General features: G+C 39.5%; 2 protein-coding genes across 2 annotated transcripts; both read left to right on the forward strand.

Annotated features, from left to right (window-relative positions):
• Positions 1-1,024: 1,024 nt before the first annotated feature.
• LOC131232485 (monodehydroascorbate reductase, chloroplastic/mitochondrial) lies at positions 1,025-34,642 on the forward strand. The gene is made up of 17 exons (XM_058228748.1): positions 1,025-1,174; positions 1,282-1,453; positions 2,395-2,494; positions 3,261-3,338; positions 4,232-4,303; positions 7,258-7,376; positions 7,901-7,985; positions 10,473-10,562; positions 23,794-23,895; positions 24,005-24,094; positions 31,063-31,143; positions 32,094-32,165; positions 32,255-32,349; positions 32,451-32,539; positions 32,672-32,734; positions 32,826-32,866; positions 34,301-34,642. Exons 1-17 carry the CDS (start codon positions 1,165-1,167, stop codon positions 34,412-34,414), a joined length of 1,473 nt encoding a protein of 490 aa, XP_058084731.1. The 5' UTR covers positions 1,025-1,164; the 3' UTR covers positions 34,415-34,642.
• Positions 34,643-40,457: 5,815 nt separating this feature from the next.
• On the forward strand, positions 40,458-42,093 carry LOC131233434 (wall-associated receptor kinase-like 20). The gene is made up of 2 exons (XM_058230140.1): positions 40,458-41,357; positions 41,946-42,093. The coding sequence occupies exons 1-2, from the start codon at positions 40,514-40,516 to the stop codon at positions 41,996-41,998; spliced, it is 897 nt and encodes a 298-aa protein (XP_058086123.1). The 5' UTR covers positions 40,458-40,513; the 3' UTR covers positions 41,999-42,093.
• Positions 42,094-72,089: the final 29,996 nt, after the last annotated feature.

Below are 72,089 nucleotides of genomic sequence, written 5' to 3' on the forward strand. Positions count from 1 at the left end.
GTTTAATTAGTAATTTTGATCTGAAAAGACAAGAAACAAATTTATGGTTTAATTTTAAATTTATTAAATTTTTTTTTTTTTTTTAAACTAAAAAACCTTATTTTTTTGACCTGCTCAATGCCGCCGTGAATGCCTCTATCTCATATCTCAATTCTTAGCCCTGAGTTGCCCACGACTAAATCACCGTAATATCTGTTGACGCTGACGCATTATAGTGATTTTGATTAGGCCAAATGCTGCTGTTTCGCATGAGGCACTACAAAATGAGTTTGAAAAGACTCCTAATGAAGTGACTTGATGTATGTGTTGTATCCACACCGTCCATCCATATGACTGATCATTTTAGGGCACGGGACAAATAATGAGTCAGATCCAGGGCAGCAGCGAACCCCACCTCAGAAATCAATGGGGAGAGTGTTGCCCACCGTGGAAACCTTCCTAAGGCCCACCATGACGTTTATTTGAGATACAACTTACAACTTATTCATAGGTTAAAACAGACAAAAAAGAAGGGAAAATACAAATATCAGCTTGATTAAAAACTTCTGTGGCCCTTAGGAGTTTTTAACGGTGAGCGTCACTCACCTACTGCTTTCTTTGGTGGGGACCACTGGATTTTTGTATCTGAATCATTCTTTGCATCACACACTGATATGATCTATCCAAACGGATGGACGGTGTGGATACAAAACATACATCATGCTGGGCCCCACAGAACTTGGTGACGTCACTTCACTAGCGAGTCTCGCTACTCAACCTGTCAGTAGCTGATCCGTGTCCTCTGCTTCACATGCCCATGTCCAACAATAGTCTCACCATGATGAGCCTTTTTAGAAAAATCTGGAAATTGTTGTAACCATCATCTCAACCATTTATTAGCGGTTCAGAAATCGAAAGGTTCCCACCAACGACGTCTCCAGGCATCCACACGAGGTTTCCTGGTATTTACTATGCATCTCAACAGATCAATGGCCTCGATCACCGAAAACTGGACCCCACCTCTCCTAATTGAAAAACCCGAGCATACCGTGCCTATCCTCGGGTCGACGATCCCATAAACCTCTCTACTGTTCATCCGACTCTTGGAACGCTGCAAGAGCCAGCGACTACTAAAAAAAGAAAACTCGAACGAAGCAGAAACAGCCATTTCTGATTCAAAAGAAAATGTATTCTGGTCAGAACTCATTACATAAAGAAGGAAAAATAACAGAAGACTCTTCTTTCCTCTTCTCAAAACGTTTTTCTATAAACTCTCACTCTCTGCTTTCTTCAAAAATACAGTTCTGAAATCAATGGCGACGGCTACCTCTTCCACCCTAAAACACGGGATCTCTCTCTGGTGCCCTCAATCCCCATCTCTGAGACGGATTCGTCGCCCTTCCATCGCTTTCACTACCTTCCGCAGGACTTCTTTCGTCGCATCGTCGGCTGCTTTCGCCAATGAGAATCGAGAGTGAGAATTGACTTTTCTTTCTCACTCTTCTTTTGTTGTACTGGAATTAGATGGAATAGTCTTTCATTTATTACTGCCACAGTGGAAAATCTTGTTGGCTTGAGAATTTCTCAGGAACCCTGTTTGGCTGCCACTTGAAAATGAGTTCATCTTATTTTAGTTAGCAGTAATTATGTATAGAGATTTTGGAAAGGATTAAAAATAATCTCGATAACCCATAATTCACATAAGCTATGATCTCAAATGGATAATTTCTGTTAACTAAAATGAGATGAAATCATTTTAAGTGGCAACCAAACAGAGGCTAAAATTTTGATGTTTTTCTTGTGATATTTCTGGAAAAATCTCGCTGAAAATAAAACATTAAAAATATTATTGTAATATATATATATATATATATATATATATATATATATATATATATATATATATATATATATATATAGGTACAAATAAATTATTTTAATATTTTTAAAAAAAGCGCTTTAAACCTGTGATAATTTCGTGATAAAATTATAATCTGCTGAGAGTCTAATCATCAATCTGGACCATCCATTCACTACCGCTATTGGGAGGCACGATGAAAAAAATGATGACAATTGGACTATCCTAAGTCTTAACCATCTGATGTAGCATGTAGGAATCGCTGGTAAATCTAAAGACCTTTCCTTTTAGGTTGCTCATGATTCCAATGAAACGCTTTGCCCAAATGGCGCAAACCATCTGATCCGTCGCTGGTAAAACGGATGGATAGAACAAAAATGACCAATATGCAAAGGGTCATTGTCACTTGATTAATATGATTTTTGCATCCTGGCATCCTAGCATGACATGTGTCAGCCAAAAAGCTTTGGCACAATGCCAACTTGTCCATGATGGTGACAGAAAGCCTTGAGCTCAAGCTTAAAGATTATTGCGATGTTTGGATTTGATATTTGTAGGTATGTTATTGTTGGTGGTGGCAATGCAGCTGGCTATGCTGCTCGAACTTTTGTCGAACATGGAATGGCTGATGGGAGGCTGTGTATTGTGACAAAAGAGGTATAAATTTCTCGGATGAATGAATGTTTTGTGTGAATTGTAGGATAGCTGTGTAAAATAGCAGTCGCACCAGTTCAATGGGTTTAAAAAAATCTTCTGTTTTAGGTTTAAAATTGGAAGATGCCTTGAATTGTATGAAGCTCTAACCTGTTTATATTATCAAGAAACTCATTCAGTGAGAAAAAAAGGACATCCAAATCAGGGTAGCACAAGTGGGCTCATTTATTGGTGATCCAGACTGTTGATCTGATGGATCTCACCATGGATCAAATATGGCCCAAAATCGCCTTCATTGGAAGACCCTAGCTGTCCAACATTCGGCCTTTTTATTTTTTTGTACATGTACTATTGCTGCATCTTCTTCTTAACTGCCCTTTTCAGGCCACTAGCTGAATGGTTGGATTGTCCCATGGAGGCGATTGTTTTGAGATGTTCTATCCACAGAGGGGCGAATCCTATCAGCTCTATGAATTTTGAGATATGGCCACACTTGTAGAGACTGAAGACCCAAGGATACTGCACACATGCTTAGTTTGAGGATCATATCCTAAGTTTAGTAAAACATTTCTCAAAATTTGGAGTATGAAAAGATATTGATTCCAAAGATTGGTCAAATGTTTGATTTGATTAAATCATTGTGCATCATCTAACAATTTCCCTCTTGGAAACCGGCTTCGCCCCTTTTTTCTGCGATGCATCTTTCTTGAGTTGAATGTTTGCAAATATTATTTACCGGTCCTAATTCAAGTGTTCATGTGTTACACAGGCTGTTGCACCCTACGAGCGCCCAGCTTTGACGAAAGGCTATTTGTTTCCCTTGGACAAAAAGCCGGCACGCCTGCCTGTAAGAATAATGACTTTTGTGTTATCTTGTTATCTCTGAAGTACCAGTTTTGTGATTTGGACACGCAAATTTAATATTTTGTCAATTATTCTTGGAGAGACTGGTGACTTATATATGACCCTAGAAAACCAAATATAGTTTGATTGGCTTTGCCCATGTTTCATGTGCCAAGCAATTCACAAATGACTTAATTAGTGGCCGTCCAATCTGTTGATCAGATGAAAACAGGTTGGAACTAGTATCATGTCATTTATGAGTTGTGGCAGAAATCCAAATGAAATGTTTCAACTTTTGACACGTGCTTTTGTGTTCAGACCATGGCGTGCCAGACGGTTGGGGTAACATCCGTTACGTGTTAATGGGTCGTAACGGGTGTAACCTAACGGCCGTTATGGAAAATGGGGCTGATGCATTTATTTAAGGTCGCAATGGCCGTTACGGCCTGTATAATAAGGGTAATGGCAGTGGCTGTTATGGCCACCGTTACCATTATGGAATACCTCATTCAGACTTTGCCTCAATTTGTCAATGATATGATTGACCAAAGTCATGAATTTGCAAGTGTCTAACTGTGAACAGGCCCATACTCTTATGTATTTCAATCAGAGTGAAGAATGTTACTTTGTGATATGGTTTCTTGCCGTGGGTTGTCTGCAGCATAATCTTGGAAAGCTCTCATAAAATCAGATATGGAAGTAAATCAAATCAGCTGCTTTTTTTTTTTTTTTGGTGGGGGGTGGTGATATGGCTAGTAAGTCTGTTGACATTTGGAGAGGCATAGACATTTAAGTTGTATTACTTAGAATGGATGATATGTAATGGTGGTTGTCCATTTGTTAGTGCCAACATTTTTATTTTTTTTTCATCTCTAACTGACATTTAAATTATGTTAGGGCTTCCATACATGTGTTGGAACCGGTGGGGAAAGACAGACCCCCGATTGGTATAAGGAGCACGGTATAGAGGTATTCCTAGATCTTCTATTCAATCCTCATTTTGGTCATGCATGTCTTTTTATGTTTATTTGTTTTTTTTTTTTATTATAATAAATATCAAGAAAAACTGGAACAGAAAAGATGTGTGAAGGTGATCCAATTGAGACTAGGAGTCTCCATGACAAAGAGAACAATGCATACACCAAAAATATGGACCTCGGTTAACTAGGATATTCACAAAGCTTCTCTTCCCTTCCGTAGAGCATTTGTGGACATACATTCTCCTTATTCAATTTAGGCTAGGTGATGATGATCATACGTTTCTCATCTTCATCATCATCTAAGCCTTATCCCGGCTAATTGGGGTCAGCTGCATCAATCCTGTTTCTTCCACTCTATCAAGGACCATATACTCAGTTAAACCATAGGTCCTCGAGGCTTTTCTTACTACTTCCACTCATGTCCTTCCAGGCCTTCTCCTTGCCCTTATAGAGCCTTCAACTTGAACCAAGTCACTCCTCGCAGGTGTAGCTTTTGGTCTTGCCAACCATCTAAGTCTTCTTTCCCTCATCTTATAACTTATTGATGCTACTCCTAAGTTCCCTCAAATGCATTCATTTCTAATTTATCTTTGTGATGCCACTCATCCGTCCAGACATCCTCATGTAAGCTACGCTCATCCTATGAGCATGTTGTTCCTTAACTGCTCAACATTCTGTTCCATAAACCATGGCTGGTCTTAAAGCTATCCTATAAAAATTTCCCTTTTGTTTGATTGGAACACAACGATCGCATAAAACTCCAGAGGCACAACATCACTTCTTTCATGCACCTTGAATTCCATGGGCAACATCCTTCTCAATCTCTCCACTGTCATGAGTTATCGACTTGTGATATCGTATTGAAAATGGTCATATGGGGTTCTTCTTGGTCAACCATCTTAATGAATTCCTTGTTTCCACTCCTATCATTGCTAAAGTTGCATTCCATATACACTGTTTTAGTACAATCAATATTGTCATTTGCAAATAACGTACACCATAGGACCTCCTCTTGTAAATGTCTCTTTAACTCATCCATAACCAATGCAAAAAGATATGAGGTCAATGCCAACCCCTAGTGTAAGCATATAGTTATTAGAAACTGGCTTGTCTCTCCACATGGTCCTCACATATGTTTCTGCTCCCTTGTACGTAACCTCAATCATGCGAATATATCCTCTCAAGTCCCTTTGTCTTCTCTAGGGACCCTGTCATATGCCTTGTCTAAGTCAATAAAGACCTTGTAGTGATCTTCCTCCTCTCCCTATATCTATCCATCAGCTAAGCAGGGAAATAGCCTCAATAGTTGACCTTCTTGGCATAAATCCAAATTGATTTTCTTGTACATTTGTCTCATGCTTTAACCTCTTGCTCGATCACTCTCTCCAAACATTTGTAATATTATAATTGCAGGATTCTAGTTGTAGCAAGTGTTTGCCATTTGTTGGGAGAATCCTATAAAGTTGCTTGGGTGTGTATAACAAAAGGCATCCACAGTGAAGACCAATGGGAAAGAGATTGAAGAAACCCTATCACCTATTTTTGTAAATTTTTTCATAATGGAAATTTCAAGATTGTAGAAATTGGATATGAAAATTAAATTCTGATGTGGAAAATCATCAACTGTTAAAAGCATAAGATGCACAAAGGATAGTCTTTGTTTTTATGATTGAAAATCAACAAAAAATGGAGTCAAGAATAGAAAATAATACCAGAATTAACTGGGATCTGTGTTCCGGGCAACATATTATTATTATTATTTTTTGGGTTAGCTTGTTAGTACACACCCATGTCAGCACACACTCCATGTTAGCCACCCCCACTAGGGATTGATACCAAGACCTCAAGTGTTGAAACGAGGTATCTCCACTCAGTCTGCCAGTTGAGCTATGGATCTGGGTGTGGGCAACATATTATTGATTTCAGGTAAATTTGAGAAAATGTTGATGATATCATTGTGACAAGGGAGCCTAGACAGAAGGAAAGAACAATTAATAAATGTTCACACATCATGGGAATCTGAAGGAAAAAAACTCAAGTCAGTGAAGATCTATCCAAATATATGTTACTAAGCAAACCAACCATGAAAGAACTGAATACAAGAATATCTCATTTGCCTTGATTGAGATCTGCATTGAGAATACGTTATTAGCACAGAAACTATCAGGACATGAGAGAGGTCTTAATTCTCAGCCAATAAAATTCTCAGGTTCTTGCTTTTGTAATCTCAGAGGCAAAGGATTCATGCCTTCAGTTGAAAAGGAAGGCGATGACTCGTTAGTGTTAAGTGAAACTTCTGACAATTCAACATATTTACAGCACACGTATTGGTATCTAGAGAGCCTCTCTGAATTCAAGCAATTGATTTCAAACCACTTCATCAAATTATTAAAAGAAAGATCTTGGAAAATTCACTAAGAGCAAGATGTAACAGTAAAGGCATCGATAAAAAAGTTACTGAAAAGGCATTAGACTTATGATGAACTCTTCCGGGCTATCATCTGTACATGTACGCAGTGACCAAATGGATAATCCACAACAAATATAACATTGATTGCAGTGACCAATATCAACTGCAGGAAGATGAGGACCCTACCCTATTTGTCGTTATATCTATGTAACCATGTTTGGACATATAGAACACTCATGTATTCTGGTAAGCACACACACTTGCACATGTGCAACCCCATTTTTATTAAAATCCTTTGTGACCAATATGCTGACTCATGCATCATGGCTGAAAATGGGAATGACTGATGTCTTTTCCTGGAACCTTTGAGGCATCTGCTATGTTCAAAAGACTAACTATCAAACTTCGCTTACTTTGTTAATGCAGTGGATGAGAATCAGCATGTTGTTAATTCTGTTCTAGTGTTCAGCTGCCCCCCCCCTTTTATTTTGGGGAAATACTATTTATAATGTTGCCTTCTCATTTTCTTGAAGGTATTGTATGGAGATCCCGTGACAGGCATTGATGTCCAATCACAGACTCTAACTACATCTTCAGGCAACCATCTTAAGTATGGATCCCTTATAATTGCTACAGGATGTGCAGCTGCAAGGTATTCTAACTACTTTGGTTAATAATTTTTACATTTGCCTGGCTAACATGCTAATTGTTATATTTTTGGTATCAGAGAAGACATGAGAAGAAAGTAGGAAAGGAACAATGAGAGAACTCAAGATTCTCTCTCACCTAATCATTTATCTATAAGAGTGGGGAGATATGAACAGTTACGTGGAGATTATAATAGCTTTTAAAAAAAGGGTGCTCAGCAGGAGTACCAAAGTGCACATATGACTTAATATATTTCTCAAATGAGGAACAACTTTAATGTGGTGAGGGTGGTCATGCGATGAACCTATGGGAATTTTGTTTCTCTATAGTTGTTTATCTTTGTTGAAGGAAAATTCGGAGAAATCATGCATATTTGAAAGACTACTAACATTCCTATGGTACTTAATTATTTCAGTTTGTTTCATCTACCCAATACATTTTGTTTTCACAGTGTGGATTTATTAATGTAAGTTGTTACAGATGAACTGGTGTAAGTTCTAGATGATCTGACTTCCTCATTGGTTCCAGATTTCCAGAGAAAATTGGAGGAAGCCTGCCCGGTGTACACTATATCCGGGATGTTGCTGATGCTGATTCATTAATATCTTCATTGGTAACACCATGTCTTCCTTTTTTCTTCTTTCATCGACTTTTCTAGATGTTGATTCATTAAAATTGTAGCTTAGTTCTGTATTGCTGCACGTATTGCTTCTTCCATTTTTCGATGTTGTTAGCACTTCTGTTGTAACCTTGTAGGTAGGGCTGTCAATGGCATAGCGACGAATCTTGTTCTCGGTAATTTCTCAGCACAGAAATTTCTCGGGAGATTTTCAAAAATTGAGGGTATTCTCAGGGTATTGTCTGGAAATCTTGCACAAAATAAAAATACTAAAAATTATTTAATTTAAATCATATATATACATATATGTATGTATATGTATATGGGTTTTGTTAATGTCCCCTATCCTTTTCAATGACACATGGTTGACCTATCATTGATTTGAACCATTCATTAATTCATACAACTAGGAGCAAGCCATGGTGTGAAAAATCATGCCAATAGGATGATCCTTAGCGTTTGATCAGTAGCATGGAAACTGATATCCAAGATTGAGTGGAGAAACAATATAGGTCCAATCATTATCTCGAAACATCTACTAGATTGATCTCACTTTGTATTGCTTAGGATTCCTAAGTAGCACTTTGGTTTTCTGATTCTAACCATATGAATTATGGCTCATAAACAATGGAAGTTTGTAACAAATTGGCCCCATTCAAACGGTTAGGATCATCCTATCGGCGTGATTTTTGAACCATGGTTTGCTTCCATTGGTACTATTGAATGAACCATCCCAAATCCCAATTGATGATTGGGTATCCCACGTGTCATTGGAAAGGATAGGGGATGTTGTTAACATTCCCATGAAGGGGGGACGCTAGCAAACCACACTCACACATATTCACATAACGAATTCCTTAAATTTTTTTTTTTAATACTATTTTTTGCGCTAATATGACGATAAAAATGAGATATCTTGAAATCTGCTGAGATTTTGAAAATACCGCAACCATATTGTCTAATGTATTTCTCATGATATTATTGTGAGATTTTCAAAATCTCGGGGATATTTGTCACATTGGTCAACAGGCTAGGCTAGGGCCGGGCTGAGGTCTGTCTAAGCCCAGCCCACAAAGTAAAACCTAGGCCTAAGCCTGGCCTGGTCTAAAACAAACACAGGCCTGAGCCCGACCCTCAGTGATAATGCATAGCCTTAGCCCGAATCCAGCCCATTCCCGAGATCGAGTCTGGCCACCCACTTTTGTGCAAATCTGGGTTGTTCATTAAGTGTGCCTCATAGTCCATGATATATGACAAAAATGCCCTCGAAATCCTAAATGGCCGGGGCTGGGTTGATGGGCTATTAACCAAAGCTGAGCCCAGCCTGGTTATTAAAAAGGCTTAAATTTTAGGCTTGGGCCTGACTTCAGGCCTAGTGTTCCAGCCTAAGCCTGGCCTGAAAGTTCCGATGGGCCAGCCTGGCCCATGACAACCCTACTTTTAGGGGTTAGAATTGTGGTTTCAAGTTTTCTACTTCATTCAGCAAGTTGAACTTGTTTGTTTTCTGGTCATTTTCTACCCATCGTTGTTATTTATATCATTCTTTTTAATATGCCACACAGTGTGCTTGAGAGTATTTCCATCAAACCTAATTTTTTTTCTCTAACTTATGTTATACATGTATACACTATTAGCCAATGAGGATAATGAATGCCTCCTCTCCATCTGAATCCAAACATTTACAACTATTCTAGGTCTGACAAATATTTAATCAAGAATTAACTTGCTGGGCACATTTTAGGTTGGATCCTGCTGACAATGGATCTGCTTTTGAAATTCCACCAGGAGGAATTACATGATATTCAACCCCAGTATATGCATAGTAACACTGGATTCTCAATTTGTACAAATTGGATGCATGGTTAGTGATCCGTACTGTTGATCTGATGGTCCACAACTTGGATGGAAGATCCTAGCCATCCAATCTTTTGGCCCTTTTTAGTTGAATGTGGTCTGTTTCTGTATTTATTTTCTTAACCGTCTATTTGTAGGCTGCCCATTGAAGGGTTAGTATTGTCTGTGGAGAAGATCTTTGGTACATGGTCCATCCTATACGGGCCCCATCAAATCAATGCTCTGGAACATCAATCGATGGGCTCCATCCGTTCAAACTGAAAACCTGAGGATACAGTTCACGTCCCGAGGTCAAGGATCAGATAGTTCTCCTAGATGTGTGTAATTTTGATTATGCATTTGCGGTCTTAATCCCGTCAATTCTAATAAATTCCTTGGCTCCTTGCAACCCTTCAATTGAAAATGTCACTTTCTGCAATGCTTGAGATGTCGCTTTTGAATCTTAATCCATTAATATCCTCTTTTAACTTCAATAAACCCATAACCTTTTCCGTTATATGAGAAAAATCTGAAGGCTGAATCTCATGTAGCATGCATTCATACCAATGATGCCTTCTTTCTTTTCCTAAATACTTTAGAGGTTGTATTGTATGATTCTTGCTTTAACATGACTTGTGTTGATTATAGGAGAGAGCACAGAAGGTGGTTATCATTGGTGGTGGCTACATTGGTATGGAGGTTGCTGCTGCAACTGTTGGTTGGAAAATCGATACAACGGTATGTTTGCGAGTATATTTGTTATAATAAGGGTCTGGAGCATTACTGATTGCACTGAAGTATTTGAGAATTTCTTGTATCAATGATCACTCTTTTGACATGGTTTTTATGCAGACTTAATGGTATTTCTGTGTAATCACATGGTTAAAGAGTTCATTCTGCAATCCCATCAATTAGGTGATCATCTGGCAAAGAGCACATAGGGTTAGGGGGTGTGCTGGGGGGTCTTTGAGCCATTTTGATTGCCTTGATTCTATGATAACTATTATTCACTTGATTCTATTATAACCAATATATACATTTAAGATCTATAATTGCACACACACCCTAGCAACATAATCATAACCTCGTCCCATACATCTCCAACGAGCTTGATGAATTCTTTTTCACCAATCATTCCCAAGGCATTGTCCTCGGTAAATGAGCCTTCATATCCCTTCTTACAACCTCAATGAAAGTCCTTTTAGGTCTCCCCTTGTCCTCTTTCTAGGCTGTTCAACCTATTCAAAGTTCCCCATCTTATGGGGCCCATCTCTAGTCTTTGTAGCACATGGCCAAACCATTTTGATCTATTGTCCATTGTTCTATCACCTATTGGGTCTGCTCTTAGTTTTCTTTGGATGGTCTCATTCTATCCTTCCTACTCGTAGTCATCTCATGGATCCATCTCAAACATCCTCATCTTTGCAATGCTCATACTTTGCTCCCATTGCCTCTTAATTGCCAAATTAATGCAAGCATGAATGATTGATAGAAGCTTGCGATTAAGTTGTGAGCCTCAAAATCCCAATTTGTTGGTCCTTTGGCTTGTCTGGTGGGCCCCACACTTTGAGTTTCGTATAGAGATTTTTAAGAGAGAGATCCCTTTTGTGGTTCTAGATTGAATCTTTGAGATCTTTATTGGTAATTTTTGTTTAAGGATCTTTAAAGGGATATAAAGTCATTAATGGTTTTCTATTTTGAGAGACTTTAGCGGGATATATTAATTTCTTTGTTATCGGTAGGATATATTAATATCTTTGGGATTTTAAGTGAGAAATTAATTTGGGAATTTTACAAAAAACTACCTAATTAATATGGAATTTACATTCCGGTACCTTTTTCAAAAGGGTTTTCAAAATGCTACCTCATTAATCAATGTAATTGTCATTCCACTTCCTGCCGTTACATTTCTTTAACAACTGATTGGGTGGGCGTGCGTGCAAATGGGTCGGCTACTTAGGTAGGCCCCATTGTAATGTTTATGTAAAATCCACCCTGACCACCAGGTGCGTCACCTCATGTTAGGCCAAGGGCCCAAAAATCATCCCATCCGTGATTCAGGTGGACCATATGATAAAAAACAATGTACAATATAGGGCAATGATTACCCTCCAAATTGTTTCCCTTGGTATGACCCAATTGAATCATTGATGGACCTCATTTTTAGGCCCCAGGCCTAAGTTTTGGTGTGGCATCTAACGGTTGGAGTGGATTTCATATAATCATCATGGCGGGCCCTATAAAATCAAGGATGGATGCCTCTCTACCAACTGTTTTTTTCTTTGGTGTGGTCCACCTGAATCAAAGGTTAGCTTGATTTTTATTCTTACTATTATTATTTGCTTTAGGCCTAAATGGGGATTACACATCTAATCGTTGGAGTGGATTTCACCTACACATTAGGGCAGGCCCTGCCAAAAATAAGTCCTGATGTCCCTTTCCAACCATACAGGGAGATTATTTGGGAAAAAAAGGGAATTGTATGGGATGCTGCTCTTGATTTTGATAGGGCCTACCATGATGTTCATGTAAGATCCACTCCAACGGTTAGATATTTAGTTCCATATTAGGCCTAGAGACAAAAAATCAGGTTGAGCCTAGAGGTGGTCTGAGTCAAGCAAAATTTTCAAGCAGGAAAGAGAAAGAAAAATACAAAAAGAGAGATGCAGGTGAGTTTGTGAGGGCTTTTTGGGGAGTTATTCGGTACTCTAGCAAATCTATGACACTTGATACTCAAGCACTTAGAAATTGCACATATGGCTGTAGAACAAACTATTGCTAAAGGAGTCTCAAAATCAGATTGGATGAACAATCCTAGCCTTTGATTTGTGGACAATTATTTGTGGAAATAGGACTATTGAAAATTATCATTTTTAACCATAAAAAAAAGTCCAATAATCTTATTTTCAGATGACCAAAAAAGAGTAACTTTTCGCTCATGACGTGTAAGGTAGGGCACATGATTTGGACGGTTCAGATTGAATTTCTTACATATCACTTATTCAATTTAAAAATGCCCGTGTATCAGCTGTCACATCCTGCGTATCAGCCATCACATCCTGTTAGACTACCAATGTTTTTCTCCAATCATATCAATCAAAGCTTTCTTGGCTATGTTTTGTGCATGAATGGGACTCACAGGCCCCAAATAGTCTACAACACCTATAAAATGCAGTGTGGAAAACACCCAAGCTTTCAGGGTCTACCATATTGTATACGTAAAATCCACTCTGTTCATCAGGTGAGAACTGTTGTTTGGACTGTACACACAGAAGACAAGCTCAATTAAAAGCTCATATTGGCCACCACAAACGGGAACAATATGAAATTGCTCCCAAAACAGATTTATACACGATGTGGCCCAATTGAGTTTTGTATAAGATTCTTGTATCTTCTCTTCATCTTGGTGAGTTACACTGATTAACGGTTTTGATGAAAGATACACACCATGGTAGCCCCATGCACAAACCTATGGTTGGCATCCCATCCACATTGTTTCATGTGACGTGGTTCATTGTAGTCGCAGATCTAGCTGATTTTTTGACTTAGGGCCTCTCATCGAGGATAGAACCCGATAGATAGAGTGGATTTTACATATAGAACATGATGGGCTCCATAGATCTGAGTGTTTTACGCATTGTGTAAAACATGTGCTGTAGGGATTCCAGTTTGGGACTGAAGTCTTCTTCTATCTTTTTGTGCGTGAGTGTGACCGGAAACCTCTTTAACACACCTGATGTTGTACGATAGGGGGTATAACATCCTAGATCCGTTGGGTTCACTGTGTTTTATTTGTGACATCCACTCTGTTCGTTAGGTTGGACTCTGGTCCAGGGAACAAAACTTGGCATGTTAAAAAAAATCAGTTGAACCCAAACACAAGGAACAATGGAGAGTTGACATGAACCATAGGTTTGTGCATGGGTCCTACGCCAAACAATGTGAACTGAGAGGTTCCTGTGTAATTTGCATTGTTTCCTGCATTGTGGCTCAACTGAGTTTTAAATCTATCCTATTTTCTATATTTACCATGGACATGAGAAGCTCTCTTGAATCTTGATGGTTGGAATGGATCTCACACCTGCCACATGGGCCACATAAAGCTCGCGTGTTCTACTGGCCATATGTAGAACATGCTTGTTGGGAGGATTTACATACGTGAGGGAGAGAGAGGAAAGGGGAGAAAATAAAGAGAAAGATCTTCACAAATATTGAAAAAAGAATTCTTAAAGAGATGGGCTGCCAAGCAGGCAGGCAGCACTATTCGAAAACCCTAATTTCCTTCTAGTATTTAGATTGCGTGGTTGTGCAAGAAGTCCGTTCTCCTCTTCTTATTTTCTTTCTCATCCATCTTACATCAATTGGTACCGGTCCAAGTTCATCTGTGAGCTTGTTTGAGATCAATGGCGACCAGCGAGTTGAATGTTTTGGTAGAAATGGGTAAGTGACAATATTGACTGGAAGAAGTTATTCAAGAGATCTTGAATAGATTGGAAAAGTGACACCGTCTACACCGTGTCAGCCTTCTTGCTTGTGAGATGGTGGCAGCATTGTGGAATCTAGAGGTAATGATTCTTACAGTGTTCTGTTTGATCATCCCCATGGTAGGAGAGTAGACTGATTGGAAGATTATGATTGCAACTATGGTGTAAAAATTGAGACACCCAAATTCTATGGAGATGTGCAGCTGGGGAACTATGTCAATTGGCTGGCTCATGCAAAGCAATTATTCGAATTGAAGGAGATGCCATACAACAAGAAGGTTAAGCTCATGTCACCCGATTACAGGGCCATGCGTTTTTGTGGTGAGTCCGACACCAAAAGACTTGTGAGCTTATTGGGAAGAAAAAGTTGGAGAGTTGGAAGAAGATGAAGGATGCAACATGACTGATGTAGAATGATGCAAATCTAGCTATGTGACTGAGATCCAATATAAAATCAAAGTTATATAAAAGAAAATCACCAAGCTAAATGTGATGCACATGCAAACAAAGTGAAGCCCAAGAGATGATGGGTATGATCTGAGGCCAAATCACAGTCATTAGCCCTTTGACTAAACAAAACGCTTGGAAAATATGGCCCAAGGAAGATAAAAATCTTCCAACTAGCATATGAATAATCCGGGCTCAATTGGTGAAATTTTGAAATCCACGCATGAGTTGGGTCTGATAATAATAGGAAGGGACTGAGGTGTCCCCTAGGATCAGGTAAAAAAATAAAATTAAAAATTCAAGAGAGGACAATGAAAGATAAAATCTCACTTTTTTAGATTTGAAGATTCAAAGGAATCCACCACCTACAAACCATCAAGCATGAAGTGAAAGAGGAAGGATCTTAGGGACGAAGGATAGAGTGGCTTCATACCCTCCAGGCTTCTATCCAAAGATCCAGCCTTCCCAACGTTGAAGGAAGATGAAAGGAAGAAAGGATCTTTACGAGGCCTCCTCAGAAATTTCTCTAAATTCACAATTAGGGCTGGACGTCCCCTCTTGCTTTATTTTATAACAAAAATTAGTTGAAATGACAATTCTACCCTTTTAGTAACAAAAGCAAAAAAATACCCATTATGTCCTGAAAAGTAAAAAAGTATAATCTACCCTCTTAAAAGTCCAATCACAAAATAAAATGTCCATATCATCAAGTAACATAAAAGAACTAATTGACAAAATGGTCCAACATAATCCAACTATCGGATGGCCCTATGATGGGACACAAGAAGATCCAATGGATGGACAATCATGTAGACCACGATCAACGGTGAGATGATCTCCAAATATGATCCATGCCATCCATGCTGTTCTAATGGTCGCCGATGACCACTGGTGATCACCATTAGTCACCTAGCCAAAGTGAAAGTGCCGATGTAGCCTGTCGACGTCTACGTCTCTGATATGTACGGAATGGTGGTGTGATGTCCGCATCAATGACATAAGTTTTTGCCCTCGAAACAAGCCAGAACTCTATTAAAAGTTCCATCACGCATGACCAAAAAGATTTGATTGTTAAAGTGTATATGGAGTTCTTCTGCCATATGATGTGGAATTACGCTACTGAAACAACAAATCAATTGGTAGCAAGGTATGGAAGTTGGTCGGAATACAGGATCCAATAGGAGATTTCGGTGACAAGGGCTTATTCCATGGACGATTCTTACCAACTTGCATTGAAAGTTGAAGAACACACTAGACAGGAGGATGTAAGTAGCTCAAAATCCTCTCACAAGTTTGTGAAAGGAAATCAGGATGAGTCTCTATTGAATCTAAACCTACCACACACCTAAGGTAGTGGAGGAAAGGAACAAAGAAGCTGATCAAGAGCCACCGGATCAATAGCCAAACTTCTGGGCATAATAAAGATCAAACTAACGACTACAAGTATTTCACATTTGGGCATCATTCCTATTAGTGTCTGGAAGAATATTCAATGGTGAAGTTCAGTCATCAGAGAACAAGAAAGATGCTGTATGTGATGAAGTTAAAGGGAGGTAGCAACAGAGACATTTATGGAGGAATCCATACATGGAGATGGATGCCATATCTCCTTGTACCTGTTATGTTGTTTCCAAAATCTTCTGAGGAAGAGGATTGGAGTACTATATGCCTTTATGACAACTTGTACAATGCAATGATAAATGTGCAAGTTGGTGATCAACAATGGCTGTTGTTGGAATTAATTGTTAAACATGATGGTGGAGATATTGAAGATAGATGTTGAGTGGCTTCGTCATCCTCACTGAGTGGCGTGGTTTCATAATGGAAATGAGATTGAGGTAACACATTGTTGCTTGATTTCTTTTTCCATTGATGACAAGTACCATGATGAGGTTTGGTGTGATGTGTTGTTGATGGATGCGTGCAATGTATTACAAGGAAGGCCGTGGATTATGTTTGGGACCTATGATATGTGTGAAAGAAAATCCCTTCACTATTGAGAAGGATGGGAATACATTGAAATGCATTGACTATCTTGCAACACCTCCAGATGTTCATCTGCACTTTATCCACCCGTCTTTGATTGTACTTGCAATATCATCGTCTATCCTCCATCTTTTGAATTATACAGCCAAGGTAATGAAACATGTTGCTTTGGGGAGTCTTGTGGCCATCAGTCTAACCATAACCTCGACTATACTAAAGTTGCATTCCAAATACTCTGTGTTGTTTCTATTTACGGACAAATGACTAATTATAACACCTACTGAACCTTGACGTTAGATTTCCAATAAATTTATGACATATAGAATTCAGATTTTTCTGTTATTTATTTATTTTTTATTTTTTATAAAGCAACTGAGAAAATATATAAAAGAGAAAAAGAAATACAAAGAGGACTGCTGAGATAGCAGCCAAGAGGCAAAAAACTAAGAACCTAGAAAAGAAAGATCATCGTCCTTTAAACGCGAAACAATAGACACCCATTCAACAATTAACTTTTTGACAAAAGATCCTACTGATCTGGCCGAAGCCTGAGAGTCATTGAAGCATCTTTCATTCCTCTCCTTCCAAGCCGCCCACCAAATAGCAATGATCCCCATTCTCCAAAGTTTAGTTTTCACTTTACCAAGCTTTGGCCCCTGCCAGGCTGCAAGCAAAGATGCTGCTGAATTGGGGACAACCAACAATATTGAAATGAGACCAAAAGTCCCACATAATTAGAGAAATGAAGGGGTAGTGGACGAAGAGATGGTCTACTGTCTCCTCGTTATGCATACAGTAGCGACAGACATTGATAATCTGCATACCACGTTTCCTTAGATTGTCTATAGTGAGGATACGATTCATAGCAGCAAGCCACCCAAAATAGAGAAACTTAGGAGGGGCGGCGCATTTCCAAATGAAGGGCACTGTCTGCTGAGATTGAGGAGGAGTCTGAGCTAGGGAAGAGTATAAAGATTTCACCGAGAAGGTGCCAGATCTACGACCATTCCAGCGCAAATCATCAATAGAGGACGGGTCCGGAGAAACAGTAGAAAGGCAATGCATTAGTTGGACATATTCTTCAACTTCCCTATTATGCAGATTTCGAAAGCAATTGATTTCCCAGGTTCCGCTGGTCCCTACTTGGGAGAAGTTGCTAGCAATCACACTTTGTTTATTGATAGCGATGCAATATATACCCGGAAATCTACTGCTAAAGGTGGACTCTCCCAACCATTGATCTTCCCAGAACCTGATTCTCATTCCGTTACCCACGATGAAGCCTATTTTGGACAACACCATTGATTTATGGCGGAGGATGCCTTTCCAGACGGAGGAGGCCCTATAGGAAGAGGTGTCGTTGGTCCACCAACCACCAGTAGACGTGCCATATTTCCCTTTTATGACAGTGTTCCACAGAGCATCGGTTTCCTTTCCCAGGTGCCAGATCCATTTACCCAACAGAGCCTTTTTCATAAGCTTGATATTTTTAATGTTAACTCCCCCATTCCTGACGTGCGTGCACACAACCTTCCAATCCAATAAATGAAATTTGTTATGATTATCTTTACCGTTCCAAAGAAATTCCTTTCTGAGCGTGTGTATTCGATTCAAAACTGAAGTCGGACATCTGTAGAGAGACATATAATAAAGGGGAAGGTTGGACAGCGCTGCTTTGATAAGGGTGATTCTACCTCCGATCGATAAATATCGGCATTGCCAAGTTGCAAGTTTTTTTGAATTTTAGCGATAATATGATCCCACATTGCAATCGAGGGGGCGCCAACGGAGAGAGGGAGACCAACGAAAGTCGTAGGGAAGGAAGCTCGAGAACAACCCAATATAACAGCGAGAACTTGTAGCTCATGATCCGATAGGTTGACACCATAAAGTTTAGACTTGGCCATATTGATTTTCAGACCGGAAACCGCCTCAAAACATCTTAATGTTGCATGGAGATTGTTAATCGAAACCTCATCTGCCTCAATCATAATGAGGGTATCATCAACAAACTGAATGTGGGAGAGACGAGGAACATCACATATGCATTCATTTATAAATTGGAACATGTTTATGGTGGTGTAACGGTCCACTCTTTGGTGAGAAGTTGTATCGGACTATCTGATGAATTTATGAACCAGATAACCTGAATTTGACTACAAAATTCATATATTTAATTTTCTAACTATCTACTATCAATGATAGATATATTAGAATGAATGTAATATGAAAATATCTTACATTTAGGTGTTTGCAATTATTTTTGAGGGCCAAAATTCATGCGTAAATAGAAAAAAATATATAAAAAAAATATAAAATGGCACCCCAAATATGTAAAATGCACATTAACATGTTCTACTATGATTAACACATCATATGACATCATTAAAACAGCAAAAGAATCATTAAAAAATGATTTTTCGAATTTTCAAAAAAAGGGCCAAAATAAATGCGTAAATAGAAAAAAATATAAAAAAAATATAAAATGGCACCCCAAATATGTAAATTGCACATTAACATGTTCTACTATGATTAACACATCATATGACATCATTAAAACAGCAAAAGAATCATTAAAAAATGATTTTTCGAATTTTCAAAAAAAGGGCCGAAATAAATGCGTAAATAGAAAAAAATATTAAAAAAATATAAAATGGGACCCCAAATCTGTAAAATGCACATTAACATGTTCTACTATGATTAACACATCATATGATGTCATTAAAACAGCAAAAGAATCATTAAAAAATTATTTTTCGAATTTTCAAAAAAAGGGCCGAAATAAATGCGTAAATAGAAAAAATATAAAAATATATAAAATGGCACCCAAAATCTGTAAAATGCACATTAACATGTTCTACTATGATTAACACATCATATGACGTCATTAAAACAAAAAAAGAATCATTAAAAATGATTTTTCGAATTTTCAAAAAAAGGGCCAAAATAAATGCGTAAATAGAAAAAATATTAAAAATATAAAATGGCACCCCAAATCTGTAAAATGCACATTAACATGTTCTACTATGATTAACACATCATATGATGTCATTAAAACAGCAAAAGAATCATTAAAAATGATTTTTCGAATTTTCAAAAAAGGGCCAAAATAAATGCGTAAATAGAAAAAAATATTAAAAAAATATAAAATGGCACCCCAAATCTGTAAAATGCACATTAACATGTTCTACTATGATTAACACATCAAATGGCATGATTAAAACAGCAAAACAACCATTAAAATTTGATTTTTCGAATTTTAAAAAAAGGGGCCAAAATTCATGCGTAAATAGAAAAAAATATTAAAAAATTATTAAATGGCACCCCAAATCTGTAAAATGTACATTAACATGTTCTACTATGATTAACACATCATATGACATGATTAAAACAGCAAAACATATTAAAAAAAGTATAAATACCTATTTTTGACGAATTTCTGAAAAATGGCCCACCGAGCTTTGATTCAAAAAAATTTGTGATATAATGTGTTTTTATCTCAAATACCTAGCTAAGGTTGGTCGAAATTAGTAGTAGAAGGAGTGAAAAACAGTTTGGAAGCAAAAGGTTTCAAAAAAACAGCAAAAAACGAGCTAAAAATGAAAAAAAAAAAAGTTACCGTTTCGGGCCCGTTACGGCCGTTACACCCCGTAACGGGCCCGTATCGGCCGATACGGGTACAAAAAATCGTATCGGCCGATACGGCCCCGAAACGGGTAACGGTTCGCACCGTTACCGTTACGTATCGGCCGATACGGCCGATACGTAACCGATTCGGCACACCCTGGTCCGACACCAAAAGACTTGTGAGCTTATTGGGAAGAAAAAGTTGGAGAGTTGGAAGAAGATGAAGGATGCAACATGACTAATGTAGAATGATGCAAATCCAGCTATGTGACTGAGATCCAATATAAAATCAAAGTTATATAAAAGAAAATCACCAAGCTAAATGTGATGCACATGCAAACAAAGTGAAGCCCAAGAGATGACGGGTATGATCTGAGGCCAAATCACAGTCATTAGCCCTTTGACTAAACAAAACGCTTGGAAAATATTGCCCAAGGAAGATAAAAATCTTCCAACTAGCATATGAAGAATCCGGGCTCAATAGGTGAAATTTTAAAATCCACGCATGAGTTGGGTCCGATAATAATAGGAAGGGACTGAGGTGTCCCTTAGGATCAGGTAAAAAAATAAAATAAAAAATTCAAGAGAGGACAATGAAAGATAATATCTTACTTTTTTAGATTTGAAGATTCAAAGGAATCTACTACCTACAAACCATCAAGCATGAAGTGAAAGAGGAAGGATCTTAGGGACGGAGGATAGAGTGACTTCACACCCTCCAGGCTTCTATCCAAAGATCCAGCCTTCACAACATTGAAGGAAGATGAAAGGAAGAAAGGATCTTTACGAGGCCACCTCAGAAATTTCTCCAAATTCACAATTAGGGCTGGACGTCCCCTCTTGCTTTGTTTTATAACAAAAATTGGTTGAAATGACAATTCTACCCTTTTAGTAACAAAAGCAAAAAAATACCCATTATGTCCTAAAAAGTAAAAAAGTATAATCTACCCTCCTAAAAGTCCAATCACAAGATAAAATGTCCATATCATCAAGTAACATAAAAGAGCTAATTGACAAAATGGTCCAACATAATCCAACTATCGGATGGCACCATGATGGGACACAAGACGATCTAATGGATGGACAATCATGTAGACCACGATCAACGGTGAGATGATCTCCAAATATGATCCATGCCATCCATGCTGTTCTAATGCTTGCCGATGACCACTGGTGATCACCATTAGTCAGCTAGCCAAAGTGAAAGTGCTGATGTAGCCTGTCGACGTCTACGTCTCTGATATGTACAGAATGGTGGTGTGATGTCCGCAGCAATGACATAAGTTTTTGCCCTCGAAATGAGCCAGAACTCTATTAAAAGTTCCATCACGCATGACAAAAAGATTTGATTTTTAAAGCGTATATGGAGTTCTTCTGCCTTATGATGTGGAATGACCCTACTGAAACAACAAATCAATTGGTAGCAAGGTACGGAAGTTGGTAGGAATACAGGATCCAATAGGAGATTTCGGTGACAAGGGCTTATTCCATGGACGATTCTTACCAACTTGCATTGAAAGTTGAAGAACACACTAGACAGGAGGATGTAAGTAGCTCAAAATCCTCTCACAAGTTTGTGAAAGGAAATCAGGATGAGTCTCTGTTGAATCTAAACCTACCACACACCTAAGGCAGTGGAGGAAAGGAACAAAGAAGCTGATCAAGAGCCACCGGATCAATAGCCAAACTTCTGGGCATAATAAAGATCAAACTAAGGACTACAAGTATTTCACATTTGGGCATCATTCCTATTAGTGTCTGGAAGAATATTCAATGGTGAAGTTCAGTCATCAGAGAACAAGAAAGATGCTGTATGTGATGAAGTCAAAGGGAGGTAGCAACAGTGACATTTATGGAGGAATCCATACATGGAGATGGATGCCATATCTCCTTGTACCTGTTCTGTTGTTTCCAAAATCTTCTGAGGAAGAGGATTGGAGTACTATATGCCTTTATGACAACTTGTACAATGCAATGATAAATGTGCAAGTTGGTGATCAACAATGGCTGTTGTTGGAATTAAGTGTTAAACATGATGGTGGAGATATTGAAGATAGATGTTGAGTGGCTTCGTCATCCTCACTGAGTGGCGTGGTTTCATAATGGAAATGAGATTGAGGTAACACACTGTTGCTTGATTTCTGTTTCCATTGATGACAAGTACCATGATGAGGTTTGGTGTGATGTGTTGTTGATGGATGCGTGCAATGTATTACAAGGAAGGCTGTGGATTATGTTTGGGACCTATGATATGTGTGAAAGAAAATCCCTTCACTATTGAGAAGGATGGGAAGACATTGAAATGCATTGACTATCTTGCAACACCTCCAGATGTTCATCTGCACTTTATCCACCCGTCTTCGATTGTACTTGCAATATCATCGTCTATACTCCATCTTTTGAATTATACAGCCAAGGTAATGAAACATGTTGCTTTGGGGAGTCTCGTGGCCATCAGTCTAACCATAACCTCGACTATACTAAAGTTGTATTCCAAATACTGTGCTGTTTCTATTTACAGACAAATGACTAATTATAACACCTACTGAACCTTGACGTTAGATTTCCAATAAATTTATGACATACAGAATTCAGATTTTTCTGTTGTTTTCTTTTCATAGTTACTGAAACTTGATGGTAACTTTTCAATAAATTTATGACGCATGATACATCCAATTTTTATGTTGCTTTCTTGTCACAGTCTTAAGTGTTTTCTAGTTTCTTTTTGCCAACTAGGTTAGAAAGGATTATTTGTCTAGATCTTTTCTTGTTCCCTTCAACACAAATCAATAATGTTGAATCAAGATGCTTGGTCATACTTATGGGTTCTCACAAAGATCTTCTCTAGTCTTTTCTTTGTCAGTCTTCCTTTCAAGATTAATCCTTTTCCTATGTTTCGAAACTTTATATGGCAAGAAGAGTAAATTATCTTCTGTGACTTTCTTGGAAATCTTATGGAATGCCCTTATCTGGCTGCTCACTTCTTGTATCCATTTTTGTATGGTGCAAGGGCTCGCATGGGTTGTGCTTAATGAAGTGGTCTGTTTGAGCCTCGTTCATATGGATCGTGTTTCTCTCGGAAGAAATGTGCTTCTTATATATAAAAAGGAGCTTTGTGAATCACTGATGATGGGTTTATGGTTCAGGCATGATTTCTTCTGCTTATGATATATTGATTATGCTACGGTAAAAATCTTGTAGAAGCTGTGGTTTGTGCATCATGTGACTCTCTATCTTAATCTTATAGAACTTCTACAAATTAAATTATGTTTGCTCAAATGCTTCATTGTCACTGGTCGATCAGACAAATGCTGCTTTTGCAAGTCACAGTGTGGGATTTGCATCCTTCTTCCCTCCTTTTTTCTTTTCGTAGTTAATCAGTTGTGGCAACAATGTTCAGTTATAACTTACCGTGGTTTAAATAGATCATATTTCCAGAGGATCATCTCATGCCAAGACTTTTTACTCCTTCCCTAGCTCGGAGGTATGAAGGGCTCTATCAAGAGAATAGTGTCAAATTCTTGAAGGTAATGTTACATTTTATAAGACATGACATTTGCATTTCACTAGTTGTTCCATTTGGTCTTAGGAATATATTGACTGTGCTTCTTAAATTTCCTCATATTTATTGATAAGGGTGCTCGTATCGACAAAATAGAAGCTGGTTCTGATGGAAGAGTGGCTGCAGTCAGACTTGCAGATGGATCCACTGTAGAAGCAGACATGGTACTTCTATTCTTTGATATGCGTGCTTCAAAATAATTACAAAAGGAAAATTTCAAAATAATCACAAAAGGAAATTTTCAAAGAGATCAGTGGACTCTTTTTTTTTTTTTTTGTCGTGGTTTGTATCAGGATCCTTTAGACATTTGGTTCTAAAATTTGCCAGAAGCAAAATGGGGTGGTTAACATCAGGTTGCTATAAAATTAGGCTTTGATAGTGTTGATTCACTTTCCATTTACAAATAAGGAAACACACGATGCATTTCATGATCTTTTTTCGTGATGCAATTTTGTCCTGTTAGACAACGATGGAGTTGTTGACAGTGATCCTTGTGAACTGGATGCTGCTGGGATTTAATAGTTTATGAGACATGAGCTGTGTGACTCTGTTAAACACGGAGGTTCTTTAAAAATTGGATTCTCCGAACATCCGTACAAATTTTATCTAATAAAATATTTTATATTGTGAGTTTTATATGTAAAAAACCAATAACTATAAGTATAATAATAAACCTAAAATTAATTATTTATATGTAAAAGGTTCTCTAAAATAAAAAAGTAGCAACTAAACAAAAAGAATAGTTTATTATTGGAGTGCCAGGCACAAAGGCATGGACTGGTGGACATGGTGCAATTTCATAAAGTTGTGTCCTCGTTATTCACTTCTGTAATGCACCATTTTAGATATTTTTGGACCATGGGCTCTCTCTACATGGTAGGCCTTCTCTTGCTAGACCATGGGCCATCTCTTATTCTCCTTCCATTTCTCTTATTATTATTTTTTTCTTTTGCTCTTAGTTCCAAGGGTATTTTATATAATTTGGGACATTGATTAATAAAAATAAGAAGAGGGTTGGATCTCCAATCCTAGTTTAATTGAAAAAAAAAAATCTCTTAAAGGCTTTTTTTCCCTTTCTTTGACATGGTATTGGAGCAAAAACGCTCCTAGGGTTTTCTCCTCGTCCTCCCTTTCTCTTCTCTCTCTCTCTCTCTCTCTCTCTCTCTCTCTCTCTCTCTCTCTCGCTTCTTGTTCTTTTGTTTTTTCTTTTATAAAAAATTTCTCGATTTGAGTGTCGTTGCAACCTAAATTAGCTGTTGAATGTGATTAATGAGGGGGGGATCCTACAACAATTTCTATTTTTCTTTGAAGGGTTGTTGGACATTCAGTTTTGATAAGGTTTTTGGGCCATTTTTCTTCCAGTTTTTCAGAAACTGGTTTGTGATAGCTAGGTTTTGCTGGATATTTTCATTTAGACAATTTTTTTGGTTTTTTTTTTTTTTGTCCTGATTTACAATGGTTCTGTTGCAGCCAACAATTAGGTATTTGAGATTTGTGTCAAGATTTGTTGATATTGAGTAAATTTCTCTGTAAGATCCAGTTCTCTTGAGTGGTTTGATTTTGACCTATGAGGATTGCCTTTTTGAAAAATTTTGGTGTTTTTTGAGACTGCTGTAAGTTATAGTTGGTTATAACAATTTTTTAAATTAATTGGTGTGAATTTTTGATATTTAGTATTCTGTTAATTGTTTGGGATTAAATATCACTTCATCATCAACATCTAAGACAATTGTTCTCACGACCTCCAGGACGAAGAGGTTGATTGTTCATTATGAGAATCCTATGTTGCAGATTCCAACTCATTAGCTTAAGTCCAACGATTATCTTCATTGGTCAAAAGCTATTGAGATGTTTGTTGGAGGAAAACAAAAGTCAAAATATATAGATGGTGGTGTGTAGGAACCTCTTCTGACTGATCATTCTTATGGAGAGTGGAAATTGAACAATTTTTTAGTTGTCCTGGCTTTTGAATTCTATGTAACTAGAGGTTAGTAAATGAATTTTTCTGTTTATCACTGTGTGTGAGATTTGATTGACTGCTTATGATTTGTATGCTAATCAAAATAATATGACCCAAATTTACACCATTTATCAGGAGATTAGTCATTTGAGATGATTTGTGACATGAATTTTCTTTCCCGGATGATCTTCAATTGTTTGTTCTATAGATACAGAGGCATGTAAAAGAAGTGTTTAGAAGAAAAAGATATTCGAATTGTTAGCAGGTCTTAATTTTAAGCCCGTTCCAGCTCAGATTATTGGTTCTCCTACTTTACCTTCACTTAACAATGTATATTTTTTTACTTTTATGAGATGAGAAGCGTCGAACAAACAACTATGTGATCAACTGTGGCTAAGAAATCTGTCCTAATGATAGGATTCAATAATTTTAATAATGCTGATGCTGGCCGAGATAGAGGTATAGGAAGAGGAGATTGTGATGGTGGCCAAGGTTGTGATCATGGTATTGGCCATGGTCATGGTGGATCGTCTGTGCACTCATTGTGGTAGATATGGACATACCGTTGATTATTGTTGAGTTCTTCATGGTCGAGATGCTAATCTTACAGTTACAGATGGTTAGGATTGTCGGGTTATTGTTGGGTATGTTGTACCATTGATAAATTCACTCATGCTTCCACCAACTAGTGATGTGGTTCATCCCTCGAAAAGTGAGTATAATGCCTTACTAAGGGATATCACTCATAATAAGGTCTCTTCATTTGCATCTTTGGTTTAGGCCGGTAATACTTTCAGTCTTTGACACTACTTTTGCATCAAGTCCCTGGGTAATTGATTTAGAAGCTATTGATCACATGATCGGTATATCTATTTCTTTTCCTCCATTTACCTCCAATCCTAATTTAGGTTGTGTGAAATTAATAGATGGTAGCCTAACACCTATTGGGAAAAATTGTATTGTTTCCGTTTCACCATCGTTCTCCTTGCCCTTCATTCCTAATATTACTTCTAATTTGTTATCCGTTGGTCATATTACAAAGGTGCTAAATTGTAGTGTGACACTTTTCCTGATCATTTTGTCTTTTAGGATATGAAAATGAAGAAGTTTCTTAGTGTTGGACATGAGAAGGATGAATTATACATTCTTCATTTGAATTCATCAAGTTAGTTTAGCGAGCATCTTAGTGTAAAAAATGAAGTGCTTCATATTTAGCATTATCGGTTTGTTCACTCTTCTAGTTTGATTTTACGGTCTTTGTTGCTCTAGGTAGTTCTAGTGATGTTAAGAATTTATAATTTCAGACTTGTATTTTAGCCAAACATTGTAAGCCTATTTATCTTCCTCCCAGGAGAAAGAATAGTATAATTTTCTTTAGTTCATTCTGATGTATGAGGTCTAACTCCCATTGGTTCTAATGGATTTAAGTATTGTCTCGTAATTGATGATGCTTCTCGTATGACGTAGATTCATTTGATGAAAAATAAGGATGAGGCTGGCTCCATTTTAAAAGTGTTTCATAGTTGCGTTAAAAATCAATTTAATATGAACATTTACTCTTTGTATAACTATAAAGGAATATGTTTCCTATTCTGTAATGCCTTATCTTTAGGAGCATGGTATTAGTTCTCAAACCGCTTGTGCTTATATCTCGCCGCAGATTGGAATTTTTGAGAGAGAATAAGCATCTCCTAGAATTCACTCATGCTTTTCTCATTGGCATGTTTGTTCCTAAATCATTTTGGTCAGAAGTTGTCCTTATTGCATATTATTTGATTAATTGTTTGCCTACTAAGATTCTTTCTGGTTAGTCTCCTATTCAATATTTTTTGGTGTTCTATTCTATCATTGAAATCCCATTGTAAGTCATTGAGTTTGTTTCTTACGTCTATAGTACTGATCCTCATCAAATAAATTATCAAATCGGGCCGTCAAATGTATTTTCTTGGGACATTCATCTTCAAAAAAGGGGTATAAGTGTTTTGATCTAGTCACTAAAAAGCATCGTCTCCGTGGATGCTAAGTTTTTTAAAGATATTTCGTATTTTTCTATAGGTCAGGGAAAGCACAATTCTGTGGATCTTGTTGTTCTTGAGTATGATTGTTTCTATTCATTCTAAACCTGATAGTGTTAAAGATAAGGTTATTTCCGATTTACAATCGACTAAACCAAAGTTAATGGTGTATGAAAGAAGGCATGTTCGTACTCTAGTTCTTCCTTAGGTCACCACGAAGCATGCTCCTTTGGCGACAAGTACTGATAATGCTCATATTATCTTGCCTATTTATACCGATCCATATTTAGACTCATCCTTAGATTTCCTTGTTGCTATCAACAAAGCCAAAAGACAATGTACTTCTATTCTTATTGAATGTTTTGTTTCCTATTATTCTTTTTCTTCACTTCATAGGTCTTTTGTGTTTGCCATTTAGTGTTCTTCTTCCACTATTCCAAAAAATATTAAAGAGACTCTTAATTCTCCTCTGTGCTCACAATCTATGGAGGAGGAGATAGTCACCCTTGAGAGGAATCATACATGTGACATGATTGATTTGTCATTTGGGAATAATATGGTGGTTTTATGCTCTTAAGTACAACCCCGATGGTAGTATAACTCGTCTTATAGGTAAAGGATATAACAAACATATGATTTTGGTACCAATGACAATTTTTCTTGCTTTTAAATTGAATCAGTTGTTGCACCCATTAGATGTTAAGAATGTCTTTTTGAATGGTGATCTGATTAAGGAGATTTATATGCTTCATCCTCCTAGATTTGCTAGAAAGGGGTGGAAGGAAAGGTATGTTGTTGTAAGAATGCTTTATATAGTTTGAAGCTGGCTTCGCGAGTTTGGTTTGAGAAGTTTAGTGAGGCCATAATTTGTATTCGATTTACTCGCCTCCACCTTGAGCATTCTGTGTTTGTTAGGTATTATCATTGTAGTACGCATGTGGATGATATCATTGTTATAAGTGATATGCTATTGCAATTTATGAGTTGAAACTTTATCTAGGCAAGGTTTTTAACATAAAAGATTTGAGAATACTAAATTACTTTCTTAGAATTGAAGTCTCTCATTTTAAAAAAGGCATTGTTTTATCTCAACAAAAATATGCCATTGAATTATTAACTTCAATTGGTAATCTTGATGGTCATCATAACTAATATTTGGTTGGTCTGTTGATATATTTGACTATTACCTGCTCAAATTTATATCATGTAGTAAGTTTTGTTAGCCAGTCCATGCATGCTCCGCGATCCAGTTACCTTAAGGCAGTTCATTGTATCTTACACTACATTAAGTCTTCCTCAGGACGTGGCATCTTACTTAGCAGTCACAATAATCTTCATATTAAAGGCTATTCTGATGCAGATTGGGTTGGCTTGTTAGATTGTCAACGCTCTACGATAGGATACTGTACCGTTTTCAAAGGTAATCTCATTATTGGAAGACTAAAAAGCAAATGGTTGTTGTACGACTAAGTGCTAAGGCCGAGTACCATGCTATGGCGAATACTGCATGTGAAAATTTACAATTAAAAGGTCTTGTTGCGGAATTGGGATTTCCGATAAAGATTTTTGTGCCTATGTATTGTGACAATCAAGTTGCAATGCACATATGATGTAGGACAATTAACCATTTGCTCTAAAAGCTCGAACTGTTAGAGCATGGCGAATTAATCCCTTTATCTCATAGCCCAAGCCCTACATCTCATGGGTTAGGACCTCGGTCGAACCCCCCTCGTGGGCCCCAAATCACATAGGTACTGCCTCACACGGGCCGTCTACCCCGAGTGTGTCCCCGCATCCCACAAGCTACCCCACTCGAGCCCGGTGTAAAATGTGCATTAATCACCCCCGGTCGAACATGAGACCTCCCCCGTGGGCCCTGCCCACCCCAAGTGTGCCCCTGTATCCCACAGGCGACCCCACTCGAGCCTGGTGTGAAAATGCTGCTGCATTAATATAACTTCTAATTTTGTTTTTCATAAGCTGATAAAACACATTGAAGCTAATTATCACTTTGTTCATGAGAAGGATGTTGCTGGAATTATTTCTACTCCCACTATTCCATCTATTGCTCAACTTGTGGTTATCTTCACTAAGGCTCTTATCATTAAAGTTGGACAATATATTTTTGGAAAGTTGGGCGTGATTGATATATATGCCTCAACTTGAGGGGGTGTAGATACATTTGGACCGTTGGCCTTCTCTCTGGACCGCAGGCCTGCTCTCTCTGGACAAATGGGCCTTTTTTGGTGGATCATGAGCGCCTCTCATTCTCCTCTTATTTCTCTTATTATTTTTCTTACTTTTATTTTTTCTCTTTTGCCCTTGGTTCCAAGGGTATTTTGGGACATCACTTAATATAAATAAGGAGGCTAGGTGTCCAGCCTTAGTTTGAGTTTTTATTCTTCCAAAGCCTTTTTTCTCTCTGAAAATCATGATATTGAATCATGCTTATTATGTTATGTTTCAATTGATGATATCCAGCATAGTTATCAATTCTTAGTGATCAATATAATTACATTTGTTGTTTGTTGTTGTCATTATTTTTATGAAAATAATATCTATTGCTAACTTACTTAAAAAATTAACAGGACCTGTAATTCTGAACCCAACATCTATTCTAGCATCCTGCTTCTATTGATTATGTTCCACCGATTCTGACTTTGAATGGATGCATCTTCTCCAACTTTGCTAGAAGATGATGCTAACTTGTTGATTCTTGTTTGACTTAGTTTAGTGCTAGTTAAGGATGGGAAGATCTTCTACTGAGATATCTATAAGAAGATATTGAGGATGGTGGGAGGCATGTTTTAAACTAACACATTTAGGCATAATATCAAGATGACTTCTATTGGACTACAAGGCTTCTACCTGACCAAGTTGTTTATCTAATTTTCGAGTTCCCCCTTTACTTTTTCTCATCAGTTATTTGTCCATAAAACAACTGGCACATTCATCATGGGATACCAAAAGTTCAATTTGTTATAAGCTACTACAACTGTAGTTTCAGAACATCCAGTTATGTTTAATTTTCATCCCCTGGATCCAATGACCCATTACGTGAAACTGGATGCATGATTTGATTGGATAAGGCTCATTTCAACACTTTAAACATGAGGCGATGAGGTTCATGAAATTTAACATCGTTCATTAAATGTAGGTTATTGTTGGAATTGGAGCAAAGCCTGTTGTCGATCCCTTTGAGGCTGTGGGCTTGAACACGACCGTTGGAGGATTACAGGTCAGTGGAATGTTAATAAAATCCTGTTTATACTCATTCAAACTCATGCACACAAATTTGGTTGCCTTATTATATATTGTTCTCGCAATACATCAATTTACTGGGAAGCTATCTATGTGAATGGTGGATGGATCACTTAATACCATTCCTTGATCCCTATCTTTCTGTTTTCAGTGGCATGCAGTGAGCAGCCTTTGTTATCATTACTTCATACATCACCTCTTGCATATCCATAACTCACTGTGCTTCTCTGCAAAATAAGCTCTCTCTCTTTTTTTTTTAAATTTTTAATTTTTTTTTTTTATTTAGTTAAGGGCATTGAGGCCACTGTCCCGAATGCCCATGGTAAGACTTGATACCGGGCCTCCACCATTAGGAGAATATACGTTACCAGCTGGGATTTTTGAGCTCGGTGTTCTGCAAAATGAGATCAGTATTGAGAAAGAGTGATAAATTCATGCAAATATGTGTTGAAAACTGAGCATTCTACCAAACTATTAAAATGGCATGTGTTTGCAGCAGCATGTGGTGTTTCTCTATTAGGCAGTTGATCACTAGCCATGTGTTGAAAATTTGACCCAGTTGTTGGTTTCAAGGAACTGGATGTAATTAGAATGCTAAAATGGGTGTACTTGTTTTTATTTTACTATCTATGTAGCCACACATTGTCACTCACATCACTAATCATGAAGCATTCCAGCAAGACTAATTCTACATACAAGCTGGGAAATCTCATTCTATTGCATGTCTTTCAATATCTTATGAAAGAAATGTAAATACAGGACTTATTGTTTCTACCAGTAGTTCAAAGTGAAATGAGATTCTTCTCCATGATGTCTGCTGATGCTTTAAAGTTCTTTCATGACAAGGGTCAGAGTGCTGTGGTAATATGTAAAATAGCATCTTCTAGCATGTAAAGTTAAATTGAACCTATGATATTAATTTCTCAGGTTGATAGTCTGTTCCGAACAAGTATACCAGGTATTTTTGCTGTTGGAGATGTAGCAGCATTTCCACTAAAGGTAGTTTTTTAAAAAATAACAATAAAATAATAATTTAGTGCTTCTATGTTTTTATATAGAAGTCAACTGGTAAGTTTATTGCCTAGCAGATATATGACCGGATTGCTCGTGTTGAACATGTTGATCATGCTCGTAAATCAGCCCAACATTGTGTTGGAGCACTACTAACTGCACATACTCACCCGTAAGTTCGAATTATCTTTATCAAATCATTATTTTGATACATGTGATTTGCGATCAGCTTTCACCAGAACTTCCAATAATGATGATTCACATGCCTTTCAGATACGACTACCTGCCATACTTCTATTCAAGGGTTTTTGAGTATGAAGGGAGTCAAAGGAAAGTCTGGTGGCAGTTTTTCGGAGACAATGGTAACAATCTGTAACACATTAATGCAATCTTATCTCCCCAGTTGGTTTTGTTATTTGATACCTGTGAATCTCGTTCATTTCTTATGTAGTAATAATTCCTTCTTCCTCTTCTTTTTTCCCCCCCTTGAGTAGTCGGCGATACAGTTGAAATTGGAAATTTTGATCCAAAAATTGCTACTTTCTGGCTGGATTCAGGTATAATCATGTCATCTCTCTCTCTCTCTCTCTCTCTCTCTCTCTCTCAATAAGTGGAGTGATACTTTTATTTCTTGGCAACCAACCACAGGTAGGTTGAAAGGAGTTTTCCTTGAAAGCGGCAGTCCTGAGGTATGTTCAGAATTGCATTTTTAAATCTCAAGGGGAATCTGAATCCGTTGTTATTTTGAGGGCTCTCTTCCTTTGAACGTAGGATTCAAGAGTTTAGAATGTGTATTCTAGATACAGAATGGGTTTCTGTTTTACGGAAAAAAGACTACATGAAATAAGCTTCTCTGATCAGCAGAATTGAAGAATCTGCCAGCTAAAACAGCATACCGAATGTAACTTTCATGCTAAGCCCACTGGCACCTCTCTAGATGCTTTCAAATGTGCAAACCTGGCTTCCATGGGATATCTGAGCCATGCATCAACTGGACCGCACCATGGGATGAGCTGATCCTAAAAGCCCGGAGGTCAACTGACTGGGTGGGCTACTCATGTATGATAAAAATAGTGGTTTTAAGAAAAAATGCTTGCCCTGCACATTCAATAAGAATAGGTATGATAAGCGTGGAAGTTTTATGAAAAAATTCTAGCCGTACACATTCAATGTATACATGTTCCCACCTGAAGAATGAACATACCTGATTTTTGGATGAGGTCATCTGCATGGTGGGGCCCACATGATCTGCTGCACGGGTGTTTGTACGCATGCAGGTTTGACACATGCAGCTGTGTGTAGAGGCATGGGCTGCTTAGTTTTTTGTCAATGACTTATCTACACTAGTAGTAGCGTTTGACCAATTTACCCATCCAATTAGTCAGGGAAGGCATAAACTTACTGAGTTTTAAAAGGAAAATGGGATGTGTGACATGTGTCTGCCCCTTCAACTAAGGGCATGCTTGTCGTTTCAATTCTTTCGTTCGAGTAGCCCACTCCCGCATCTTCTCTTTGTGTGTAAGCCCGCACTAACACATATTATTAGGGAGCCCATGCAACAAAGGCTGCATGGGCCCCACCTTGATGACTGTGTGATATCTACTGAGTATATTGTTGCACCGTCTCATGTTAGGATGTTAGCCTAATAACAAGGCAGATCTAAAATTCGAGTGGGCACAACACTGGAAAAAGTGAGGATGGGTCATGCACTATTGAAACCATTTTGACGTCCGTCCCTTCTCTCTACATGTATCCGCACCCTTTCCCTCTCTCTCTCTCTCTCTCTCTCTCTCTCTCTTCCCTTTCCCTCTCCCCTACTGTCTCCACATGTTGCACGTGCTATACCCTCTAGTGAGGATAACACTCCACACTACAAAGATGAATTAGAAGCACATGAAAAAAATATTTGGTTGAACTTGTACAAGCAGTCATATTCATGTTCGAATTAATATTAGAATCCCTTTGGCACATAAAAATGATAATTGGTTGCAGGTGGTTCCCATTTTTAGTAGGTTTTTCAATCACCCTTGATGTAGGGTATGCAGATTGCATTTCAGTTCATCTCTTATCTTAACATAATTTGAACACTGACAGTTTGACACTGTAAGCTCATATTATTTCAGGAATTTGAACTTCTGCCTAAACTTGCAAGAAGCCAGCCAGCTGTTGACAAAGCCAAGCTTGAAAGTGCATCCTCTGTGGAGGCTGCTCTCGAAATCGCTAGAAGCTGCCTCTAGGCAGAAGCCACAGTTTAGTACACATGTGTTGACGAGATGGCCATCCAACTGTGGGAATCAAAGCTTATAATTCAGGGATTCCCATTCCCATGAAAGTAGCTGGTTTCTTAGAAAATTTATGTAAAAGCAGTTTTGACTCTTTACCGTTCATCTATATAAAAATTGCCATCACCCCTATGCTATCCATAGGTTCTTTTCTAGAACTTAAAACATGTTCTCTGTTTTTCAGATGTAGTTTCATGAGCGACTGATATGAAGAGCCTGCTGAGATTGCTTGAGTAAGCTTCTTCTGGTGTCTTAGAAGTGTTACCTAGACACATGGCATGGTGCCAAGTGCCAAAGTGTCCTAAGGTGCCTGGCATGGCAAACTTAAAAAAAAAAGGCACGGGGACATTTACGTGAATAAATAAAATTAAATAAAACAACGAAACATTAGATATAAAGAAATTAGAAAGACTTTTCACATAGTTCCAATAGAAACTAATTACTAGTAGTTTAAACTAACAAATAACTAATTAATAAGACATAAAAAATCACAAATAGTTATCTCAGGAAATTGTAGTTCTTGTGAACATCACTTGTTCTGTGAAAATATTTGAACCAAAATAAAGGAGCAAAAGAACCAAAAATAACTAAAAAAGCATGTACCTTTTTGTTTTATAGGTCATGGCATCTATAACGGAATGAGCTTGACTCTAGAGAGGGAGAGAGGAAGTCCTTACAGGTAACCTTCAAAAATAAGAGAATGGAGGCAAGCTTCAGGGCTTAGTGGGAGAGAGCTTTGATTTGACAAAATCGATTTACACAACCCCCCCTCCCACATTGTTAGTTATGGATATGCTTCCATATGCCTTTGTGTGTGGAGAAAGCATGATTCGGATTCCTGCTCTTGCTAGTTAGCCTTAGCATCTCTTATGAATTTCTCCGGCCTTTCAATTGCATGTTTTTTCCTTTTCTCCCATGAATGTGAGTATGCCAAGGCTTACTGCTCTTAAATTTTCAGTTAGAAGCATTCCAAGCAGTGTTAGTTATGGATATGCTTCCATGTGCCCTACAGCTACTCAGCCACCTGTGAGGGCTGCACGCACGGAAGCTTAGAATTTCATGTTGATAAAGCACCGAACATTTAGGGCTCGTTTGGATACCAACAAATAAGTTGCTTTTTTTACAGTAGTAGATAAGTGATTTATTTCAGAGTAAGTTTGGTTTAGGATTAGTTATAAGTAATTTCTTTTTTTTAAAAAAACTTAAAAGTACTTAATCACTTCAGTTAATTTTGTTAGCTTTTCTACTTTTCATTAGTTGCTGAAGAGATGCATTAGGAGAGACGGAAGAGAGGAGAAGCTGACAAGTAGGATGTTTACCAAACATACTTATCTTCTTAGTAAGTAGAAACTAAGATAAGCTACTCGTGACATAAGTAGCTTATCTTAAGCAACTTAAGATCCAAACAACCCTTAATGTTTTTGCACGTCTAGGCTGTGTTTGGATGACCAAGTGAATTGAATTGCAATAGCACCTGTTTGGACGCACACTTGAAAGGGGATTTTGATGCCTAAACATTGTTTTGAAACAAACTCTCTTGAGTTATGCATTTGGATGCACTTTGGCAGCCTCATTTTTATCCTCCACTTGAGGAAACATGCACTAAAAGGGCAGAATAGCTGAAAACCAGTCAGATTTGTTTTCAGCGAGTAGACAGAAATCATCCCTTTAGTAGAAAAGGGGGTTTGGCAGAAGTTGTGTCGGACCAGACCCATGGTTTAATTGAGTGGAAATAACAAAATGATGTTTATTGGTTTTCGCGGTGAGGAGAAGTCAGATTGCAGCTTACAGCACATGCCCTCAATATGATTGCTGAGGAACTTGCAATTTGGTTAGTTCCACTTTATTAGACTGTTTATTGCAATTCAAATTGATAGTGCGTCCAAACACGTCCATGCACAACTGAATTGAATTTTCAACATTTACTCGTCATGCGCAGATCCTGAATATGAATGCGAAAGGAAATTGCAATTCGGTTACTTCCACTTTATTAGGCTGGTTATTGCAATTCAAATAGATAGAGGTTCCAAACATGTCCATGCACAATTGAACAGAGTAATGGGCACTTAATTTATGAAGATGAAAGATCAAAATTTTACATCCAAACGGAGCCATATTACTTCATATGAAACAGATTTTTTTAATCAATTCATCTGTTTTTTGCATCAGTTTAGGAAAGGTAATGGCCTCGAAAATGCGATACGAGACCAGTGAAAGATCGAAATAGATTTCTACTTGAATCTGGATCGTCTATTCTGTTTTAAAATCTTTTTCAATGGTATTGATCTGGTCCTCCATCGAAGTCCATTCCCAATGCTCTAAAGCCTTGCTGTTGGTCTGTCGTCACAACGGTCTTGCTTGGGTTTGAGAGGAATTGGGTCTCAAGGCATCAGAACGTGTTTAGTGTCCTGATTTGCCCAGTCGATTCAAGTGGGGCCCATGAAGTGGTGTCTAGAACGTTGATATGATGGGCCCACTGTTGATGACGAATGACCCAAAAATCACCCAGATGGGTAGATTCTAACGTTCTGATCATTGACGTTCATATACATGGTTGAGAATAAAAAACCGCAATTTGCATTGTTGAGACTACGGCCAAAGATTAGACGTGCATGGCCATCCTTGCGCAGGGATGAACCTGATGAAGTCATCACCGTCCATCCTCAGATAGATACCTCAAATACACTAGGAAAAATAAGAAAATAGAAATAGATTCTATTGGTAATTATGTGTCCAGTTACATTATTTATAAAGAAAAAAAAACTAAATCAAAATTCGTAATTATTAGAAATAGCAAAATTCTAGCTCTAATAAAAATCTTAATTTTAATAAAGTTCTTTTAAAACTTAATTTCTAAAAATAAAAATTCTAAATAAACTTTTTCTAAAAGAGTCCTAAGTATATTTATAAGTTATTTTTAAAAATAAAGAAAATTTAAAACTCTAAAAATAAAAAAACATTAAAAAATCAAAATTACTAAAAATAAAAATAATTTACTTATTTGTTTTATATTTTGTTTTTAGCTAAAAGCATGTATTTTCTAAAAAATGGACAGGCATGACTCACTTTGTATAACCCATTGCAATAAAGATTGATAGGTTGTGAGCCCCATGACAATAACCGTATTAAAAGTTAATGGTTAACTTACTGTTCACTTTCTTTTGATCCAACTATGTTAGGAATGTATTCATGTCATGTCCTACATCACTTCCATTTTATAATTTTTTAAGGGTCCCGATACAATGTGGGGCCCATCATCTAAATGGTCCAGATTACTGAAAATGGGCCCTACTTGTACAGGAGTGGCTACGTTAGGACACAATTCTAGATGTATCAGGATCCTACGGTTCCTCAGGTGTGACACGTGGCATTGATCTGAGCGGCATAGATTTCTCATGGTGCACGTGGCAAGCATGTGGTGATGGGAATTGTTGTTCTGGTGGGCCATGATGTGAACAGGTCAAATTCCAAAAGTAGAAGGGAGTGGTCAGTGGGAGCCCTTTGAGAAGTGTTCTGCAGAAGGAACGGTCAGAACAGGAGTTCACATTGAATCATTAAAACTCACGAGTGGATGGTCAGATTTGTCCGATCACTGAGATTTTGAGCCGACAACCTATCCACGTGGCAGCGCACCAAGATCAACAGTCCTGATCACCCAAATGTTTGCCACATGATGCTGACATTCGGGACCACCGGTCCGTTGCTGCTCGATCGTGCCTCGGAATTCCTCAAAAGATCCTAACCGCTAGAAATTGGGCCTCTTTTCAGTTGAATGTACACCAGATTGAAAGATGCTACCAACCGAGATTATTAGGGCATAATCCATACATGGTGCGGCCCATCAGACCAACGGTGAGGATCAACGAAAAGCCTCGAGTTAGGATCCAATGAATCCTCCTCAAGGTGCACGTGGCAATCACATGAAGATTCTCACAAATGGCACGTGGAGAGTTACCTTCGCAAGGAAGGAAGATTCCCGCCGACTAACTGTACGGACCGAACAAACTGCTAACGTGGCAGAGGCGACAGTCTCGCGCGTGTGCTGCTCCGACTCAGCAACTTCGAATATTGGAAATGCTTCACATGAGAAACGATCACATACAGCGATTGCAACATGAATTTATATGCACCCTTTTCTTTCATGCCACGTGTCACATACATATGATATCAGAACCGTGAAGAAGTTTGGGCCGCCCGTACTGATCATGGTGCGAAAATCAGACTGGTCCACTCATTTGAGCTGGACACAAGGTCAAAATGAAAGTATAGACGATTCAATGGCTCATGTGTACTAGTACGACTCCCAATCAGTGGATTTCCCTGATTTTTAAAAGAGATGATCAACATGATGTATCCACTCGATTCAACGGATCAGATATTGACACAAGCGGCAGGATAAAAAAAAAAATGAATGGATGTGAAAGTTCACACGTCATGCAATCATACAACCAGGCTGCCGATCGTAAAAAATTCCAACGCGTTTGTATACTGAGGAGCTCACCAGACTAAGTGTGGTGTCGATACTCTTTGGATCCGATCCACGCCGTCCATACGTTTTTTCAACTCATTTTAAGGCATGGGACAAAACTTTAAGTTTATCTAACATTCAAGTGGACAACACCAAAGGAAATAATAGGAATTGAATGTCTACCGTTGAAAACTACTTCATAGTCACAGAAGTACTGGATCAGCCTGATATTCGTTTTTTTCATTCATCCAACCTGTATAACCTTATGAACAGGTTGGATGACAAATAAACATCAATTTGGGCCTAGAAATATTTCAACGGTTGATGTCATTATCCCCCTGTTTTATGTGATGTGTTCCACTTGACCTTCGTATATATAATTCAATTTTTCAGTCACCCTCTAAAATGATCTGAAAAATGGATGGACAGCGTGGATAAATCACATACATCACGGTGGACCCCACAGAGTACCTACACCATGCTATAGCACGGTGAGCTCCGCGTCCAAAAAATTCCGCTTGCACGCTATATATAGAAGCTACGTGGTACGTTCAACAATTCTGCTCGAGTATACCCAGCCCACAGAAAACGTTTTGTGGGACCCGCTAACTGGCCAAATACAGGTCGTCCTCGAGCCAATCTGGTATGGGCCTGATCGGGCCTAGGTTTTGGAAAATTGTGCATTAAGGTCTTGCTTGAAATCAGGTCGGTCTATGATGTTAATGGCCCACCTGTGAGGGGACAGACCTGATTTTTGCACCAGGTGATCTCAGGGTGGGGCATGCCTACCTGATGGCTCGGATGTTGTAAATATATTACCTGTTGGCTGCAAAAGAATGTGCTGCATGCTACTGGCTGTATGTGATCATTGCTTTTAAAGAGTCGAAGAGCACCATCCGTCCATCTCGGCTGCACAGGGCCATAGTCGTTCACTGATCTTAACTGCCCGTCCAATGGGCCTTCGTGGATCGAGACGACCAAAATTTTGTAATCACAGGAAGATTCTGACCGTCAGATTTAATGGTTAGATGGAAAGAGGCAGTGGGTTTGCATTTAGCAGGTTTGCATGCTACCAGAACAACAGCTGGATCATGTTATTGCTCGCGTTTTTGGGCCGATGGACGGTGCGGATCAAGCCAAATGGTCACATATACGGCACAGATGGATAACAATTTAGGAATGACAAAGGTACTAGCATGAGCTGGACGGGGCATTCGCTGCACAAATTCCAACTTAGCATGCACAGTATCACATGAGGTGGTTTTGTGAGCAGGCCTGGCCCAGAAATCAGACTGGTCTGTTCACCAGGCAAGCCACAGCCGTCTGGCAAAAATGGACGGTTGATAACAAACGACAAATTTCCCTGCTGAGTGGACCGGTCTGACGGTGGGCTAGCTGATGAACGACCGGATCTCTTACTCAAACGATAGTTCGACACGTGTGTTGCGCGGGACAGTACACCTATAAAGTAATTCAAGTGGGACCCACAACGCTCGCTTACTATACAAGTTACAAAACCATGAGACCACTCTCTAACCCAAACACGAAGCGCTACTCGATTTCGATTCCTCTACCTTCTTACTCCCATGGAACTCATCACCCTCCTATTCTTCACCCTCCTCCTCCCCCCGCTCACGTTAGCCACCATCCCTGCCTGCAAGAGCACGTGCGGCTCCCTCCCTGTCAAATACCCTCTGGGAACCGGCCCCGGCTGCGGCTCCCCTCGTTTCCACCCCTCCGTATCGTGCGCACCCAACGACCAGCTCATCCTCACAACCCACACCGGCTCTTACCCCATCACCTCCATATCCTACGCCACCTCCACCTTAATCATCACCCCTCCTCTCATGTCCACCTGCTCTTCCATGCAACCCTGTCCCAACTTCGGCATCGATTGGGCCGCTCCCTTCCAGCTTGGCCCTTCCATCTTCCTCCTCTTATCCTGCGCCAACCCCTCCTCTTCTCTCTTCTTCAAAGGCAGCCCCCTCTGCGACTCCTCCAACTCCCATCTGTGCGCCGCGATGTACACTTGTCCGTCCGTCGGCTCCCTCGGCCTCCCCCTCTTCGCGCCCAGCAACTCCTGCTGTGTGTATTCTCCTGCGAATCTCGGTCCCCACGGGGATCTCGACCTGCAGGGGCTAAAGTGCGCTGCCTATGCGTCGGTTGTATCGCTGGGAGATTACCAGACGGACCCTAGCCGGTGGGAGTACGGGGTGGCGTTGAAGTTTAGCCCTGGCGGGTTTGATAATTACAACTTTGCCACTGCGTGCGCCGCGTGCGAGAAAAGCGAAGGAGTGTGCGGGTACACTCCTCCCAGGAACTACTTCGTCTGCGTCTGTAAGAGCGGCGCGAATACGAGCTCGGACTGTTACGGGCAGGTGGCCTTTTGGAACGCCGCCGTACGACCGAGGGGCGGATTCTCAATCGCGGGTACGTTTTGGTTTCTCGTTTTTGTACTCGCATCTTAGACGCGCACCTGTGCACTAATACACGTGGCACGCATGTAACTCAATCTGGACTGTCCAAAACATGCCCACCCTCTCAAGGTTCGGTAACTCAACAAGGGAAAATATGAATTGTTGGAATTCATCAGATGTTCGTTGATTGTATGGTTAGGATCGTCCAATCAATTCGATTAAGACCATGATTTGGACGGTTTGGATTAAGATACAAGCTCGCCGCGTGTACGGGGCACGTGTGCATGCATTTGGCCCAGCCGGTGAATTGACAATCCGGACTATTTTAATCATCACCACCGTTGTGGATGAAGCGTGTCTTGAAATTCACGAATGATCAGACAATCCTAACCGTTCACTTGGTGGACATCGGATGGTCGTTGTTAAAGACGATGGTACCCCGCCAATACTCTCTGTTCTCCACCACGACTGTGTCCCTTGGTCTAGAGAATTCGGATTGCTGCGATACCGCCACGTCTACCACACGTGCCACGGTTTAGTAGGATTGTCGACTCTATAGATACCCTTTTCTCATCACGTTCTTCGTTCTGTGGTTACGCAGGTAGAGCTTGGTGGGCCACGTTGCTTGTGATGGGTTTTTGGGTTGGGCTGTAAGGAGAGAGATGTTAGTAATTTTCGTTACAGAGAGAAATGTTCACATCCATATGTTGAAGAAGAAAGAAATGATACCGTGCACCAGTTCCCCTGAACATTCATATGTGTATAACATCCGACCGTTGAAAATGGTGGTAGCATCCAGATAATCTTGTGGAAAAAAAGATGCTCTGATACATTTATCTGATACGCCACACTATAGAAATCAATGGAGGGGCGTTGTTGAATAAATGTAACTGTGTGGTCCACTTAATTAGGTGATAGTTTTTATTTTCTCTAAGGATAGTGTTCATGGCATCACTGTCCTTTTAGAAGGATCAGATGTCCCACGTACATGACACGTAGCTGAAGTTCGCAATCACGTTACTTCTGCAATTCATGCGAAGGACAGAGATACGGTGTGGCTGTGACATTGATGGACCTTTTATGTGAAAGAAATGCAATTAACGTGGCTTTTGAAAGGAAGCTCGTAGGGTCTTTTTGTTCGTTTTTTTTTTCTTTCTAATTGCGACTAAAGATCATGGGCATGTGTCACGGACTCGGCTTCGGTAGTGACCTGTCCGGTACCGAGATCCATGCTTGAAAAGCTTTGTTAGCCCACCATGATGTATGTGTCTTATTAGGTCGTTCGTTCAATTTTCCCAATCATTTCAAGTCATGATCCAAAAAATGAGGTAGATGCGAATCTTAGGTGGACCAGACCACAGGAAATAGTGGTGATTGAATGTCCATCGTTAGATACTTCCCAGGGCTCACTGTAATGTTTATTTGCCATCTAAATTATTGATTAAGTCACACAGACTTGGAAGGAGGGAAAACAAAAGTATGATTTAAAACTTTAACGGCCTTAAGAAGTTTTTAGTGGTGGCCGTTCAATTGCCACTATTTACTCTGGTGTGGTTCACCTTATGTATGGATCTCTTACATTTTTTCTTTTTTATCTCATCCTGTAAAATGATTTGGAAAAATGGACGGACGGTATGGATAAGACACAGACATCATGGTGAGGCCACATAGCTTTTTCCAACACCAACCAGTACTGAGCTCGGTACTGGAGGGGTCACTACCGAATCCGTCGCAGTCTGTTAACCCGCTGGGGTCCACATGCAAAGATGGGCGGATGATCCAAACCGTCTACATTTTGCGTTCTTCATCATCAGACGTTGCATAGTAAACGATTATGTTCATATACAGATCTTAATGAGTTTAGTCGAACGTGGATGGTTGAAATTTTATAGCTTAGATTCAACTGAAATGAAATGATTGTGAGGCAGGTTGGACGCTTTTGATCATCCAACCATCTTTGCGTTTTGGGGCAACATGTAGCGACATATGGTAGTGAACCTGAGTCGCGACATAGCAAACAATCTCCTCTCTTTTATTTGGAGACATGGTGCTGACGTCTCGAATCGAATATATGCATGATTGATCGTGGATGTCAACATCGGCGAATACGTAAAACGAAACTTTAAACTTTCCGCCACGCCCACCGACTCTCTTTGTATGTTGGTCTTTCTCGTAGCCTTACAGCTTAAGGGCATGAGAAAGTCTTTTATGCTTTTCCCAGCCGTGATACTCACATGCTGGCTTACATTTACTTAAATATAAAACGTTCAAAAGGTGGATTTCTTAATGCTTGGAAACAGATAATTATCATGAGAAAAGAAAGAAAACATTATCAAATTTTATGGATTTATGTTTTAACTTAAATAGCCAATGTCTTAAAATAAATTTTTAGATATTCAGATAAATATAATAGATAAAAAGATGCTAAATTAATTTTCAAGATATAGTGAGTATATAGATCTAAAATCAATATAAAAATTTATATGCCTACGTGTTGAATAGATCTCTAAGAGATGACACTGATGTATATATTTTATAGAGAACTTTCTAACAAAATAGAACAAGTCAAAGAAATCAGAGATAAGAATGTATGAATTATATACTTCCTTCTAAATTATAATATTCAAGATATATAGGACTTGCAAAGACATGGGAAGGAAACTTGTGGAGACTCATTTCCAGAGGAGACTCTTATAGCTCTTTAGGATGTTCACACACCCATTCACAACATCAATCACATTATTATGAATGGAGACTATCATTTGTCTTGTGTCAGTTATTCCTATATCTTTTAGATAAAGATAATCATTCAACAATATAAACTTGTTGTGGTATATAATCCAATTCTCAGCTGCCGTCACGTGTATGGTTATGTCTCAGTCACTCTCATTTAGTACTGTGACGAAGACTTTATATAAAATTATTGTGGCATGTAATTCAGATCATAGTCATCACAATTGTCACATGTATAATTATGTCTCAATCACTCTCTATCAGCACACATTAGGTGCCAGCATAGTCTAATCTCTAGCTAGATCTTGCTTCATTTCTAATTACACCCTCCTTAATAAATTCAAACTAAGTGCTAAAATGACCTCGATCCTTACCTCAAGTGGTAGACTGAGTGAAGATACCTTGTTTTAACATGAGTGAGGTCTTGATGCCGAAGGTGGCTAACAGTGGAGTATGTACTGACAATGGGTCTGTTCTTTTTTTTTTTTTTTTTAATCTTACACACGCACCCCTAAACGCCCATGCACGGCCTCGTGTTGAAACTCCTGGGAGTGGGTCTAACACTGGGGCAAGGATTGGAACCCTCACTTTGCACTTAATAAAGCACCAACACACCTGTAAAATTTTCTATTTGATACCATATTTATTAACTTTTTAAAATTTATATTTAACCAAATAAATGTGTCATTACTCCAAAAATTGCATCCGATCATGAAGCTAACTTGCTTTTCGGAGAACATCAAATAGACGGTTACAACATAAATTAGCCAATGGCGCAAATTAGATCTATAGATGTCTACAAATCACAGCCTGATGGTCTAATAAATATGTGTTTTATGGGGTTACAACCGTCCACTGTAAGGTAGTCCAACTATTTCCATTGAGGTGCAATTTGCAGTCTTGAGGATTGGGAAATGAACTAATGAAGTAGCACGTGGACTTTTGTGATCCTTGTTTGAGTGATCCAGATCTTTGTTTTTTTCGGAGCCAACGTGGAGGATCATACACCAAAAAACCTCCCATATTGAAAGATCTCAGCCATCAATCTACAGACTTTTCTTTTCAGTTTCCATTGACTGTTGCTTTATATATATATATATATATATATATATATATATATATATATATATATATATATATATATATATATATATATTAAGTGAAGGTTATGATTGTTCTGTTGAGAAGATTTTCAGGAATTCTCTATCCACAATGGGCCCACTACACTAAGGGATTGGATCACTGACAGACTGAAAATCCGAGTTTCCCGAGCATCATCTAATTTATACACCTACAATTTTAATTCAGCATGTTTCACTACCATTCAGTAAATGGTCCAGCCCTAAGATCTTCATGACTGGAAAAATGTGTCCACGATCCAGGGTGACCTAAAAATTCCATATTTCTAGATCGTGGAACTGAACTTTTCTTAACCGTTGAAAATCTGATGACAGATCAAATACCTATGAATGTGGAATTGGCTTAAATTTTGGCATGTGGATCATCCAATAGATTGTCCACTAATTAAACGGACGGGATCCATCATCAACAATCCTCAGTCTACAGTTTGTGATGTTGGCACCATTAACTAACGGTAGTCAAGCGCACATGATGTAGAGAGGGTCGCGGACAGTTTCATGGCCAAGATGGATCAGAAAAGGCCCGGTCGACGACAGAAGTGATCCGGACTGTCGGACCTTAGATCGGACGTATCTCGCAATCCGGAATGAGTTACCTGACGTAAAATATATGATTTTGGGGTAGAACGAGCTACTTTAGCCAACCAACCCAGCTATGCTGGGTTGCGCAGCCCGGATTTGTGAAAAATCCTTAGATCGACGGTCGTTTCCTATTATAATTTCGTTTTTACTATAAATAGTAAGTTTTAATTTGATTCCGTCGAGCTTTAGGAGTTGCGCCCAACGTGAAAAGAGCTTAGAATAATTAGGAGAACGGTTTGGTGAAGCCAAATAGGACACTTACTATTTTTGGCCGACAACCTTGCGCACTAGTAGATATCATGACTTTCTATAAATAGTAAGTTTACTATTTATAGTAAGTCGCAAATTTTAGGAGTTTTAGTTGTAATTTGATTCTGATTTCTTTCCCATTGCTTGGTACCACTATTTAAAAGGTTGTGAACTTGTTTTTATTGATTTATTAATCAAATTCGAATTTATTAGAATTTCTTTATATTTCTTATTTTTCTTTTCTCGTGGATTCGAGAAGTCTCTGTGAGGAGTCCTGGGAAGTTCCGTGGATTCAGAATAGTTATCCTTTTGAGGAAGACGGTGCTCGAGCTCACGTCCTCCCCTGCATCAGCACATCACTGAACCTTTTTGAAATGCTACGAGATTACTTGATTTGGGCCATCCTAGCCGAATGGCCCAGCTGTCTGTCCCAAAATCTGGAGAGATACTGAAATCTAAACCGTATAACAGAAATGTCATCACCAACCAACTGAAACAATGAACGTGGGCCCTTGGATTTTTCACACTTCGAATAATTATTCTACCTACGTGTGATGAGCGGATGATGGTTCGGAGCCCATCCAGTGCACGTTAGATGCTCACGTCACGATGAACGTTTTCCAACGAGGGAGCGCGATGCACCATGAATCACATGGGATCACGTGATCAATTCTTCCAAGGTTTGCTAATCCCCACACGCACGCTTACACGTAGCACACGTGCTAACCTATGAATCTGATCCGCACATGAGGTGGCCCTAAAAGCTACGATGACCATACAGGAAAAGGAATCTAGTCCGTCTATCAGGCGGGCTACCCTGTTATGAAAAAAACCGACAGTTTAAAAAAATTACTTTAGATTTGTGGCCCACCTGATGAATAGACCAGTCTCATCGGTGGGGGCTACAATATTCACGGTTTAGATGTCCCACACATTTGGCAGGCTGGCACCTGTGCTGGGTGTAAAAGTCGTTGTGGGGAGGGGTGACTAACGCCTCAAGCAAGCAAATGACTTTTCTCTTGGGGTTTGAACACAGTTTCGAGCCGCGTGGGGTCCACCGTGATGTGATCATGAATCTACTCCGTCCATAAGTTTCACCCCCTCACGTTCACCGTATGTACTAAAAAATAATGCCAGACAATGACTCCAGTGGACCACAACACAAGAAAGAAAATGTAAAATCACGCCTAAAGTCTTAAATTTTATAATCTATGGCCCACCTGAGTTTTGGAATATAAACAGCATGGTGGGCCCCGCACACTTAATCAGAAGGTTTTATTTTGGCCAACGGTACCTTCTGCCGTGGCTCACACAAGTTTTCGATTGGTCTCATTTCTACGGTCAAGATCAAACACTGGACGGTGCATCAATTTGGATTGGATCTCGTGCATTCATCATGGTGGGCCCATTTTTACTCGACACTACAGTAACTTGCAATAACGTTGGCTCTATAAGATCAGATCTTTCTTTTCTTTTCTAATTTTTTTCCTCAAAGATAGTGTAGGTCTACACATTCCTAGAAACTCTCTCTGCCACCCAATACGCCACCAAATGAGGGACCACCGTCCATTTAAAGTCCCTCTCTCTGTGACTTTTTCCTTCACATGAAAGTTTGTGCATCTTCCCACTTGAGTCTTATAATTGATTCCCACCGTTTAGGTGGTGACACGTGGAACAACTACTTTTCGTTTTTCACATTCTGGTACTGATGAGTGCATGTGTACTTTCACAAAGACACGTGTTTCTCTCTAAAGCGTCGTACGTGCAAGACATCCGAACGGTGGAGAAGCTGGGCCTCACAATGAAGTTGAAAATTAAACTGGTACTGATCCAACCATTCATTACAACATTACTGTGCATTAAGTCAGATCATTGGCTGTCCATTTATTTTGACACTGTGGCCCACCCGATCAGTGGGTTAGCCTGATTTTCAACCAAAATGATCTTCATGGTGGGACCTTCCTTTTGCACGGCTCAGATGTTCTACAACAGTAATACAATAGTGGGAAACACGGGGCTGCATGTGATCATCTCTTAACCTTCTCAGTCATCTAGCTAAAGTAATGGTGTTGGGCCCACCAACAGAAAGAAAACTCATTAATCTGGATGATATGCGAATGATGTCTGCCAAAATACTCTACTTGATTATCTAATCTATTAAAGATAGATTATAATATGCTGCGGCCACAACTTAATTGTGGCTAATCATGACCGTACACTTGTTTACATATACCTCAATCCAGACCATTACGATGGATCCCATTGTGGATGGAGAATAAACCTATATGAACATTGATAGAATGATCCTAACCGTCCAATTCGTAAAACAAGTAAAAAGCACGCAACATAATCGTCAAAATCTTCTTTGCATGACTCTTGTGTATAGGATTCCGATGCCTTGTGCGGCTCAAAGACCAGATCTTGGATATTTGGGCTATCATCGGCCCAGGTAAGGTGTCTGAGCCTGTGCTGGATTAAAACACGTGATGGGCCCCGTGGCCCACCTTTATGCAAGATCTGGGCCGTTCATCAGGTGTTCCCTGGCCAAAGTGTCCTTGAAACCCTAAAATGCCCAAGATGGGCCAGGCAGGCTGACAGGCTCTTAGACACAACCCATGCCTGCCTGACAATAAATGGGCCGGCTCTTGGGTAGTCTTCCATAGAATAGACTGAAGTGGGCCCAGCCCATTTGAGAGCCCTACTGGAAATTGATATTATTACAAGTTTAATATAAAGTAATAGATTTTTCTCTATGAATAATACTAAGATAGAATTGATTTCCTAGTTGTAATTGATTGTAATAGATTATATATATAATCTTCATTGATTGGGTTATAATCTCGCTTGAGTGGGGCCCACATGATGTACTCATGTTTTCAATTTTGTCAAGTGGGGCAGCTGGTTAGGTAATCCAATCAGTTGGGTCTATTGCATCTCACAGTGGGTGGACCATGCCACCAAAACTTTCATAAACTGGGACGTCTTAGCCACAAATCATGGGGCCTTTTTATAGTTGAAGGAAGAACATTGTTGTATCTCGCTCCAAAAATAGGAAGCTTACATCCTACGGAAGAGATTTGTAGTGGGCGTGCTCCATCCGCAGTGGGTTGCAATAGATGAGTGCTCTGGACTACTAAACCACGGACCACTTGTTAAAATCTTAAACCAATGAATACAGTAAAAAGAGATGTGGAAGTGGGATGCTCACTTGAAAGAATTAAAAAGACAATTATACTCTCAGTTAAAAGGGCGAGGCCCATCCCATTTTCTTTTTAAAATCAAAAGCTTATGTTCCTCAATGGAGGGGTTAGACTTAGCTAGCTCCTGTATTGTGTGTGTGTGTGTAGGATATGGTACTATAATGTCAACCTCATGGGAACTTCCCATGAGGTCCAGCCGTGTGGGCCCCACCGTGATGTGTGTCAAACATCTACCCCATCAGTCAGATGCACCATTCCATGGTGGGCCATGGGATTAAAAATCAAGTCAATCCATGACTTGGGTGGGCCACACCTCATACAACAGTTGAGATGGTTTACCCTCCCTTTAAAACATTTATAATAATTTATTGGGCCCACCAATATGTGGTTCACAAATCCTGTTTGTGTCCCACTTGGATAAGGGGTCAACCAAGTTCACATCCAAAAGTGCTTTTATATGTTTTAGGCATATCTTCGTATGGTTTTAGATTGTACACTCTACTTGAGTTTCATATACGGCTGATTTTGAGGATATCCAATAACCTAAAGGGACCTATCAAATGTACGGTGTTGATGTTTGACACACATCATGGTGGGGCCCACACTTCCCATGAGGTTGACCTTATATGAGCATTTCCTTATATATATAGTCATGCTCACCTGCGCACTTATGCATGTGCGTACCTTTTCACACGTGTTATGGGCGTCTAATCTGAACGGTCCATGTGATGTGGAATCCCATGAAACCCCAAGGTATAAATTTTCACCTTGATCTAAAATTTTGGTGGGCCATAACAAAGAGAAATGTAAATCAAGGGAGGAAACTGTTTTCATTTTTCATGGCCCACCAAAGTTTTAGATTAAAGTAAATATTGGGCTCGGGGGGGTTCATGAGGTGTTGTGTGGGCCACCTTTTCATGTGGACCATTCAGATTTTAGAATCACATCACGTATAATGAGTTCTCAAAAAAATTCGCACAAGTTCCATGCGAACTAGTTCGTAGCTGAGCATTGGGATATATATATATATATATATATATATGGGAAAAGGTTCTATGGGGTCGAGCTCATGGGGACTTCCCATGAGGTTAAGCTATGTGGGCTCCATTGTGATGCGTGTTGAACATCTACCCCATCAGTCAGATGCACCATTCCATGGCGGGCCTAGGGCTTAAAAATCAAGTCAATTCGTGACTTGTGTGGGCCACACCACATACAAAAGTTGAGAGGGGTTACTCTCCATTAAAACAATCATAATAATTTTTTGGGCCTACCGAGATGTGGTTCACAAATCTAGCCCATTCATTATGTGTGTCCCACTTGGATGAAGGGTCAGACCAAGTTTCAGTCACATCCAAATTTCAGCTGGGCCCAACCAAGTGCTTTTATATGTTTTAGGCATGTCTTCACGTGATTTTAGATGGTATGGCCCACCTGAGTTTCATATAGGGCTAATTTTTGGAATATCCCATAATTTCAAGGGGACCAATAAAATGCACAGTGTTGATGTTCAACACGCATCACAGTGTGGCGCGTGCACGCACACACACACACACACACATATATATGGGAAAAGGTACTATGCGCTCGACCTCACGAGTCCGTCCCATGAGGTTGAGCTGTGTGGGCCCCACCGTGATGCGTTTCGAACATCTACCCCATTAGTCAGATGCACCATTCCATCGTGGGCTTAGGTCTCAAAAATCAAGTCAATCCATGACTTGTGTGGGCCACACCACATACAGAAGTGGGGAGGGGCCGTGCACCATTAAAACATTCATAATCAGTTTTTTGGGCCCACCAAGATGTGATTTGTAAATCCAGCCCATCCATTATGTGTGTCCCACTTGGATGAGGGTTTAGACCAAGTTTCAGCAGCATAAAAAACTCAGGTGGGCCCCACCAAGTGCTTTTATATGTTTTAACGGTGTCTTCACATGATTTTAGATGGTATGGCCCACCTGAGTTCCGTATACGGCTGATTTTTGGGATATCCCATAATTTAGAGGGGACCCATCAAATGCACGGTGTTGATGGTCGACATGCATCACGGTGGGGCCCACACAGCTCGACCTCACGGGAGCTTATCGTGAGGTCGAGCGCATGGTACCTTTTCCCTATATATATCCCAATGCTCAGCGCACTAGTGATCACGAGTTCTCGTGAGAACTCATACTTTGAATGGTCTACGTGATGTAACGCCCCATGAAACCCCTAGGCCCCAACATTTACCCCAATCTAAAACTTTGGTGGGCCATGACAAAAGAAAATAGTTCTCTCTTGATCTACTTCTGTCTTTGCTATGGCCCAGCAAAATTTTGGATTAAGGTGAAAATTGGTTTTCGGAGGTTTTATGAGGTGCCGCATCATATGAATCGTTCAGATTTTGGGTCCATGACACGTGTGCAATGGTGTGCACGTGCACATGCCTCTCTCTATACAATGAAATGCTCAGTTGGAACCATTTCTCATGATAATTCATAAGCACTGGTATAAGCGTGATGTGACACCCCATGAAACCCTTAGGGCTAAATTTCAGCTTGATCCAAAATCTTGGTTGGCTATGGAAAAAGAAAATAATTATCTCCCTTGATTTGCCTCTCTTTGCTATGTCCCATTAAAATTTTTGGATCAGGATGAAAGTTGGGCCAGAGGTTTCATGGCATGCACACTAGTTCTCACAAAAACTTATGAGAACTTTTTCAGAACTCATCTCCCCTTATATGAGCATAAAATCTAAATGATGCACGTGATGCAACACCTCATGAAACCTCACGACCTCAACTTTCACCCTGATCCAAAACTTTGGTAGGCTATGGAAAAAGGAAACAATTTTCTCCCAAGCAACTCGTGAGAACTTTTTGAGAATTCATATACATGGGAAATCATATTATCAACTTCCTTTTAGATCGAGCTATGTGGGCCCCACAGTAATGTGTGCCGAGCATCTACCCCATCAGTCAGATGCGCCATTCCACGGTGGGCTGTGTGCTTAAAAATCAAGTCAATCCATGACTTGGGTGGGCCACACCACATACAATAGTTGAGAGGGGTTACCCTCCCATTAAAACATTCATAATCATCTATTGGGTCCTCTGAGATGTGTTTCACAAATCCATCCCATCTATTGTGTGTGTCCCACTTGGACGAAGGGTTAGATCAAGTTTCAGCTGCATTCAAAACTCAGGTGGGCCCCACCAAGTGCTTTAAATGTTTTAGACATGTCTTCACATGGTTTTAGATGGGCTGGCCCACCTGAGTTCTTTATACGGCTGATTTTTGGGATATCCCATACCCTAAAGGGGACCCATCAAATGCGGTGTTGATGTTCAATACACATCATGGTGGGTCCCACACAGCTCTTCCCATGAGGTCGACCTAATACCATTTCCATTTCCATTTCCACACACATATGCGTGTGTGGGAAAAGGTACTATACGGTCGAGCTCATGGGAACTCCCCATGAGGTCGACATTTGTGGGCCTCACCGTGATGTATGTCGAACATCAACACCTTGAATTTGATGCACCATTCCATAGTGGGCCTAGGGCTTAAAAATTAAGTCAATCCGTGACTTTTGTGGGCCACACCACATAGAAAAGTTGAGAGGGGTTACCTTCCATCAACACATTCATAATCATTTGTGGTTCACAAATCCAGCCTATCCATTATGTGTGTCCCACTTGTATGAGGGGTCAGACCAAGTTTCAGACACATCCAAATTTCAGGTGGGCCCCACCAAGTGATTTTATATGTTTTATGCATGTCTTCACATGATTTTAGATGGTATGGCCCACTGGAGTTCAGTGTACAACTGATTTTTGAGATATCCCATAATTTAAAGGGGACCCATTAAATGCACGGTGTTGATGTTCGACATACATCATGGTGGGGCCTACAGCTCGACCACATGGGAAGTTCCCATGAGCTCGACCGCATAGATCCATTTCCATATATATATATATATATATATATATATATATATATATATATATATATCACCGTTGATACAGGTCTTATTACCCCTTATCACCCTTTATTGGATTGTTTCAGCATATACAACTACATATCTTGCCATGGACTGGCCGAAGAGAACCAATTTCACCTTGACCCTTCAAACAAACCCTGGTTATGTGTATCTTGGCTTGATTATTCTGTCACATTGATTCTGTCAAATCATCCATTCAAGTGGAGGATTGTTTCAGCATATACAACTACATCTTGCCATGGACTGGCCGAAGAGAACCAATTTCACCTTGACCCTTCAAACAAACCCTGGTTATGTGTATCTTGGCTTGACTATCCTGTCACATTGATTCTGTCAAATCATCTATTCAAGTGGAGGGCATGGTATGTAAGTTTCATTGATTATCCATATGTCAGAGGATAAGATAGGCACATGGATAGATGCATGTATATCTACCAATATCTCTATAGATCTTACACCTTTTTTTTAAATACATATTCTTGTCATTTCTCGACAAAATAAGATGGCAATACATTCTAAAAAATTGTATCATATGAAGCAAAACTGTAAAAAAAGTGTTAAGAGATAAGAGGAACTATGACTCTTGGTAGGGATGGTAATGAACTGGGTTGATTCGTGGCCCAACCAGCCTGACTCATGCTCAAGTTGAACTTAATGTGGCTCAAGTTAAAAAAAAACGGCCCAATTAAGGTCATGGGTTGAGTTCATGGTTTTAAGGCTCATCCAGGTCTGATGTGACCTGGCTGAGTTGAGTTGATGATTAGGGCAGAACGTTGGGTGGGTTCAACCCGACTGGCCGACATTGTATTGGGTTGGGCTCGGGTAGGATGTATCAGGTTCAGTCTCGGGCTTGGGCTATACAAACACCAACCCGATAAAACTTGGATCAGGCTCGGGGTTGAGGTCTCAGGTTGCCCAACCCAACCCAACCCAACCCAACCCAACCCAGCCCGATCGATATATAAGTTACTTATAAATTATAATTGAGTGCTGATCGTTTGTGTTGAAGGCACAGGAAATTCTAGTTCCGCTGGGTTTCATGGTCCATGTCATTTTAGATAGCTCAAGCCAAAATGATATGTCTGAATTCTCTCTCTCAAATAGATTGTGTGCTACACAACACAACTTTCAAAGGAGGTTGTCCCATATTTTAGCTTGTTTGTTTAGAAAAAATAAAGTTCTTTGCCATAAATAACTACATATATAATTAATAAAATCATAGGTACAAAAAATAAGATGTGCATTAAAAATATAATAGACTAACGTAATAACAAAAATATTAGCCTGTATCCACCCAACTAACCTGACCGAGCCCGCTCGGGTTGGGTTTGAGTTGAGAATTCCCAACCCGAGGTTGGGTTAGGATTGAGGTACAGGACCCTTGGGTTGGACTAGGATTGAGCACCAACCTGACCCGACCCGACTTTCAGCCCTATTGATGATACGACCAGTCACCCCAACTGGGCAAATTGGGCTGATGCAGATCCAACTTGGCTGAGCCTGACTCAGGACCAAATGAGTGGTCGGTCGATGTGGCGGTTCTTTTAACCATGGTTGGGCTTCAATTGACCTGGCCCAATTACGTTTAAAAACCATGCAGTCTTCTTCAAATATACGCTTGCTTTAGTTGTTGAAATGTGTGGAGCCTTTAAAAATAGTTGGGCTGAACTGGGCGCATCCTAGAGAACTGGGCTTGTTCTTCATCTGGGTCATGCGTTGGGCTTGGCCTGGAATGTCGGCCCGTTTACTAAATCTGTTGGCCTTGGGTAGATCCTGACCCAATCCAGACCCGAAATATGGCCTGCCTTTGACCTAAATAGGACAATGTACAAGTGGGCCCTATGTTCTAGTGGTCCAGTCTCCAGATCGTCAACCTGATTGGACCAATTGCAGATGGGGAGGTCCAAAAACACTCTCAGATCGGAAGATCAGAGCCATTCAATCTTTGCCCTATTTTCATCTTCAATCGGAACATTGCTTTATTTTACAACCCATCATCTATATTAGGAGCACGACTTGGCAGCGACCCCGAAACCAGCCATGTGGGTAAGATGCTGACTCTAGGGCCCACCTCGACTTATTCATTGTATATCCACGCCATCCATCTGTTTTTTAAGCTTATTTTAACATTTGATCCAAAAAATGAAGCAGATAAAAATTTCAAGTGGACCACACCACAGGAAATAGATCAGTTTATAGACGGGCTCATGGATTGATTTCAGATCCGTTTCTTAATCGTGGGCACCCACGTTTGAATCTTGGACCCAGCTCCAATCTGCCCATCGCTGCTCGTATCTATTTATACGGCCCTGATTGAACGGAGAGGATCGTTTATTTTGTGACGTTTTTAGGGACTACCCCATATGTATAGTACCAGGACCTTTACATCTGGGATTTCCCTGCCCATCCAACTCAGTCGCACGTGACAATATGCAACACGTGTCCTTCATCAGATCTTTCCTTCATGTCAGCTCTAACGTTTAGATCTTCTGGCCAGAAAATCTGGCCGTTGATTCTCAGCCGGGTCACAACATACGCTAGAAAAAGTTGTTTTAACGGTCAGTTTACAGAGTAAACTGGCTGCCTCAAGTTCAAATGGCCTGAGTTTTGAGGAAGAAAATCTAAGCATTATTTGCATCCAGATGGAAGGCGCAGATTTCGCACGCACGTTCCACATTGGCACGATGGAATCATAACACATGCATCAGGCCCACTTGCAGGCCTAGTTGTAGCGGAAACACGATTTCTCACGTCCAACGCACATGCCTTCTTACTAGAGTCTCTGAATTATAGGATCTATGACATGACCCGAGGTTCGCCCGATAGATGCGGCTTTTAGTTCGGACATGTGGGGCCCATGGCTTGCAATCTAGACCGCAGGCCAATGGAGATATTTCCCAGATTGGAAATTTCTGGCTGTTAAGATGGCGGCCAAAATTACGTACGTCTCACATTCGACGAAGAAAAGTTCACGTGGGAAGAACGGATAGGATGGTTCAATCTGAGATATTTTCGGAGCATCACTCGTTTACAATGAGGTCCATCAGATCAACGGTTTCGATCACAAAACAATGGTCCCACATGCAGTGAATCATGCATACCAGTTACAATAAGTCCCCTTACTATTGTACCGCACAGCACAAGTGTGATACGATCGATTGGGTGGTAGTGTCACAGAAACCTATTTGTCTTCTGTTTCTGATAAAACAAAGACTCCCATATCTACTAGATTCTTAGTTTGATTGGGACTCTTCACCACCCCTTTATTAGGCCTGGAATCGTATACGACACCTTTTCATTTAAAATATGTAAATCCACTCTGTTCATCAGGTGGGAAACGATATTTTAACCGTACATACAAAATAGCAGATTGATAGTAACTCATATCAGCAACACCAAAGGAAACAATATAAAATTTCTCTTAAAACCTCTAAGTTCAAGCGGTGTGGCCCACCTGATTTTTCTTATGAGATACATCTGATTAATAGGTTTGATGGAAGATACACATCATGGTGATCTCACACACAAACCTATGGTTAGCATCTGTCACCATTGTTCATCAACGGTTACCATTCTCCCAAATATTCTATATGTAGGATCTTTCCATCTGGGTGATTTTTCGGTGCATGAGCCATCTACAGTGAGCCCCACCTTATCAATGTTTTGGATCACTGAACCGTAGGCCCCGCCATCACAAACTTAAAGCAGAAACGCACACCGTTGGATCACCAGCAGGAAAATTGTATAATACTTCCAGATGATGAGCTAGAAAGGATTTAAAGTCCCTACAGAAGCATCCAAACTGATAGGCAGTCGGTGTTCTGCTCCGTCCGCTTGCAATACAATAATGTCAGCTGAGATAGGGTACCATCGCATCAATGTCCAGTTGAGTGGTGGGCCATGTCCAAGCCCATGTCAGGCCCCTGATACTGACCCTTTCTAATCGGGCCACCGTCCAATGTCTCTCGAGCTTGTTTTTGGTCCAGATAATTTGGGCTAGGCTCAATTTATAGGAATACAAGTGGGCCCCACTTTTCCTGTGGTGGGCTGAGCCTTGAACTTCATTGGGTCAATCAACGGTCCATTTTCAGCTAGCCATTTGACGTCACATAGCTATTGTAGGAAAGGAGGATGAAAGTAAAATTGAGATGGAGAGGCTACGTACCACATTGACATGATTCCCACCATCCATTAATGGGCCCCACATGGAAAGCAGACATGGATAAAAAAAAGGTAGCACGAGTCTGTCTAACCATCTGATCACGGACTTGTCACTGGATGTGGACAATTCCCATGGCTTATTCATGATGGAATATAGAAAGTTCAGATACGCATCAACCATATGATCTGACTGGGCCCGGTTTGCGGCAGGCTGTTGATTCAGTGGGTTCAGGTGGGGCCCAGATTAGGTTGGATTCATCCTAGTTAGGACTGTTTGGCCTAGCATTCACATGAAATACGAAAACAGGCCTAATTTTGGGCTCTGGCCAGGTCTCCTTATTATGTATTATTTAATAGAGGCCTGGCCCAGCTGCTGATCTGTCGGCCTAAAATCAGTCTGCCTCTAGCCTGTCCGATGGTAGATATGGGCCTATTAGCCCAATAGATCAGTCTGTCCGTTAATAGCCCCATGGCTCTAAAACTGGGTGAAGAGACTCGAAGGTTGGCTGAGTTGACTCGATAGACAAGATTTTGAGTCAAGTACGTTGGAAACTCACTAATAAGCTGAGTCGATCCGATTGAGCTCGTAACCCAGTTATTATTATTATAATAAAATAAAAAATTAAGCAAAATAAAGAGGGAGGGAGGAACACGTGTTAGAAATGAAACAATGAAGGTGACCACCTCGAAAAATCTTCGGGATAGGAAAATCCTAAGCATTTGAATCAATGGCTCACAAAGCAATAGTCAAGGAGATGGCCCATATTCAGCGAAAAAAAGTATACTTGACGTAGGATAATTAACCATTTGCGCTAAAAGCTCAAAACTGATAGATCATGTTGAATCAATGCATTTATCTCATAAGCTATGCTCCACATTCCATGAGTTAGGACCTCAACCGAATCACCTTGTGGGACCCTTGCATTAATACTAAATGGAGGTTTTATTCTTAAGTATCCTCCAACGATGAGGCCCATCTTGTAGATGGTTGGATCTATGAACATGGCCCTAGATCCAATGGCTACAAACTAGATCCAATGATAACAGCTTAAAAAGTCTAAGGAATAATGGAACCGGTCAAGTGAGCCCTTTACCAGGATCATAACATACATTAATTGAGTAAGACCATCCTATGGATGGCTCATATCTTGCATAAACGTGCAATACTGAAGATGTGTCATATGGGAATAGAATTCCTCTAGTGTTTTATTTATTTATTTTTATTTTTATTTTTATTTTTATTTTTTAACTTGATGAGAAATGCATGGAAAAAAACATAAGAGGGTTGACTTTGTTGTACCCTATTAGAGGTGGGCATCGAGTCGAGTTGGACCCGACTTGATTCGGTTTTGAAATAGGCCTGACCCGAACTCGACTTGACTCGGTATAGAGTTTAGCATGCCTAAACTAATTCGAATCCGGGTTTGGCCTGGACTAATCCGGACCGAGTTCGACCCGGTAAAAAGTACCGAGTCGGTTCGAGTTGGCACTAATTTGGATCGAGAGATGAGGGAGGGAGGGAGGGAGGGAGTGGAGAGGAGAGAGAGGAGTATGGTGGTGAATCCGGTGATGGATGTGGGTGGTAGCCAGGCAGCTGCCGAGCTTGAAAGAGGAGGGTGGGAGGGAGTGGAGAGGGGAGAGAGAGAGACAATGAGGAGGGTGGTGATAGTAGTGGGTGGTTGTCGGGCTTGGAAGAGGAGGAGGATGAGGGAGGAAGAGAGAGTTTGAGATTGGGTCGGGTGCGGCATATAGGGTTAGAGATACCTGAATCTAAGTCGAGTTGGTTTCGGATCGAATTGAGTCTAACCGGATCGAGTTTTGGGTCGAGTTATTGGGTAACTTGAACTCGACTCGGTTTGAGTTTGGATTAGGCGAAGCCTACTTGGTTCGGACTGACTCACCCATTCAGTTCGGGTCGAGTCGGACGAGTCGAGTTAGTTCGTGCCCAGCTCTATACCTTATTTATGACTATTTTAGGAAAAACCAATATGAAGGTGATATGTGGCATTACATGAGAGATAGAAGTGTTTGAAAAGATTTTTTAAGATATTTGGAGTATTTTTTGTGGAATTATTATTGGCATTGATTTAATACTACATGTTATTGGGTGACCGATAAAGTAGTATGGCCGAGACATCTAAAAGTGCAAGTAAGCCTTGACCGAGAGGAATAGTGCTTGGCTGAGAAAAGATGAACAATAAAAAAGAGAAACATAATAAATGAAGGATCTAGATGATGACTTTTCAATTGCCATGACTATTTAATAAAGAGTGGAGTAGCTGTAGCAGAAATCTATAAATAGTCAAAAGATTAGCGGAACAAAAAACACAACCAAATCAAATCTATCAATTTATCTTAAGCTCAATCTATCTGATGAGTAGTGATAATCTAGTAGTAGTACTTTCTTAGTTGTAATGCAAGTGTATGCTCATATGCTGGACTTGATCATTATCCCATATAAGCAATTCTTTTAAGAGATGCATTCTTGTAGTTGTTATCAGTAACTTATTATTGGTTTTTTTTTTTTTTAATTTAATTGTATTGGTATATTAAAAAGTTCTTTCTTGTAAAAGGCAAGACGCAACCCATCTTGGGAGGAAAAATCCCATCGTTCGATTATCACGTAATCATTATAGATATTCTTTGAGTGGTTAAGTAGGTGATTGATCTCCTTAAATTTAGTTATATATTGTCAAGTTTGACGTATTTACCTATTTTGGCGCTTGGGGTTAAAGTTGATCAGTTTGAATAGAGCCACTATATCGATTTTGGCATGCCCGCATATATCGCACGTGATAGAAAATAAACCGAGTGCTAACAATTTTTGGCACGCCCGCACACACTGTACGTGACAGAAAACAAGCCGAGTGCCAACATTTTTTAGCACACCCGATGGGACTCAAACAATTACTTGGCTATCATAAATACTCATTTTGCACTGGTTGTGAAAGAAGAACAATTCTGATATGCTAGTGGGACACTGATTATACTTACTAGTGCAAAAGTTCTGTGGAATTATGAATTGAAGAGGTGGTCGAAATGCTTCCGTAGCTACCAATTTTGTATACAATGAATCTCCTTTCTAGGAGGAAGAGTTGTGGGTTCAACAAGTACCCAAGCAAGTAAATCCACCATCCAGTCCGATGCCTGCTCTACTAAATGCAGATAGAGCATTGACATCTTGGGTTGAACCCCTTGAGATTATGTCAGTTGGGATTGTCGACATGCAAAGAGGAATTCAACATATCGCAGAATTATCACGTATTCAGGCTGAACAATCAATGGTTCAAACTGAAACCTTTAATAGATGGATGGGTAGCCATGCCAACAGCATGAACAGATTGATGACTATGTTTGTCGAAAGGACACCTATTGTACCTCAGCAATAGGTTGACGCTAGTTTGGTTGGTAATTTGGCATCAGTACCTCCAGTACCTCTAGTACCACAAGCACCCCTTCTATGGTGAAGTACATATCCTGCTCTTGTTTTGGTTCAGGATGTATGGAATTCTCCACCACTTATGGATTTCAGGTAGCTTAAATGTGAGAATAGGAATTTCGTCTATAAAGCCAGGAATTAATAGATACTTGTGAGGCAAATGTTGCACAAAAATAAACCTTATAATGAGGAGCAGTACTCGGTAGGTCCAGAGCCACCTCTAATGGTTGGGTAATAACATTTGGACTGTAATCAAATCGTGTAGTTGGTCCAAGAGATAGTATGCCAAGTTCTCGGCTGAACTACTACTCCAGTGTATTACAAGCCTTATCTTGATTGGGTCGATCGACAATATCTACTGTCAAGTAATTATCGACCTGATTTTATACTATTTACAGGTAATACCGTTCAATCGACCATAGAGATATAGATCGCTTTACTATATAATGTAGAAAATTGGCCAATAATAATTACTATAAATTATAATTATTCAGTCATTCACTAACTAGGATAGCTTTTACTTGGTATTCTAATTTATTATCAAATTTGATTCAAACTTGGTAAGAAATGGAAGAAAAGTTTCATGCTCAGTTCTTTTATAAGGATAGAATTTTTTTTATGGCCAGTCTTACATGATTTCGGCAATTGCCAAGAGAATCGATCGAAAATTATATTGCTTGGTTTAAAAGAACAAAAAGTCGAAGCAAGGTATTTATGACCGAGGCAAAATTCATTCAATTGGCCAGAGATGGTCTAGAGCTTAAACTTTGAAAGAAGTTTATTGGAACATAATTCACATATATTTACGATCTAACTAAAAATGTATCTCAATATGAGACTATACTTCAAAAGGTGATACGACAAAGAATTCATTAATAGAATATATTACTATGAGCCTAATTATGATGTTGCAGTAGTCAAAGTAGTAGCTAAACAACTATTTGTTTGTTCGACCTTGGTTAAAACGGAGGCGATTGCGTCGTCCACTCATAAATTTTAAGGACATATACATTCGATATTACTCGGGCTGATAAAATCTTTGATATCATGTTGGTCAGGAAATTTATCAAAGTTCTTATCAATCATAAGATACTAACACCTAAAGAGTTAAAGAAAACCAGTTATTGTAAACGGCATGAAACCCTATCTCATTTCATTAACTAGTGTATCATTTTTAGGAATGTTATCCAAGACTATTGACCAAGGATTGCTGAAGTTTTTAGAAAAAGAGAAAGAGGTGATGCTGATCAATGTTGATCCATTCTCATCTACTATAGAAATAAATATGGTCACAGTTAATCCTCAGATGTTGGTTCGAACACGAAAGAAAATTAATCTTTGATCTTAAAAGAACCAGACTAATGAACAAGATAATGGTAAGATGACCGTATATAGTCGAGAAGACTGAAGGATATTCAAAGGTGGCAGACTCTACTTGCCAAAGGTCACACCTTCGTGAGCAATATGCAAGGTCGATTTGGCAAAATAGACAATTTTATTGACTTTTTTTAATAGGAGATTGAGCTACATCGACCATAATATCTGCAATCGATGTCTCAACTTGAGGAGGCAGTGTAAAGATAGGTTATCTCTCAGAGGCCGAGAGCTCCCTAGTCACCGTGAAAAAGAAAAGAAGATGATTGGAGGGAATACTGAAATACATAAATAAGGAGGAAAAAAATATAAATGACATCTACCTAAATCAGATCGAACAATGATAGCGGAAAATCTATCGACTGTTGATGAAATTTTGGTGAGATCAACGATTAATGCCAGAGCTCGGTTGGAACGTGGAAAATGAGGATTAGGCCGATATGGTTTGAGAAAGCGATTGAAAGCAAGATTGAGATATCCAATCCTTCATTTTCTCTCCGCCATTTGTTAAAGCTTTTATTGAAGTGAGCATCCTTACGTCTCTTATATGCCTCTTTCATTTCCCAAGAGTATTTTGAAGGAGGAACACCTATATAAAACTTAGTTTTATAATATTTTTTAAAAGTTGCAATAGCTTTGGCCGAAGAAGGAATACCTGAAGTTCTCGTGGTCAACTGACTGGGAGCAGCAAGAGATGTAGGAAGAGGGGTTGCAAGAAGTCCAAGCTCTGAAATCTTTAAAATAGTTGGAGGCGTTGTAGAAACAGCTTTGACTGAACCTGCATTTGTAGTCTTCCGACGCTTTGGTTCAGGTGAAAATGGCTTGATCAATCTTATTAGTGTGAAAGAAGAAGGTTTGACCACCCTTATTAGTATTGGGGACATGGCTATTGATGTAATCGATGTTGTTTTCTTTGATTGCGCCTTCTTCTGAACAGGAGGTACAACTGACTGAGGTGCAATTGAATTTTTAGTACCCTCGGTCGTTTCCTTCTTCTCGACCATATGCTTCTTTACTTTGGATGAAGAAGGAAAGAGTTGGGTGATAATTAACTTATGCAATCCACTGACTAGAGTCCCATAGTAAATTTTCTACCAATGGTAAAATGAAGATAGCTGTTGGGGACAACTAAAGAAGAGATGGAACATACAAGTGGAGCTTATAACATTAAAATTATTGTGGAGGGTATGGAACGTATTGACCGAATCAACAATTAATCGATGATTTGGAGGTTAATTAAAAGTTTGATGGATAAACAGATAAGGAATGCCTTGGGTTAGACCAAACAGACGAGTAAGGAGATTGGGGCAGTATTATTCAATCTCAGCCTTGACATTGACACCTAAATCTAATGTGCTACCATATGAGAGGTCTCTATAAATCAAATAGCTTTTCCAAGCTTGATCTTTGATACTAGCCATCTCAATATCGGCTGATTCATATTCTTCTGTGAACTAGACCATACCAAATTCTTTGTTATTGAAAGGATAAAAAGAACGATTGTGTTTATCGAGGTTAAAAGATAAAGAAGTTAAAAGACAAAGAAGTTCACGTACTCCATAAAAGAATGGTAAATTTTGGGGCAAAGGATATTGCGATGGCCAAAAGAAGCAAAATATAACCTAATGGGAATGGATTTGACAAAAATTATCCTAAAATATTCATAAAGTTACATCTAGATGAGCTAAATCGGTCCGATAGAATAGTGAAAACCTTTGGTGGTCGCTTCAAACATACTTCGGTATAAGTGGCCGAGCACGTATGAGGCAAGGGCAAGCAGAGGTCATTGGGTAAGGGCCTTGGCTAGATGAATGTATTCTTTCGTAATCCAAAGAGCGTTCACACGAAGTAAAAATCAGTAGATCTACATCAAGAGAAAAGTCGTGTGCTCTTGATCATCAACTTCATCTTGAGATTTGCGTTGAATAGCCATGAAAGTGGAGTAGGATTTGTTGGTCTTGTCTGGAAGGATGAAGGTATGTAGATCTTTTAGGAAAAAACTTGGATAAACAGGCTCACCAAAGGGGAGAAAATGGATAATGGTACAAACATCTATGATTGTCGAATTCATGGGACCACATCCAAAATGGAAGGTGTTGTTCGATCGACTCTAGAAAGTTGAAGCTACTGGAAGGAGGAAGGTATTGGTTGGTTATTCGTGCAAGGAAAGGTTGATAAAATCATATATTCCAGCCTGTCTTCATGTATCACCATGTTGTGCTTCTACACAAATATACCATTTCACCTAACCATTTATCGATTTTGGCCATGCTCTCGAAACTTTGAAAGCATTGGTAGTATATGGGAAACAATCAGATTGGATGAGCAACACTTCATTAGGGCACAGTGGAAAATAATGCTCTATTTTTCGAAGTTGCTCATGAGTAAATTCATGATGAAGGCTGGACCGAGTGTTAAGTAAGCTGATGTAGGACATGAAATTAACCATGGAGTGTAAGAAATCAAGTTTGTGATTATGTCAATATTAACAGTCATAGAATTTCACATCCTACATACTATCAAACATTCAAGAAGTGGAATCTATGGAGGTCTAAGCCTACACAACCATTAGGGTTGGATCAAATAAATTTATAAGTCAAACAAGCCCAAAGGAGTGTAAGAATCACCCATTCTTACATAGAATTGTTCTCGACTCAGGAGATTCACTAAGTTTCAATTTAGGGAAAAATCTAGGGTTTGAAAATTGAAAAAAATTGATATTTGGGACCCTTTTGGGTTATGACTTTCGGATTATGAGGTTTTCTAGATGACGGTTAGGGATCGGTCAAGGTATTCGAGGGTACAGAGACTGATTTAGAAATTTTCAAATTTAACAATTCTGTTGTACCACATGTTGATCATGTTTAGGAGTAAATATTAGGGGTACATTTAAGAGGGTTTAGGTAGATAATTAATGGAGGATCCTATGAGGAGGTTTTAAGCCAATAAAAGGAAAGAAATAGAGGGGAAAAGAGGACTTTGGATGGGCCACGCACGCTGGACAGTATATTGGCCTAGATGCACGTGTGTGACTGGATGTTTATACGTGTGTGGAGCTCACAAAATTGGGAAGGGACTCCTAGGTTAGGATTGGCCAGGGATGGGTTGTTTCCATGCCAAAAATCACTTCGATCTGGCACATGGTTTGTGTGTAGTACTCCGCCGAAGTTTTAGGCCCGTTGATACACTAGAATCTGAAAACCTTCTTGTGCACCGTTGTAGGAGAGGATTTTGATGTAAAAATTGGTGAATCTGATGGTGGATGGGGTGTTGAGAATGATGGATGAGATGCAGAAGAAGATGGTGATGATTTGGAGCGGTGTGGCTTCGCACTACGGTATTTAACCCTTCGAGGAAGGGAGGGTTTCGCACCTAATTTGATCCTTTAACTCAACGTGAGAGAGATGAAGAAACGCAAGATTTTTTTTCTATTCATAATATCATGAGAGTCCATACATGAGATTGCTTTATTTATAAGAAAACCTTAAATTCAAAAAAACAAAACTATTCTTGCGCCATGTGCGCGCATTAATATTAAAACTAAAATAAATAAAATAACTAATCTAAGCAATCAAAGCCGTTCATGATGTTTCTAATAATAAAAATAATCAAAACTCAAAATCCTAAATCATCTAAAGTAGTGGGCCATGATCTTGAGATCCGATGGTAGGATCTATGTGATGATCGGGTCCACTCCAATGCTCCTGTAATGCCTTGAAAATTGGGGGTCATGCATGCACTTGACTCCCAAGTTCTTGGGTATCACTTATAAACAATTTTATTATTTTATGATTAATCGGGCTTAAATGCACAGTATGAAATTTCTTGAAGCATGAAACACAACCACAACCAGTCTACTGAAATGAAATAGGCTAAATATATATATATATATATATATATATATATATATATATATATATATATATATATACACGTCCAAAAGAATTAAAAAGGGTTGCATAAGGCGTTGCCCAACAAAATCATAAAAATATGCCCAAAATGAATAATAAGCTGAGTCTAACACCCAGCAATCCAAATCTGTCTACTAGGCCGGTGGAGAACCGTTCATCAGCTGGAAGTAGGACAGCTCGTCCTCCTCCTCAAGACTCACGGTGCCAGACTCCTCATGCTCTGCATCACCTGCACTTATGGAAGAGTCTGGTTGGTGTTTTAAAACACCATCCCAGAGTGGAGTGAGTGATTAACTCAGTGAGTGCTATTAGTCTTAAGTTGTAACAAACATCAATTATAATATGAATTTAATGAAAAATAATCATTTATAAACAACTAACTAATCTTATTAATGCATATGCATGATAGATGATATGATGCATGCCCTCGCCACAACACTCTCTCGAGCGACTCCATCTAACGATCGCTTATGACCAACACTCCCTCAGAGCGATCTCGACTGCGTGCGATGCGATGATAATGTTAGCCAAGTTCTTGGTAGGTTGGGAAAACTGATACACCCCACGTATCAATGCCCTTAACTGGTTGTGAGGCCAAGACTCCCTAACGTGTGAGGCCAAGACCCCGCGATCCTTGATTCCGTCGGGTTCCCCATCCCCAACTTCAAGCATATGGGGAGTGCTAAGAAAAAGGGATAGCTTGTGGTTACTACGGGGAGACGCGTCACCCCAGCGTAAGCCGACAACTCAGACATAGTGTCCCATTCCACCATGCCCGACTCACGAGGCGGTGGATCGGTTTCAATATAGTTATCCATGGGCTACAATGGTTGTAGGGTGTTCCAGGTTCCATACATATGTGAGCAAACATGGGTAACAATCAAGGTTGGTCAGTAAATAGGCTAGACCGCATGAGTTCAGGTAAGCACGTAACAGACGACATTGGGCACAAGCGACCTATGTAGTCTAACTATTGTCGCCACGCGCACCCGCTCAAATTCATGGGTTTAACCTCAGGATAGTCTTACCAATGGGACCACCTTCACTCTCCTCATATTCCTGACCAACCCAAGGGTTTGGTGGTAATGTGTAGCATGTCGACTAAAATGGGTTATCAACTGGCATAGGTAATAGCATGCATTCATACTTCCCATCATAGAATTCAGATTTTTACAAGGTAAATGCTAACAATATCATGAAATAAAGGTGCAAGTGTCGTGTGAGTTAGTGTGGAAGGCAAGCATTTCATATATCTCCTAATACCAAAATATACACGAGGGTTAGTGCCTCAAACATGTCATGGGAAAAACATCATACATGAACCGAACAAGGAATGTACAAGCAATCATCATTAACATACCCAATTATGTTTGAGAAACAACAAGCATTCCATCATCATTCCACATTAATTTGGGGGATCTAAAGTGTAAGGCCTTGTCTAGGTTTTGTTAGATTACCCAAATACATCATTCAAAAAACAAAATCATTATATTCATATTGAAATTGGTATTAGGCCACTTAAGAACAATAGTCCACACCTATGGATCGTTGAAGACGTTAGGAAGTGATCTAGGGTTTCCAAACATGCGGGTCGATTCGTCGAGATTCTGAGCCAAATGAACTTGCATATTAGGATTACATGCATTTCCTAGCTCAATCCCAAAGATTACCAAAAATGATGGGTGCTTACCTCCCCATTCGGATGGAAGTGACTTGCAGTTGTGGATATGAGAAAGGAAAGGTACTCCTCTAAGGCCCCAAGGTTCCTTGGGCCCTACCTCCTACCACACACTCCTTTCCTTTCTTCTTCCTCTCTCTTTCTCCTCCTTTCTCCTCTTCCTCTTCTCCCTTTATCTCTTTTCTCTCTTCTCTCTTTCCTTTCTCTAGGGTAAATTCATATGGGGAGAGGGGTGTCCCAAAGAAGCCTCTTTTATAATGCCAGATTTGGTGCAAATGGCCCCAAGTGCTAGGTTTTTACTATATTAGACCTATGAGAGGATCTTTCTAAGCTCTAGGGCCCACTATGCGGCGTAGGAGTCGACACCCACCATTGGATAATTGGCCCTAATGATGATCTACATATGTATATGATCAGCCCGCCATTTGGATGCGCCGATCGACAGATATGATTAAAAGTCTGTTCAACGGTCATCGATAGTCGATCAGGGCCGCGGCTATACGGATATGAGTAGGAAAATATCCTTACTCCACAGTTAAAGTTTGGTCGCAAACCGTCGGTCTGAAGTCCTCAACTTTGTATAAGAGTGGACGACTTAATTCACTTAAGTTCCAACTCCTTCCTTTAGGGTATTTGCACTTCTCATGCACTCGTCCTTTGGCTCAAGTTGAGCAGTTTTGGAAAGTACCCCGGTCCGACTCCCGTGATGGGCGTCAAGCCCAGTAAGATGGACATTATTCTATAGTTTTGGAACTAGTGGCCCACCAACGAGCAGTCTAGAGCTTGTTTAGAGAATTGGGGTAGTTCTGGTGGCCCTCTGGCCATGAAACTTATAGGATAGGTGCTCCATGGCCTGATGAAGGGCCATGCAAAATTTGGGGACGATCGAATATGGGGTTTGGTCGCACTGGTCCGATTCGCGATCAACGGTTACCATGCCACGATTGGAGCCCAGATTTTGTGGGCGGGCGTAGACAAATACGTTAGACCTTTACCGTAAATTTGAAAGAAATTAGACGGCTGAAATGCTTGAAATTTCGATTTTATTTACCAGTGCCAGATTCCAATTATGGCATTGGTGGGTTACATTTAGCAAGTGCCGTTGGGACGGCCTGAATAGTTTATTTCTAGGTGTCCACTGGGTCCGTGGTCCGCGATGGACCACAAGCCCAGTGAGATCTATGCTTTTCCAAATTTTTAGATTTTTCTGACCTTCCTCAGCTGCTGCACGGCCTACACAAGCTGTCGCCGAATACAAACCGATCATCTGACTTGATGGCCTGCACACGGTCTGATCGTGACCAGACTAGACCACTCGTGTATAAGCTAACATTGAGTGCTAATGGTTAGTAAGTGATAATATAAGTTAATTAAAAAAATTTAAGAATTTTTGAAAATCCAAAACAGTGAAAATCCAGGATGTTACAGCTCCATAATGCAACCCTCTAATTATGAGGTTCTCTAGAGATGTCGTCGTTGATCCAAATCGAAAGTGGGGCCCGCCTCCTCCTCGAATATGTGCGTAGAGGGAGCTTGTGCATGATGTCCCTATCATAGGCCTTATTTGGTTCGATAAGAGCATTGAAGAGGAGGTCATTGACGACTCTTGAAGAAAGGACATCCAATTTTTTTTATGAAGGTCTCTTGGTGGAAGATTGGAACAGAGAAGGAAGATGCAACCATGGTGATCGAAGAAAAATTGGACAAAGAACAGAGTTTGAGTAATAGAGAAGAAGTAAGAGGCTTAATAAAGCAAACATTGACCTTGTGTAGTATTTATATATCATCTGCGATACGTTTGCATTAACGAAAGGGCAATAATAACTAATAATACAAGATAAATGTGTGCAACATGTCATAAGGATAACAGACAGATAAGAGGTAAAGACCGTCATTTGATTTAGCTCGATTGGGTGAATCAATGGGAAATTGGCACGTGGACGAATAAACATTTGCATTAATTACATCGGATAACCAAACAATATCACTCTTACCTTTTATCCAAAGGTGAAGTAACGTGGGGGATAATGTTGTGCCATATTTCTGACCGTTCTGGGAAAAGCTAATATGGGGGTGACATGTGACATTACATGAGAGATAGAAGGTATATGAAAAGATTTTCTAAGATATTTGGAGCGCTTTTTGCAGAATCATAGTTGACATCGATTCAATGCTATACGTCATCAAGTGACCAATAAAGTAGTGCGCCGAGGCATTTAGAAGCATAACGTGGTCGACAAGCAAGCCTTGATCAAGAGGAATGATGCTTGGTCGAGAAAAGATGAACAATAAAAAAGAAAAACGTAACAAGAGAAGGATCTAGATGGAGACTTCGATTGCCATAACCGTCTTATAGAAGAGAAACGTCCAGGGGAATACCTATGGCAAAGATCTGTAAATATTCAAAATATTAGCAAAATAAAAAATATAACCAAATCCAACAAATAAATCACATCTATCGATTTTATCTTGACTCAATTTATTTTAAGAGTAATGATAATCCAGTAACGGTATTTTCTTAGTTGTAATTTAAGTTTACGCTCATATGCTGGACTTGATCCTTATCTACTACAAGCAGTTCTTCCAAGAGATAAATTCTTATAATTGTTCTCAGTGACTGACTATAAGGAAATATTCTGCGAGTAGCTGAATAAGCGACCGATTTCCTTATATTCAGTTATATAGTGTTAAGTTTGACCTATTTACCTATTTTGATGCCTGGAGTAAAGTTAATTGGTTTAAATTGATCCGCTATATAGATTCTATTAGGCTCACACACACCGCACGTTACAGGCAACAATCGGAGTGCCGACAAACTTAAGCAAAAATGTCAGATAAAGTAGTTAGATGAGGCACATGGATGACATTCTCTTCCCATATTTTATATGAATAAGACTTAGAGATGTATTATGATAAGGTTTTAAATACCAAGTCTTAAGAGATGAGCTTCACAAGGTCGGCATGTCCAATGAGCCTAACGTCATAGGCAACTGTTGCAGTTGACTGGGTTTTGGACATTATCAATATGGTCTCAGAGCATTAATAAAATGATTCTGAGGAAAAATCCTACTTGTAGTCTTGCAACGCTTCTCACGTGCCGACATGGTACACGTACGAGATCCAGTCCATTCACCAGATGGCCCAATGAGTGGCGGATTTGTTAGGTGGGCCCCTTTTGTATGAATAAATGGACAACTGTTCATGTTTGATATACATTTTCCCAACTGATGCAGCCCAACCTGGTGATTCCGTTGGGTGTCACGTGCTTGCCGTATGGGCATGTGTGGAATGCTTGTCTTTGGTGCGTGTGGATGTCCCACTCCGAATATCGTTTCACAATGTCAAGGATTTTTCCTAACCTGACAAAGTCAAAAAGGGAGAAACAGTAAGGTGGACGTTTTGGGTAGGGAAAACCGTTGAAATCAATATAAAGTTTCGACTTTGGACAGAGACAATGAAAACCCTAGACAATGAAAAATCCTAAGGCCTGTTTGGAACATGGAATTAGGTGGGATTCGATTGCATTTGATCCATGTAAATACATGTGCGTTTGGAAACAATGGAAATGATTGGATTAATTGAGGTCCCAATAAGAGATACAATGGAATTTCTGTTGGATTTCGAAATCTACTACATTTGCGGGCCTCACACTTATGCATGTGTTTTATCCACACCATTCTTCCACATGCATCATTTACATAGTCATCAGTTGCAAATCTGATTCATTGATGACAATTCTATTGTCCACCAAACACAGGTCTCATTTAATTAATACAATGTTTTTTTTTTTCTTTCAAATAAAAAATTTATTTTCAAAAGTGAGATTGATGGTCAAAATATCATGACATTTTCAGACATACAATCATCGCATAACAAAGGTGTTAATATCACCTAATGGAATTCCATACCATTTAATACCATGTTTCAAACAAACTCTTATGAATATATGAAATTGTGAAGAGGTCAACAACAGATGACGAGAGCAATCTCCTGTATCCACGGAGATTGATATCTAACATTTTATATAGAAGAAATCACATCCACATTTCTTGAAAAACCTGTGTAATTGAAAAATGATCTCCAAAGTGATTTTTTTATTTCTCAAATATTAAATAAGTTAAATTTCCATGGAAATCATTTTCTCTCCCAAGGTTTTCAACCTACCTAAACAGCACCAAAATGCTTAAATAAGAATAGAATAAAATAGTTAGCTTTCTATCAACACCAATGGAATTAACCACTGAAACACCTTACTTATGTCAAACCAAACCTTGTAAGATAATTTCTTTTG

The sequence above is a fragment of the Magnolia sinica genome, chromosome 18 (genome assembly GCF_029962835.1).
Source record: "Magnolia sinica isolate HGM2019 chromosome 18, MsV1, whole genome shotgun sequence".
In the NCBI taxonomy this organism is placed as follows: Eukaryota; Viridiplantae; Streptophyta; class Magnoliopsida; order Magnoliales; family Magnoliaceae; genus Magnolia; species Magnolia sinica.

Excerpts from the sequence above, each read along its gene's own strand:
- LOC131232485 (XM_058228748.1), top strand. Across the intron at positions 32,350-32,450 it reads CTAACTGCACATACTCACCC|ATACGACTACCTGCCATACT; the intron begins GTAAGTTCGAAT and ends CATGCCTTTCAG. Across the intron at positions 32,735-32,825 it reads TACTTTCTGGCTGGATTCAG|GTAGGTTGAAAGGAGTTTTC; the intron begins GTATAATCATGT and ends AACCAACCACAG.
- LOC131233434 (XM_058230140.1), top strand. The coding sequence starts at position 40,514 with ATGGAACTCATCACCCTCCTATTCTTCACCCTCCTCCTCCCCCCGCTC. Across the intron at positions 41,358-41,945 it reads GGGCGGATTCTCAATCGCGG|GTAGAGCTTGGTGGGCCACG; the intron begins GTACGTTTTGGT and ends GTGGTTACGCAG.